Source organism: Gossypium raimondii, chromosome 9, assembly GCF_025698545.1.
Source record: "Gossypium raimondii isolate GPD5lz chromosome 9, ASM2569854v1, whole genome shotgun sequence".
NCBI lineage: Eukaryota > Viridiplantae > Streptophyta > Magnoliopsida > Malvales > Malvaceae > Gossypium > Gossypium raimondii.
Genome location: NC_068573.1, coordinates 29834923 through 29907011, shown reverse-complemented (window position 1 = coordinate 29907011; position 72089 = coordinate 29834923). Strand labels below are relative to the sequence as shown.

Genomic DNA, 72089 nt, shown 5'->3' with positions numbered 1-72089 from the left:
TAGGAATAATAAATAGATTTTTTGTTTTGTTGCACTTTGTTAAATTTTCTATGTAGGAACACAAAACGAAGGGGACACAAACAATTCTAGCTAACACGATCAAAGGAAAAAGTACCCACTATTTGCAATTGGAGTGACCACGACCAATCGGGTAACTCCCTTCCTTATCTATTTATGGGCTACGCATTGAGGACATTGTGTCAACTAAAGTGTGGGGGGTAACATAGAAAATTTGCTTAAACTTCTTGATGAACCACATTACAAGCCCCGAGCTTGAAAACATCAATTTTTATTTGCGCTTGTCCTTTGGTCCTGCACTACAAGATTATAGATGTTTGGCCATACGTATTGAGGGTTTAGTAGATACATCATGGTGGATTTTGTAAAAATAAAGTGAAAAAGGAAATATTAGTGTGATATGGGAATTATAGGTTAGCCTGAAAGCGCAAAACAAGAAGAAAAATAAAACAAAATCCATACGAGTAGAAAAAGTACCTGAAAAGCCAACAAAACATTCATGAGTGAAATGTATTGAAAAATAGAAAATTCACAAAGTCACAAAAGAAAGAAAAACCCGTTCATTAGTGCACAAAAACTCGAAAGCTAGCCGTAGTTATTATGTCATGCTATGATGGAGAGAGAAGGAGAAATAAGGCGATGAGCGGGAAAGGGTCACTAAGGGGGAAGAATAATGATAATATGATGTGCCAAACTATTTACGTGTTTGTAACCCTTTCGATTCTTACTATTTTTGAATTTCATACATGTCCTAAGCTTTAGAATGTTACAAGTCGAAAAGTCCTATGTGACCTAAATATTCTTATACATGAATGGACATCATACTAGACATGTGCATAAACGACTATTTGAATTCTGCTCGGACTTGTATGATTTGTTGATGGATTACAATAGAAGAGACCATTAATACTTGTATATAACATGCTAAACTTAGATGTTTGAATCAAAGGTGGTAAATCAACTATTCATCACGTTGAAGTTGTTAGTAAACATGAAATGCCTAAGTCATATGCTCCGAAGTCAATAATTGTATCATACTTGCTCAAGGTTCATCATGTTTATTTGCCATCTTTGTTTATGTTGCTTGAGGATAAACAATGCAACACCCCTAACCCGTATCGGTCATCGAATTAGGGTTAAGAGGCATTACTAATCAAAATAGAACTTACAACAGACATTCAGTATAGTTCAATAATTTTAACGGTTACATATAAATTGCTAGGTCTAATATTAAACATGTAAAATTTTAAACTTCTCTTTAAAATTACAATCCAGGTTAAAGCATAAGAATATAAGTAATTTTCAGATGACTATTAATTTCATATACAATATATCAAAGTACGACTTTCCAAAACATTTATCTAGCTTTGTACATGCCATAATTAAAATTTAAACAGTTTAATACCAAAACAGAGATAGAGTGATGATCTTGCTGACGATCCCCGAGCTTGAAGCTTGATCTTTAAGTATATAAAAGCAGAAAGACATAAACAAACAAAGTAAGCTTTTATAGCTTAGTAAGTCTATTGCATAATGAAATATATATATATATATTATATAGAAATAATATAACTTTTAATTTAATTTCTTGAGATTGCAATTAACACATATAATTAATATTTATACATTTATCGTACTCGCACCATTTTATTTATAGTCAAATATATGTACCGTCGAAATGCGTTCAATTGAATATATATATTTATACCAAACAACATTACAACCAAATGAATATAACCGAGCATATATGTATGTTATACACATATCATATCCAACTGTATGTATACTCATAATAAACTTATAACCAAATACAAATCTAATACATGTGACCAAATGCATTCATCTTCATCAAATAATTATAAATAGAGGTGTATACATTTCAAATGCATATGTAGATACTTATCAAATACATATACGAATATTTATATGTATACATTTATCATTGCATAAATCGAAAGCATGTATGTATATTTTACAAATGCATAGACCTGAATATGTACATATTCATTAAACACACTTAGTCGAAGGTATATATGCTCATCAATTAAAGATAACCAAAATCATATAACTGTACACTTAATCACATTCTTTAAACAGATTCATCGGCACTTAGCTCGCTAGACTTAAAGCCCGATTCAAGATACACGACACTTAGCACGCTAGACATATAGTCGAAATGTTTCACCAAGCATTAAGCACGCTAGACGTAAAGTCGATATTGTTTCACCAGGCATTAAGCACGCTAGACGTAAAGTCTGAAATTGTTTCACCGGCATTAAGCACGCTAGACGTAAAGTCGAAATTATTTCACCAACATTAAGCCGCTAGACGTGAGTCGATATTGTTTCACCCAGGCATTAAGCACGCTAGACGTAAAGTCTGAAATTGTTTCACCGGCATTAAGCACGCTGACGTAAAGTCGATATTGTTTCACCGGCAATAAACACGATAGGCACCGAGCCTAAAATCTCAATTCACGAAGTTATATCTCATATTTGTATATATTATCCACATAAAATTCAACTCAATAATTTATAAACTATATCTTTAATCCACATAGGTATATAAAGTTCGGACATCAAATTACGCTCAATAACTTAATTATACATCCGAACATATATATATATATATATATATATATATATATATAACTTAACACATTAAAGCCTACTACCTAATATCATGCATTCGAACACCTTATGATATTCCAAACTAATAATTTCATATCTTCAATTCCATTCAAGAATTTTTACATGAATATACATACATAATCGAACCTCCCTTATACATATATAAATTTCATACTTAAACTCATTCTGAAACATATATATATATATATATGCATATTTGCATAATTGAACCTTATATAAACTTGTATAAATGGCATACACAATTCAATAAAAGGACATATACATGTATATTTGCATATTAGAGATCCAATACAAAGTTTTATACCAATATAAACCTATGTTTATTTCCTAATCTTAAGTACACACACACACACACATATATATATATACCTTTTATTAAACCAATACTTTATACTTGTATATACATGTATAAATTGAAACTTGTACATATAAAAATATAAAACTTTTATACTCCAACTAAATTTGATAACATTTATAATTTTATATCCTTATATACCTTCATACTTTAACTAAATTCAAATGACCATATAAGTATATACCTATGATTCAAACATGTAACAATAATGCATATAATTCACTCATACTTTTAGTTTTTCAACCAACATATTTTAAATTATAATTCATCAAAATACATCACATATACATACCTATATACTGATTTTTATGACATTAAATAGCTAATAGACTTACCTCGGACAGTGTAAAATCGAAACCGGACGATTAGTCGACGACTTTAACTTTTCCTCGATCTAACTCTGATTTCTTTGGTTCTTGATCTAAATATATTCAAAATGAGATAAATTAAATATTATTACATTCAATTTAGTCCAAAACACATAAATGGGAAAATTACCATTTTACCCCTAATATTTACATTTTTGCAATTTAGTCCCTATTACATAAAACACAAAATACACAAAATTTGCCCATACTATACAAGGGCGAATGTCCCTAGTGCTCATACAAGTCCACAAATTTCATTTATTTCATATTTTAGTCCTCAAAATTTTAATTTGAATTTAGCCCTAATTACTCAATTTCACCAAAATTCAAAGACAAAACACGTTAATCTTTCACATATCTTTCATATTTCATCATCAACTATCATAAAGCTCAAGCATTCATCAATGGCATATCACAAAATCAACACCAAATTCTAAAATTAAAGCATGGGTCTTGTAGTACACAAAGCAACGATCTCAAAAACGTAAAAATTTTTAAAAACCGAACAAAAACGAACCTTTAATTAAGCAAGGATATGGCCGAACTTTAGAAAGCCATAGTTGAGCTTCTTTTTGCTTAAATTTTGGCTTGGAGAAGATGATAAAATCATCTTTTCTTAAGTTATTTTAACTAATATATATTTTAATTACTTAATGACTACTTTAACCTTTGTTTAATTAATTATAAAACATATAACTTAAGGGTAATTTAGACCATTGCAGCCCACTAACTATTAAATGGCCTAATTTCCATTTATAACCCTTATTTTTAAAAGACAACAACAATTGGGTGCTTTTAAATTTAACCCTTAAATTTTTATTTTTCGCGATTAAGCCCTTTTTATCAAATTGTGCACTCAAACGATCAAATTTTTATACAAAATTTTTACACATAGTAATTCACATACTGCAAATATCAAAAATAATTTTAAATTATTTTTTTGACCTGGATTTGTGGTCCCAAAACCACTTTGTCTGATTAGTGTCAAGATCGGGTTGTTACAAACAATGACTTAAGTGTAGAGGACTTTGATCTTTCAAAATTTGGTGTAATAGATTAAACTAGTTTTCACACTTAAGGAGCCTAGATACAAACATTTTCATGACATTTTAGTTAAGTTTCTTTAGTTTTACTTACATTCAATAATATGTGAAAATTGAGACTTTTATTGACCTTAAGGGCCAAATAGGGCCTAAGGCAGATCTAACGTGCTTTGTAAGTGTGCAGGAGACCGTTAGAAGGCATTTTAGATTGATATTGGATGCAATGTCGCAATATGGGAGGATTGATGTCGCAACATAGGGAACAAAATTAAACACGACATACCTCTGAAGATGGCTACTAATGAGCATAATGGTTGCTATGTCGTGACATAGGTCCTAGTGTGTCGCGACATCGACTCTGAGATGGAAATTAAACATGAACCAGGGGTGTTTTGGCCTGTACAATCAAACTTAAAGCTCGAGAACATTAGTTGACCTAGGGTTAAGGACGAAGGCCACTTAAAGGCTTTAAATAGGCCCATTTGGCAGATGTTAAAGACGCTTTTTCATTAACCTAGTCTCTTTCTTCAAATTTAGTTTCATTTTCTTTCTTAGGTTTCTAGAGTTTATTCATTTTCTTTTAAGAGATTTTGATTGTGGAATCATTCAAATATGTGGATTTACACTTAATATCAATACAATCAGACTCTTTCATTTACTCTATCTTGTTGATTTAATTAGCATACTTTCTTTTTATATCGATTATATATTGTTTATGAAGCCATGAGGAACTAATCCTTCTGTAGGAGATTAACGAGTGGATGTATGATCTGTTAACTATTTTGTAGGTTTACTCAATGAATCAGTTGTTTGGGAAATGGAAAACATGAAACAAACCTTAAGCCTAACAACCCCGGGAAGTCATCCAGGTGGGAATTAACCCAATATTGGTATTGGCCATCCGTGAACACCTTAACCCCAAACTAGTTTGAACTGTGAGGTCAAAAGATAAGTAGTTATTGCTGACTTGTTATGTCAGTGGAAGATCGAAAGATCCTACTAGGGTAGCAACTAGTTGATTGGAGAGGAACCTGAAGCGACAGTTGATGGAGATTACCGAAGCGAGCTAATTACCCATAATCAGATTTGATTTATTCTTCTTTTTTAATCTCTTGAATTTTATTTTTTTATGTTTTTTTTTTATTTTTATCATTATAAAAACCCTAAAAACCCTTTATTTTATATTCTTCGTACTATAATTGAATCTAAAGAATTAATTAGATCTTTCAGTGCTTAGGTTAGAATTGATCTAGCACTCGCCTTTCTTGGGTACAATCCTCGGAGTACTCACCCAATCTATTGTAAAACTATATTACAACTATACCCGTATACTTGCGGATACCGCCTCGTAAGTCTATATTTTATTTTAATATTCACATTATGTACGTTAGTATGTCTAGAGGTGATTATTTACATCTGACGTATACCCTATCATGTTTAGCAACTTTTAAATTGGAGTAAAACTCCAGCACCACAGGTATAACGACAGGTTGCTTGGGAAGCAAGCAAAAGTTATCCCACCGATGAAAACAAACATCGTCCCAAATTTCATCATTAAATGATAAGGCCAAATTGAAACCACGTTTAGGGATGAACGTATGTCCCTGAATGGTTTGATAGAATTCTGTGACCTCATTTTGGGCAAATTTGACGCCACCGAATTCTTACACCGAAACTAAGGAAGTTTGGGAACGAGATTTTTTTTGCGTTCTCAGGGGCATTCTTATAGTTTTCTCAATTAAGAGCAATAAAAATCAATTAATTACCCAATCACTAGAAATCAATCTATAAACTAAAAACTTAAAATGAAATTTAAAAAAAGTAATAATTAGTGAGGGAAAGGAAAACTTAAACTGCCTTGATTGCCATAGTCGAATGGATTGAATCTAGAAGTGACGTGTTCCCAAAGCCAAAACGGCCAAATACTTGCAAAGAAGGAAAACTGACAAAAAGTAAAGCAAAACAAAAGAAATCAAAAACTGAATCGAAAGAGATATGAAAGGAGGGTTGAGAGAAAATAGAGAAGGGAGAGAGTTTTTAGGGATTTAGAATGAATGTTTTGGGGTAAAATGAGGTGAATGGGGTGTCTGGAGGCTTAAAAAGCCTCCAAAACACACGAGTCGCAATATCTGAAATTGGTTATCGCGTGACCTGACTTGGATATCATGATACCCAACTTTGTTTATCACGATATCCCATATTTTTGGGCCCTTCACTTTTGAGTCTGTCCGCGATATCATGATATCGAGGGGTGGGTATCGCGATACCACTATGTAAAACAAAATCTTTTTAATTTGAAATTCTAGGGGTATCTCGATACAAGAGACCCAATATCGCGATACCCAAAAGATTTTCGATCCCTCTTGAAACTATCCTTGAAATCGCAATATCCTTCTTAGGTATCGTGATTTCACTGAACTAATCCCCAAAAACATGACAAAATCATCAATTTTCATCTCAAACCTCAAAAATCTAACCTACCAGGTTTAAAATTAAACTAACAAAATTTAAAATCCTAATCTAAATGTAGAAAATAAATGGATTTCATGCTCAAAACATCTAATTTTTTACAAATTTTTGTTCATTCTCCATAAGCAATGAGTTAAAAATTCAACTTTGAGTAGTCAGTCACACCACTAAAATGGTGTTTCATCGGTGTCCTCGACACTTGAACACGTCTTTTTTTAGCTTGTAACCAGAGCCTGTCAGGAATTGTACTTTTCTTCTTATTCTCATTCATTTTCTGACTCTTTTGTATGACCCGTGAACACTTGAAAAATTAAACCATTCTATGGAAGTTACAAATTTGATAGCATGATAAGTCTTTGTCTCAATTACTTGACATGTATTCTCTTGTGACACTAACATTTCTTTAGACCTAGTCTTGGTCTAGACACATTTGGAAATTTTGATTTCTCCTTCAATGTCCAAAGTAAATTCGCCCCGTCCTACGTCTATGGTGGCCGTAGATATGGCTAATAAAGGTCTCCTTAAAAGTTTAGGAATTTCTAGATCCTCTTCGAAGTCAAGCACGATAAATTCGATAGGAAAAATAAATTGTGTAACCCTTAGTAACACATCTTCAAGAAATCCTTTAGGACGTACTAAGGATCGGTCAACTAATTGTAAAGTGACTTTTGTGTCCTTCCACTCTCCCAAACCTAACCTCCTATACATTGACAATGCCATGAGGTTAATACTGGCTCCAAGGTCACATAGGGCCTTCTTGAAACTCACTCCACCTATCTCAATGGGAATGGTAAAGCTACCGGGATCCTTTAGATTGGGAGGAACTCTTCTAGACACTACCACACTACATTCTTCATTAAGTGGAATTTGCTCTCTTTTCTCTATTTTTCTCCGATGAGACATAACTTCACTAAGGAACTTGGCATATTTAGGCATTTTCTCGAGGAGTTCTAATTAGGGGAGGTTTATATTCAAGGCTTTAAACATCTTGAGAAAGTCTATGAACTCCTCATTATCCCTCTTCTTCTTCTCCTCCACGCTGTTCAAGAGGAGCATAACCAGTTTGCTGCTACAATCATTGCTGAGGGTTTGACTCAAGTTCTTCAAGACTAGTGTATAGAAGGTACTAAATGGACAGTGTCAAAAAAGGACTGTTACACCGTGGAGAGGGCTTCTTTGAAACCCAACTGTAGGGTTTTGTACCACTTCCTTAAGACATGCCTAATTTCTTCAACTCATAACTCCACGATTTATAAGGAGCGATTGTTGCTGCCCTAGTCCATAATAAAAGGAAGGAATATAAATGTGGGACAAATCATATTCAAAGAAGTCCACCGGTATGCCTAGAAGGATGTAGGGAGCCTTAATTTTCCCTTCTCATTATCGCGTTGTGCTAGCCTGTGAATGTCTCTATCCAAGCAAATGAATATGTCACCCCAAATAAAGGGGCCATTATAAAGCAAATTGTAGCGAAGATTTCATGGAAGGATTTGTTGCAGCACCAACCTCCTAGTTCTGCCACTACCTCTTCTACCCCAATTTGTGCCATGGCACCACACTCTACTACTAATAGCATCTTTAAGTAGCAAGTGCTCAGATCCTATGATAAGTTGCACAAGCAGCTCAATCTATTTGAGACTTAGCAACTGAGCATTGCTATAGACTTGGCACGGGCACAAGAACAAATGGCCATATTCTGGTCCTATATGGAAAAGAGAGAAGCTACCATAAAGAGGTCCCTTCAAAAGAACTTCACCAAACCTATTCCCAAGGAACTTTCCCAAGGAACTACATGCAAATGAAGAGGAAGGGGAAGGGGAAGGGGAAGGGGAAGATAAAGTAGATGCCAGTGCGACAAACCCTATCCCCACACACCCTGCTACTGAAAGACAATAAGTAGAGGAACCTGTAGAAGAAGACAAGACTAAATTAGTCAGTATTGAGACTGATAATGAGGAAGGAGTAAAAGCAACTCCAACTCCTGCACCACCAATGGATAGCACTGCTACTATCCCACCTCCATTGACTGAATCTGTGTCTACACAAGATCAGGAGATCAATCAGCTCATTGATGATCTCACCAAATTTGGTTATGAGGAGGAGGAAGTTCCACTGAATGTATTGAAACAAAAGTTGCAGTGCAAGCATGCTGCACGCAAATCCACCCTCACAAATTAAAGTCACAATGTAAACTTAGATCCAACCATTTAGTCAAATTTTTTTACCATTTGTTTGCCTTTTTATTTTATTACATCATGCATTCATAATTTTTGTCATATCATTTTATGTATATATATATATATGTTTTTTCTTTTTTGATTCTTGTCTGTTAATGCATTGAGGACAATGCATCCCTTAGGTTTGGGGGTGTGTTGTGCATGTAGGATGCATTAGATATTTAGTTAAGTATGTCCATTTTAGTTTTTTTTTATTCATTTTTTCATTCATTCTACCATGACATATAAATGCCAAGGACTGTTTAGACTATAATGAGTATATGTTTGTCTGTGATGTTTGATGATGAGATTAATTCTTTAATAAATCTAGAAAATTGTGATAGTGGATTAGGTGATTTTAGCTTAGGATGGTTGCTTGAAAATTGACCTTTAAAAATAGAATACCCTAACTCCTATTGTAATTGGTCTATAGTAAGTTTCTTTTAATAAAATTAAAGATTCTTGAAGCTAAATTCAATAAAATGGCAATACTCAATAACAAATAAAATAGCAAAATTTATGTAAAATTAAGAGAAAAATAAAAGAAATTCCATGAAACACTCCAACACTCCAATGCTTGAAACTGTCGAATAGGTCAGCAACATTTTGTTTGCTCTATTGTGTTGTTGATTAGAAAAGCAGGTTTAAGTAAGAGTGTGTAAAAAATAATAATAATAAATCATTTAGGGGCACTCCACTGTAGTAATAGGCTAAGTAGCTAAGGAGGTAGTTGTTTGCTCCATTCATCTTATAAGTTAAAAGCATTGCCTTCATGAGTAAATCCCATTAAAATCATGACATGATTGAGTAGTCGACAATTTGATGTACGCTCCACTGTGATTGTTGAGTAAAAAAACCATATGATGAGATGAATCCCCTAGTTGAAAATTTTATAATAAATAGATATATACTTATTAAAGTATGCAAGATGCCAAGTTTAAAAAGAAAACTGAATTCGGTTAAAAGATGAACTATGTAATTTAGGAGACACTTCATATAGTCAAAATTGCATAAAGACTTAGAATTTTTATTTTTAGGGTAATATTTTCTACACTGGCTTTGCTAAATAAGCTTACGAAGCTTGAAAAAAATTTTAGATGCAGAAGGTTGCTGAAAACTAAAATACAAAAATATGCTCTATACGGTTTAGCAATACATTTGTAATTATGTTGCTATGGCAATTACTGCATTCATGCACTCTTGCATTTTTTGCTAGAGGGTAAGTAATAATTCAAGTTTGGGGGTGTAATAACTCTTGAAAAGAGTTATATTTCAAGTCTTTAGTTGCATTTTAGGATATTATATTAATATATTTTTAGAACATTACATCATGGAGCTTATACTGAGCTTAAATGTTATTATATGTTACTTTTACTTGTAGGTGGAAAGAATGAGAAAAAGGAAGTAATGAAGTGAAGTTTTGTCGTGGCAAAAGGTTGGTTAGTTTGCCAGCACTAATGCCATGGCAATGCCAGTAAGACGCTGAGTCAACAATCAACGTGTACTAGCTCCAGTTGTATTTTTACCAGAAAATCTACTTGGAAAAAGGGAGTGAAAAAGCATGGATTGAGAAACTTGCCAGAAAAACAAAAATATAAAACGAGAAAAGGGGAGAGGCTTTTGGAGAGTATTTTTTAGGGGAAGGATCTTGAGGAGAAAAAAAAAGGGTAGTAGTAAAGGTTTCGCAGCAAAGCAGAACACGAGGGAGAAGAAGAAGGCACTCAACTTGGTCTTTGCAAGACATTACGCCACCAGAGTTGAGGCTGGATCAGCGAAAGCTTCCTGAAGTTCTTTCTTTACTTTCTTAAATTGCTTCTTTGTGAAATTAATTATTGGAGATGTTAAATGATAGTTTGAATTCTAATTTGTTAACCAACCCATGAGTTAAATCTTATCAAGTTGGGATTACTCAATGATACTTTAATTTTCCATTAATGTTGGAGGTTGGATCTGATCTATTTTACTATTTCATTCAATTTGTTCTTTTGAATTGTATGTATACAGTCTCTAGACATAGATGAATGCATAGTGTGTTTATAAACATAATCTAATTTTGAAAAGGTTAGATTAGTTGGACCACAATTGATTGATATGAGTGGGTGTTTGATAGAACCCCATAGCAATATCTAGACATAGAGCATTGCTCATATAAAGTGAAAAGTAATCAGTACTGGGAATTACATTTTAGGTCTATAGACATATATTTCCTTAGGTGAGGTATCCTTAGGTCTTGCTCTCAAAAGAAGCAGAGCATTTTATATCCATTTTGAGTAGTAAGCAGATTAAGAATTTGTCGAGGCATTAATGGTTTATAAGGGAAGATTCCTAGTAATCCCAATTTTTCCATTCAACAGCATAGACCCTCTCACTTTTGTCCTGGTATCTTTTCCATAGCATATTTTTAAACATTTTTTTGTTTACATATTGCACACATCATCATTACTTTGATTACCATTGCATTTTTGTCATTGTTTTGCCTTAGCGTTATTCACAAACTTCATAACAGCAACTTAACCAAGTTAATCCTATCCAATCCTTGTGGAGATGATCTTACTTATCATTTTATTACTGGATTCAACGTGTATGCTTGCACACTTACACATTATATTTACACACAACAATGTTGGTCCTCTCGTGTTGTGACATAGCGTCCAGTATCGTCCTAAAATGTCTTTTAATGGTCTCCTGTACACTCACAAAGTGCGTTAGCTCTCCCTTAGTCCTCATTCGACCCTTAGAGTCAGTAAAAGACTCAATTTGCACATTTTAGTGAATGAAAGTAAAACTAAAAACCTTAACTAAAATGTAATGAAAATGCTTTTATTCAGGCTCCTTAAGTGTGAAAACTAGTTTAACCTACTACACCAAATTTCGGCAGATCACCTTCCTCTATTATTGTTTCGTTCACCAATTCTGGATATTCTTCTGTCTGCAGAGACGAATGGTTTAGGAGTTCCTTTCCCTTCCGAGTATCTCTGATGCCATTATCTTATTTTCTCAACTCTAGATTCGACGCATCTTGGTGCCTTTTTGATGGCATACCAATGTGGTTTTTATTGTCTTGGGAAAGGACTAAGGTTTCTCCTTAGGGTTGACTGAATTCAAGCATTAATAATCATTGGTTTTCCTGTATCTCCCAATCCTCATAGACTCCTTACTTGTAAATTTCAGCATCGTAATCTCAGTCTTCATCTGAACACATATCATCGAAATAATCCATTCTCCTGTTGACCAATCTCCTTTAGTTATTACAGTTATAATTCTGATTTGGGAGGTGCACAAAGATCATCCTAAGAAAAACAAATGAGTAATAGTAAAGTTAGTTAGTTAGATAAATTAAAGACTTTATCTACAACTTAAAAAATTCCTAATTATTACTTTTGAATGCAAAAATTAAAATCAAACTAGTGACGTTGCCTCCCCAGCAACGACGCTAACAACTTGACCACCTTCGAATGCACTAACGTCCAGAGTGTGAATATTGCAGTAAAAAATATAGATATGAGAGGTGATATCCGCAAGTATACGGGTCTAGTTGTAATATAGTTATACAGAGTAGGTGAGTTCTCCGAGGATTGTACCCAAGGGAGGCGAGTGCTAGATCGATTCTAAACTAAACACAAAAAGATCTAATTAGTACTTTAACTAAGTTATAATACGAAAGTAAAATAAAAGGATTTTTTTAAGGGTATGTCGTGACACCACTAGTCTGTGTTGCGACATCGAAGGAAATCTCGTGAATTCTCTATTCTGCTCCTTATGTTGCGACATTGAGCACTCGTGTTGCAACATAGTGACTAGTATCAGTTTATTATGCCTTCTAATGGTTTCCTGCACACTTATAAAGTTCAACAACTTACCCTTAGGCCTTATTTGACACCTAATGTCAATAAAAGACTCGATTTGAACATTTTATGAACTTAAAAGGAACTTTAGAAAACATAATTAAAACTTATTGAGAATACTTGTTTTCAAAAAGTTCCTTTTAAGTAAAAAAAAACAATGGAAAACTCTTTTTTCAAGGACTAAGCAATCGTCGTAATACACAACTCCTTTTGTAGCTTGGTTACGGAACATGGTACGTACCACTCCAATACCTGACACCATTGTCAAAATTCATTGTACGATTTCTCCCATCCACTATGCTTCTTCTCCAATGCCTTTTTCTTTGCCAACTATGCCTTGTGGTAGGACACAGTGTAATCGAACTCACTATGGATGTGGGCAATAACAGGGACCGAAATCCTAGGTCTTATTTTAACCATGAGTTATATAAAGTTAGATATCATATCCGAATCCAATTTCAGATGATCGTTTGACATGCCTAAGAAATAATAAATTGGGTCACCATACGTAATAGAATGTCAGAAAAAAAAGGTCAAAATTTGATTGATATTGTTAACCATGATACATACCAACTACAACACATGTATGTGGCGCGATACACTCCCTAATCGTCTAGAATGTCGATTTTTTCCTCACAAATGCCATGATTTTCCATGGACATCTTGTTCCATGTGTTGCGTACTTCCTCATATTTCACGGATCAGGAGCATGTAAGGGTGAAGTTGACGCCAAGTTGTATGTGGTACCGCTTGACGACAGCTGCAAAAGAATCTTTAGATTCAAACTTGATCTGTTGTAATTTGGTGTAACATATTAAACTAATTTTTGCACTTTAGGAGCTTGAAAGCACGCATTTCCATTAGGTTTTAGGTATGTTTTCATAAGTTTTCTTTAAGTTAATAAAATGTGAAAATTGAGTCTTTTATTGACCTTAGGGGTCAAATGAGACATAAGGGTGAGCTAATGACCTTTGTAAGTGTGTAGGAGATCATTAGAAGGCGTACTAAATTGATATTGGTCACTATGTCATAACACGGAATGCTCAATATCGTAACATAAGGAGCAAAATGGAGAAATCATGATACTGCTTTCGATGTTGCGACATAGCCTAAGGGTGTCGCGACATACCCCTAAAGATATCCAAAGAGGAGTATGTTGACTCCTATTTCAGACACAGGTCCTGGTGTGTCACGATATCGACTTTGAATGAGAATTAAACACAAGCCAAAGGGCGTTTTGGCCCACACAATCAAACTTAAAGCTCAGAAACGTTAGCTAACCTAGAGTTACGACGACCAACTGAAATCAATAAATAGCTCATTTATCACATGTAAGAAACACCAATTACTTAGCTTAGAATTTTTCTTTTAAATTTAGTTTAGTTGTTCTTTATTCTTAGGTTTTAGGTTTATTTTCCAGTTATTTTGTTTATTTCAGGAGATTTGATTTGTAGGGACAATCAAACTTGTGGATTCACTTCATTCTTAATACAAATCAGGCATTTTCTTAAACTCTACACTTCAATCATTTATCATGTTTTCTCTTTACATCAATTCCATATTATTTATGAAAACCATGAGGAACTAATCCTTCTTTGGGGGATTAGTGAGTGGAGGTATGATTTGTTAACTATTTTATAGGGTTACTCAACGGATCAGCTATTTGGGAATAGAAGAACCTAAACCTTAGGCTTGACAACCCTAGGAAATCATCAAGGTGGGAATTAACCCAAATTTGGTATGGCCTACCCATGAACACCTTCACCCCAAAATGGTGTGGACTTTGAGGTTGGAAGATAAGTAGTCCTTGTTGACTCGTTATTTGAGTGGAAGATCAAAAGATCCTACTGGGTAGTGACTAGTTGATCGACGAGGAACCCAAACTGACAGTTAATAAGGATTGCCAAAGTGAGCTAATCACCTATAATCAAATTTGATTTATTCTATTATTTAATCTCTTAAATCTTATTTCTTTATGTTATTTTATTTTATTACTATAAAAAACCTTAAAAAATCATTCTATTTTACTTCCATACTATAATTAAATTAAGTTACTAATTTGATCTTTCGGTGTCTAGGTTAAAATTGATCTAGCACTTGCCTCCCTTGGGTACAATTCTCAGAGTACTCACCTACTCTGTTGTAACTATATTACAACTAGACCTGCATACCTGCAGATGCTGCCTCATAGATCTATATCTTTTACTGCAATATTCACACTTTGGACATTAGTATGTCCAAAGGTGGTCAAAACTCCATCTCAACCTCTAAATGGTCGAAATTTGTAGATGAAGACACATGCCTTGGTTTCCTATGAGTGAGGTCTGGGTATTCTAAACCCCCTTCAGCAACAAGATCAAGGGTTCGCATGTAGGGTGGCGATTGGTATGCCATGTAACCTGCGTCATCCCATCGAGCAATATCTGCAGCTTTACCGTCAGATCCACTGTCCTCTGGTTCAATAGTAATGGGATCTGATCCTAAAATTATTGTAATTTCTACACCATCGTGCCTCTACTCTGTTATTGGGTCATTATCTATTTCTTCTTCCTCTTCGACCTCTTCGTTCTCTTCTCCCTCTTTGTTATCAACCCCGATTGCAAGTCTAGGTTTGGATGTGCCCTCACCGGTGGAGGTTTTCGAAAGTAGATTATTCATTCTTGTAAATCTGATGTCAACCAAAAAATCACTTTTGTTTGACCCACCCCAGTAACTTGATGGTGTGCTCGTCTAAGTGTTACTAGTGTTGAACATCAGCGTGCCAAAGATAAAATCGAAGGCACTGACAGAATGTCGTGTGGGTGTGTCGTAGGCCCAGTAACCAAATACCCCTGACTATTACCCGCCTATGGATGTACTAACGCCTAGAGTGTAAACACTGCAGTAAAAGATATAGATATGTGAGGCGGTATCCACAAGTATACGAGTCTAGTTGTAATATAGTTACAACAGAGTAGGTGAGTACTCTGAGAATCGTATCAAACGGAGGTGAGTGCTAGATCAAATCTAAACTAAACACAAAAAGAACTAATTATTACTTTAACTAAGTTGTAGTACGAAAGTAAATTAAAGGGAGTTTTTTATGCATTTTATAATAATAAAAGAAAATAACATAAAGAAATAAAATTCAAGAGATCAAAAGATAGAAAAAATTAAATCTGATTATGGGAGATTAGTTTGCTTCGATATTTCCCATCAACTTTCACTTCAGGTTCCTTTTCGATCAACTAGTCACTATCCCAGCAGGATGTTTCGATCTTCCACTCAAATAATGAGTCTACAAGAACTACTTATCTTCCAACTTTACAATCCAGATCAGTTTGGGGTGAAGGTGTTCATAGATAGGTCATACCAATTTTGGGTTAATTCCCACCTTGATGACTTCCTAGGGTTGTTAGGCCTAGGGTTTTAAGTTCTTCCTTTCCCAAACAGCTGATTCGTTTAGTAACCCTACAAAATAGTTAATAGATTATACCTTCACTCACTAATCCCCCATAGAAGGATTATGTAACAACCCGATTTTTGACCCTAATTGGAACAGTGGTTTCGAGACCACAAATTTGAGTCCAAAAAAATAAAATAAAATATATATCTTAATATTATTTTCTGTGTTTATTATGCATGAATTAACATATGTGAAAGTTTCGTGAATTAATTTTATTGTTTGTGTGCTTAATTTGAGAAAATGGCTTAATCGCGTAAAATGTGAAATTGACTACTTAATGTGTAAAGTGCTAACTTGCTAATGTCTTTATAATGTGAAGTCCTTAATAGGAAATTAGGCCATTAATTAAGATAGTGGATGGCATTATGTTTATAATATATAGTTTTTATATTATTTATAAAGGTTATAATAATATATTATATTATAAAGTTATTATTATAAAAGACAAACAAATTTAAAAGCCATATCCTCATCTTATTTTGACCGAAACTAAAGAAAAAAAAGAAGAAACCTAAGCTAGGTTCGGCCATTTTTGAAGCTTGATTCAAGGTTAGTTTTTATTCGATTTTTGATAATTTTTACGTTTTTGAGATCATTGCTTTGTGTTCTTTAAAGCCCATGCTTCAATTTTGTGAATTGGTGATGATTTTGAAATTTGCCATTGATGTTAGCTTGATTTTTTTGTGGTTTGATGATGAAATATAAACTTTTGTTGATAGATTATTATGTTTAATTAAGTGATTTTTGATAAAAATGTGTATTAAGGATTAAATTGAGAAAGGTGTAAAATTCAAGGTTAAATGTGTGAATAAACTAAAAATATGGGCTGCTAGTAGTATGGGTAGAATTCGGCCTAACAAGGATTTAGTGAAATTTTGTGTATTTTATGTTATTTTGAAATAAGGACTAAATTGAAAAAATGCAAAATGTTAGGGGCTAAAATGCAAATTTCCATTTATATGTTCTTGAATGAAAATTTAATGAAATGTTGAATAATTAAGTTAATTTTGATATTAATTAGATTGGAAAAAAAATGGAAATCGGATTTGGATCGGGAAAAATCGGAAGTTATCGATTAGTCGTTCCGGTTCGTTCACGTCCATACGAGGTAAGTTCATAAGTAAATAAATGCTGTTAAATTTGAATGTATATATGTTATATGTGCTGAATTGATCTTTAATAAATATATGTGTATATGCCGAATTGAATTTAGAGTTGGAGAACTAGTTACGAGCTTGAATCGATAGAATTAGGACGTCCAAAAAGCCCCGTACGAACCATATGAATAGTTAGGATACATATGTCATGACATAGGATTCCGATATGTGTTATCGTGTAAGACCACGTCTGGGACGTTGGCATCGATTTGAGATTTATGTATAAGACCATGTCTGGGACATCGACATTATATTTGATTTCGTGTAAGACCTTGTCTGGGACAGTGGCATCGATATTGATTACATGTAAGACCACGTCTGGGACGTTGGCATTGTACGAGTTTTTTTTAGCTATCCAAGTATCCTATTTGATTTTGAACGGTTCAACAGGCATTCCGAGAAGTAAATGAGTATATGAATGTGCATCCGAATCAGGTATGTTTGTGATGAATATGAATTTAAGCAATGAAAGTGAGTATGATTATGATTATTCGTTATATAATTTATGTTAAAATGAGATGTGAATATTAGCAAGTGAACTATGAAAAATTAATCATATAAGAAATGTAGAATTGTAATTGTGTTTTTCCATATATGATTTAGGTAAAAATGATTTGTATATGAAATTTTGATATGAAATGTGAGTATGATTAAAATGATGATATATATGAAATATATGATAATGAATGATGTGTTATATATGCTTGTTATATGAAATAATGGTTCTATGTTTCGGACATGAGAATTATGAAACATGGAACATGGTTTTGATGTGTGAATTGTTATGGTTATTCGGGCTTGGAAGTGTATAAAAAGAAATTGATATATTTTTACAAATAAACTGTAATAAATGACCATGATTCGGTTGGTATGTAATGTAATTGTGGAAGCTTAATCCTACGAATGAGCTAATGGTAGATATATAAATTTGAAAACACGGTTTATATGTCCATCCATAATTAAGTCTAGTGAAGTTACCTAATGTGGTTTAAAATTACGATTATGATGAATGTATATGTGGTTGAGATTTGTTAAATTTAGCTTAGTTAAATTGAATTATAAACATTATTGGAATGATTTATTTGCTTATGGCTTACTAAGCTTTCAAAGCTTACTCTGTGTGTTTTTCCTATGTTATAGAATTTCGGAGACTTGCTCGGGTTGGAAGTCTTGGGAGATCTCACCACACTATCCAGTATTCATTTCGGTAAATAAACGCTTTGAGATTTGGTTATGTGGCATGTATAGGCTAGTTTTGATATATTTGATTTTTGAAATTTGTATATGTATATAGCCACTTAAAATGGCTTGTTCATGATGCAAATGTTGGTAATTATATTTGGTCATGTTATAAGCTTAATTGAGAGGTATGATTTATGGTAAATATGTTGTGATGTTGGTTATATGATTTGGCAATGAGAAGTGGTAAGTAGGGTATATATTCGCTTATTAATTAACTCACTTTGGTAGCATGAAAAGTGGTATAATATGGTTTGGTAAAAGGGTCATTTGAATATCTATAAATGAAATATTGTTTTGATGTTAAGATATGAGATAATATGTTTATCTTATAGACTGGGTGATGGAGATGTTATGATTTATTGAGTTAAATTTGATAACCGAAAGGTTGTTTTTTCAAATTGTTGGACATTTGAGATATGAATATATATGCCTATTTAATGTTTGCTTGTAGTTCGTTTTAAAAGGTCAAATCGTTGATTTAATGATGGTTATAAAATGTGTTATATATATAGGTAGTTATATGTTCGGCTATGGTATTTGACTATTTAGGCTCGATTTTTGAATGACAAAGAATGTATATGATCTAATTGATATGGAGGTTAATTGAATGATTGATTATTGAAAATATTAATTGGTTGTGTATATGAATTATAGGCATGATATTTCGCATGCGAATTAGGTATGAGGTTCATGTGTGTGGTTGAATATAACATGTTAGATATGTTATTTAGCTTGCAAATTAGATATTTTATGACTTGGCATTTGTATTCGAAAATGGTTAAATTTGATTTAGTAAAATGTACATAGGTTATAATGTTTAAAATGCTATGATTTGGTAATTGAATTTAGAAATGACTTTTGGTTTTAGGGTGTTATGCACATGGTTCGATGATGTTAAAAAAAAATTAGTTGGTCATGTATAAAGTTACCTAACGTTTTATGTGCAAATGATTATTAAACTGCGAGATATGGCTAAATTAGTTTAACAGGTGTCTGTATAATGTTTATTAAATATTACGTTTGTTATTTAGTTAATGATATGGCTTGGATTTTTGTAATTTTGAAACATGTACAAATTGGTTTTGATATTTGATGGCTTGGCTTGAAAGTTTTGAATTAGCAAACGTAATTGAAATGGTTAGATATTGAAATATAGTTCGTATAAGAGAATGTTCGATAAAGCATGATCTGTGTGGTTAGATATGTGATTCGAATAAATGATTTTGACTTGTATGAATAAAAGGTTGGTTTATTAATTTATTTCGAAAAATTTTATAAGGGAGAATACATTACTGGGCCTATGAATTGTAAAGAATGTCTGTTCTGAACTGTGTTTTGTTTTGTAATACCTTGTAACTCTAGTTCGGCGACGAATACGGGTTAAGGGGTGTTACAGATTAGTTCCTCATGAATTTCATAAACAATATGGAATTGATGTAAAGAGAGAACATGATGAATGAATTTGAATGTAGAATTTAAGAAAACGCCTTATTTGTATTAAAGATGAAATTGAATCCACAGGGTTTGACGGCCTCCATAAATCAAATCTCTAGAGATCAAGAAAAAACAAACTCAAAAAATTAAACCTAAAACCTAAGAAGAAGAAAAACTAAACTGAAATTAAGAGTGAAATTTTATGCTGAGTAATTGGTGTCTTTTAGATGTGACAAATGAGCCTATTTAAAGATTTCACGCGGTCGTCGTCGTTAAACCTAGTTTAGTTGACATTCCCAAACTTTAAGTTTGATTGTGTGGACCAAAATTCCCTTTGGCTCGTGTTTACTTCTGTCCAGAGTTGATTTCAATACACACCAGGAACTGTGTCACGACATAGCAGTCAGTGCACTCCTGGCATCTTCAGGGGTATGTCGCGACACCACTAGTCTGTGTCGCGACATCGAAGGCAGTCTCATTAATTCTCCATTCGCTCCCTTTGTTACGACATTGAGCACTCTGTGTTACGACATAACAGCCAGTATCAGTTTATTACACCTTCTAATTATCTCCTACAGACTTATAAAGTTTATCAGCTCACCCTTAGGTCTCATTTGGCCCCTAAGGTCAATAAAAGACTCAATTTTCACATTTTATTAAATTAAAAAAAACTTAAGAAAAAATTATTAAATCTTAATGAAAATACTTGTTTTCAAGCTCCTAAAGTGCGGAAATTAGTTTTATTTGGTACATCGAATTACGGTAGATCAAAGTCCCCCACACTTAAGTCATGTTTATCCTCAAGCAACATGAACAAAAACAAGAAATAAAAATGATGACCCTTGAGCAAATATAATACAAGTAATGATTTCGGAGCATATGACTTAGGCATTTCACATTCACTAACAACTTTAACATTATGCATAATTGATTTACCACTTCTGACCACAAACACCTAAGTTCAGTATGTTACAAAATATACAAGTATTAAGGGTCTCACCTATACGGAATAAAAAAAGCATACAAGTAATTTGATTATCCGGGCAAAACAAAAATAGTCATTTATGCTATTGTTTAATATAATTTCCATTCATGCACAAGGATATTTAGGTCACATAGGACTTTTTGACTTTTAACGTTCTAAGGCTTAGGATAGGTATGGAATTCAAAGACAATAAGCATCAAAAGGGGTTACAAACACGAAAATAGTTTGGTACATCGTATTGATCCCTATTCTTCCCTTTTAGTGACCCTTACCCGTTCACCACCTTATTTCTCCTTCTCTCACCTTCCTTGTTTCTCCACATAGGAAATCATAGAATGACATAGTAACTACAACTAGCCTACGAGTTTCTGTGCACTAATGAATGAGTTTTTCTTATTCTTGTGACTTTTTTACTTTTCTTTTTCAGTTCATCTCACTCACGAATGTTTTTTTTTTTAAGAACTTTTTCTACTCGTATTTCTTTTTGAAATTTTCTTTTGTTTTACACTTTCAGGCTAACCTATAGTTCTCATATCACACCAATCTTTCCTATTCACTCTGCTTTTACAAACTCTATCTTTACAAACTCTGTCTTGATGTATCTACTTAACCATCCATACGTATAACCAGACGTCTATAGTCGTGCAATGCATGACCAAAGAAAAAAGGCAAATACAAATTAATGTTTCATGCTCGGGGTTTGTAATGAGGTTCATTAAGAAGTGCCAATAGACTCAAAAATTAATACTAAAGGTGAAATACAAATAGGTCAGCTTTTTGGCTTTGGATGTGTTCCAAAAAATGCCTTAGGTCATCCCTTAATATCTCAATATGCACAAATTCAAACAACAAAACATTTCAATCCATTTATCATTCATACTAGCATGCTCGTTTCATTATATTTCTATATCATTTGGTACAATTGATTGCTTAATGCCTATTTACAGTGTAACATATAGAACTTAACATTATAATAATAAAAATTTTAAAATAACCTACCATCATGCCAAATTTATTTGTAAACACAAGCAACCTATGTACATGCTCCTAACCAATCACTTGTATTTCTACAAGCTCAAGCACACAAAAGAAAAGAAAAATTAAAGAAAACATAAAAATTTAAAAAATATTTTCTATGTTACCCCCATACTTTAGTTAACACATTATCCTCAATCTATAACCCATAAAAGATAAAGAAAGAAGTTACTCGATTGATCATGCTCGTTACAACTGTTAATGGTGGGTGATTCCTCCTTTGTTCGTATACGCTGAAATTGTTTGTCTTCTTCGTATTGGGTTCCTACATAGAAAACTTAAACAACATGCAATATAACTAAAAAAAACTACTATTAATCCTACTCCTACAAAGTTCAAATTAAAATCATCCAAAAATTGATATAAGTCTTTTAAAAAAATAGAATTATAAAAATTTTCAACCTTCCTCCTCAAAATCAATCCCTCCATTCCGTCTTCTTCCTCATCTTCTCCTTCCTTTTCACTTTTATGCACTTCTTCATCCTGCTCCAGATGTGTTTGACCAAATATGTAAAGTGTATAATTCGGGACCCAACTGTTGTTTTGCCTAGCAAATTCTTGAAATATTAATCCCAACTCTTGCATCCACTGTATCATCCAATCTAGCTTTGAATGACTACTCTCACCAACTTCTTGTTGAGCTTGTGTCATCCTCTATGATAAATTTGGCGTAGTCATCGCTTCTTCTTGTCGTTTGTTCTATTCTTTTATTTGATTCGCTTACAACTCTATGTATTATTAGAACAATGTGTCTCTAATAATACTTCTATAAGGTTTCATTGAATGCTCAATGGATATCATCGATACACCTATCTTTTTTCATAAAGTCATCACTAAGTGGGGAAAGAAAACTCCCACCTTTTGGCCACTAATGCATCTATTCATGTTTTGGTGGATCCATTTTTCGATACACACCTTCATTTTTTGCAAAATTGCATATAGTAAAATTGCTTGAAAGGTATTAACATTATAAACATTTAAAATAGAGGCTATTTGCGTGCACACCAACTGAATCCACATCTTAGCCTTTGGAAGCATAATAGCTTGATGAAAGGATGTGGGAACATTAGTACCTGGGTGATAATTCTATTAGCCACTTTCTTCAGTTAAAAAGTTTATAATGTTATTAATATTAATGTCCTGAAAATACTCTAGAATAGTTTCACCGATAAAATCTTTTTCATAGTATGGAGCATTATAAAAGTCGCAAATAATTCGAAGGGTTACTCACACTTCTTTTCCTCGCACAAGTACTATGTCCCACATATGACCTTCAGTGTTTCTAGGCTCTTGGTCCCTTAGGGATGCATAAAAATTTTGAACAAAAGGGACCACAACATTATCTTTTGGGTTTGTCCAAAAACGCTCCCACCTATGATAACCAAAGGGCATAAATCCTTACAAAGAATCATAAATAGATCAAATCCCCTCTCTTGAATGAATGTTTTTCCTTAAAGTTCATTAAAATATTTTTCAACATTTGTATTTAAGAAACTAGAGGGATTTTGTTCCATTGGTGGCTTCGTTTCCATAGTTCTTCTAAATTTTCTAGGGGCATTATTACCAGTTTATGAATGAGAGCAAAATATTGAGAATTTAATGGAACATGTAACGCCCCAAAATTTGGGCCTAGAAGTATTGGGCCTTGAGCAAGGGAACGATTAGGAAACTTTGCATAAATGAATGTCTACTTCAGTGGTTAAGTGATTTAGGAGTGTTTGGAAGTGTCTGAGAAGTCCTGGGTTCAAACCTGGGCCTTAGCAAAAATTTTAGTTTTAAGTGTATAAAACCCTAGATGCTTGGATGTAGGCCTTTTAAATTATTGTGTTAAAATAATGTCATAAGGAAGCATGTGGTCTAGTGGTTGTGGCGTCATTAAGGTTGGAAGGGAGCCTGGGTTTAAGTCTTGGCTCTTGTAATTTATTTTGGTTTTTCTTTTAAAGGAACTTGGACTTTGGTATTTAGACCTTTTAGTTAATTGAAGACAAAATGTGGCACAAAAGAGCTTGTGGTCTATTGGCAAGGTGGCGTGTTGTGTAACTGTGAGGTTTGAGGTTTAAGTCCTAGGTTGCTCAATGGGGTATTTATTTTGTTGCTTGAGCCGTGTAAGTGGCAGAGTTTGAGTGAAATTCGTCGCTTTCTCCAACCTGCATTGCTTCCATTCCTTACTGGTGGTGGTCGAGGTTGATTGGCAAATTTCCTGGGAACCAAGGGTGCGATGATCATTGATTTGCGGAATAAGAGTGTTCAGATCGAATGGATTCTGCAAATCGCACCAGGTGTGTAAACTCCCCACTGTAACTATAGAACGACAAAAGCTGAAATACGACGTTTGGGACCACACGAGTGTGCGATCGATCATGTGGAAAGCCGAACCTGTGAATCATGGGCAATATACTGTAGAGTCCTCCATGAGCATTTCCATAGGCTTGGGCCCATTTGCACCGTTATGACCATTTAGGTCATCTGTGTTGCTCGAAGTGACTATAGGCCTTCAAAAAGGTTGTAAAATTATCGAAATACCCTCGAAGGGTAAAATTACTGAAATACCACCGAATGATAAAATGACCAAAATACCCCTGAAGGGTAAAATTATCGAAATACCCCTAAAGGGTAAAATGACCGAAATACCCTCGATGGGTAAAATGACCGTAATTTCCCTATAGGGTAAAATGACCGTAATGCCCCTATAAGGTAAAATGACCGTAATGCCTCTGTAGGGTAAAATGACCGTAATGCCCCTGTAGGGTAAAATGACCGTAATGCCCTTGTAGGGTAAAATGATCGTAATACCCCTGTAGGGTAAAAAGATCGTAATGCCCCTATAGGGTAAAATGATCGTAATGTCCTTGTAGGGTAAAATGACTATTTTACCCCTCGGGGTTAAATGATTGATTTTCCTGTGATGTAAATGAATGATTTGTCCGAGATGTAAATGACTGATTTGTTTGTGATTTGTATGACTGATTCCGTGCATGGTATTCTGCATACACGACATACTGCATGGGGTGGGGATTCTGTTATGGAGGAAGTCTTGATCTTGGTGGCTCGCCTCAATCATCATTATCGATGGCTTGGCTACATTTATTTATTATTGGCGACTTTCTTTGCAATCTCGTTGTTGGTAGCTTTACAGCGATACTATTGATGGCTGTGTCCGAATCATATTACCATTACTGATGGCTTTGTGTTGATCATACTACTATTACTGATGGTTATGTGTCGATCATATTACTACTACTGATGGCTTTGTGCCAATCATATTATTGTACTTATGGCTTGTAGCCATTCTATTTATAGCTTATAGCTATCCTATTTACGGCTCTTAGCCATTTTGGTTACTGGCAGCTTTGCTGCGATACTGGTTAGTGCTACAACCGGTGCTACATACTGAGTGTAGGGATGGGTGGGTTGATTTAATCCCTATAGGAGTGTAGGGTTGGACAGGAGACGGAGTGCAGGGTTGGTATGGGTATTTATGCATTGCATATACTGATTCTGATATTGAGATGGGCTTAGGCCCAGATATATGTGATATGTGCCATTTGATATGGGCTCAGGCCCAACCGAGGCTGATGGGGGCTAAGGCCCAATCGTCACCGTTATTATATTGGGCTAAGACCCACACTGTCTTATTCTCATTAAAGGGCTCGGCCTAGACGTGTTGTTTCATTTCTTGTTGTTTCTTTAATAAGGGGATTACACACTGAGTTTTCGTAAACTCACCCCGTTTTTAACCGTTCAGGTAATCCTCAACGTTAGACGGTTCAGAGCTGTGAGGGACCCGGAGGTGGCCACACAACCGTATCAGCTTTCGTTTTTAGGTTTTGATTTATAAGTAACTGAATTTGGGTATTTTTATGTAAAAGGCATTTTAAAGTTATAAACTTTAAATTAGGGTTTTTATTTATTTAGTTTGATATAAACTGATAGTTGTAGAATAAGATGGGCTTTCAAAAGGTAACCATTTTCAAGACACTACGTTTTCGCAATAAATGAGATTTTGGAAAATTTATATTGTTTTAAAAGTGATTAGTTTTTAATGAAGCACGCTTGGAAATGAACAACCCGTTTTGGAATCACCGTTTAATAACAAATGATTAATTGATTTTAAACATTTCAACAATAACAAGTTTTAGGCTAAACACCTAAATGTGACACCGCCAGATTAGGCCATAACTCTTAGGCCGGGTTTGGGGTGTTACAGAACAACAAAAAGTATTAAATTAGGAACCCTTAACCTCGTAGAAATCATTTGAATTCCTCATTTTGTGCATCATCTATTGTTCTATGAGTGTTCTCGTTCTTTGTGGTACCAAGTATGGTTAAGGTATGGAAATTTTAAAGTGAGGAGATTGGGGGTTTAGGGTTTAAGATGTTAAAAGAGATTTTGAGAGGGTTGAGAGGATAAAGGGTTAAAATGTGTTTAAGAAGGGAGTTAATAGGTTTTTAGATTAAAAATTAAGAGTTTAGTTGTTAAAAAGTTAGCTGAAATGGATTTCAAAGCCGTCAGGTTGTGCCGTCGAATCGGGTCACTTGGGAAAACTTACAGCGATGTCGCGACACAGGGTTCCATGTCGCGACATCCCTGGAAGTTTACCATTGTAGCGACATCGGGGTTCAATGTTACGAAACACTTAAGATTTTTGGTTTTCTGGGTATCCTAATTTTGGTGTCGCGACACTGAAAGTCCATGTCACGACATCAAAAGAATTTTCTAAGTTTTGCTAAAACTATCGTTAGTGTTATGACACAAGGGTCTTGTACTACAACACTGGCTCTATTTTCACCCAAAATTCCATTTTCTAGAGTGTTAAGGTTTCTGTAGAATGCAAAATTAGGGAAAATTGAAATCTATACTAAACAATTAGCTAAATATACAATATTTTACAAAAAGTTTAGCATTAATTCAGATAATTTTAAGTTTTACTATCGAATTCATCTGAAAGTATCATCAATTCATAGATAGATGATTCTTATGTTCTATCAGTATTATTCCATTTTCCATCGTGTCATTCTACCTTTGCCCTCTTTTCTTTTTCCTTGAACATGTTTATTAATTCTGCATGCATAAAAGGAAGTATATCCCTTGACTTGGGAGTACTAGAAACAAATAATTCTTTGCAGTGTTCCCCTAACTTCCTTCTACTTTCCTCACTTAGTTGATGATCACATTTAAAGATTTCAGTCTCACCATTGATTTTCATGGTTAGTTCATTTTTTTCTAAATCAATGGAGGACCTAGAAGTGGCTAGAATATGTCTACCTAGTAAGATCGGGATAATGAAGATTTGTTGGGATAATGAATCTGTGCACTTTGACCAACACATCTTCCAATACCCCTTTCGGATGTACTGAAGGTTTGTCAGCCAACTGTAATGTTATCTAAAAGTTTTGATATCCCCCAACCCGAGTTTTTCAAAAATGGATTGAGGCATTAAATTAATACTAGCTCTTAATTCACATAGAGCTTTATTAAAATGAATGGTCCTTATCTCTATAGAAATAGAAAAACTTCCTGAGTCTTTCAATTTTTGGGGAACATGTCTTGAAATAATAACACTACAAGAGGCACTTAAGTTAACTTGTTCTCCTACCTTAATTTTTTTACGCCTAGACATAATTTCCTTTAAAAACTTGGCGCATTTAGGAATTTTTTCAATTAACTCGAGTAAAGGAAGGTTTACATTTAATGTTTTGAACAAGTTTAGGAAACTTACAAACTCATCTTCATCCCGCTTTTGTTTTTCTTCTAGTCTTAAAGGGAATGAGATCTTTGTAATGACAGCATCTTTAGTTATTTATTTTTCTGGCTCTACTGCCAGTGCAATTACCTCATTTAATAGCTTGATTCGAACTATTACTTCTTCAATGGTTTCCTTCCCATCTCAGATTCAGATGATCTCTCCGACCAAGATTGTAGGTATTCAAATAAGAATTTCTACCCTTATTTTCAAATTATTTGATCTACCGTAATTTGGTGTAGCAGATTAAACTAGTTTTTACATTTAAGGAGCTTGAATACAAGCATTTTTGTTATGTTTTAATCAAGTTTCTTTACTTTTCCTTACATTCAATAAAATGTGCAACTCACGTATTTTATTAGCCTTAAGGGCCAATGAGGCCTAAGAGAGAGTTAATGGACTTCGTGAGTATGTAGGAGACCATTAGAAAGCATTTTGGGCCAATCTTGAAAGTTATGTCACAACATAGAGAGCAGAATAAAGAAAGTAAGAAATTGCCTTCAATGTCACGACACAGGCTGAGGGTGTCGCAACGTACCCCTAAAGGCAGTTGTAGAGGAGTAGACTAGTTGCTATGTTACAACACAGGTCCTCGTGTGTCGTGACATTGACTCTATGATGAGAATAAAACACGTAGCAGGGGTGTTTTGGTCTACACAATCAAACTTAAAGCTTGGGAACGTCAGCTAACCTAAGGTTAAGGACGATGGCTACTTAAAGGCTATAAAGAGGCCCCTTTGACACACATTATAGGTACCCATTCAATTAGCTAAGATTCTCTCTTTAGATTTAATTTTGTTTTCTTAGGTTTTTAGAGTTTCATTTATTTTGTTCTTTATTTTCTTTCAAGAAATCTGAGTTGTAAAGGAGATAAACTCTTATGGATTTGCATTCATTATCAATATCGATCAAGATTTTCTTAAACTCTCTACTATTCATTCATTATGATTAATTGTTCCATCTACTCCATGTTATTTATGAAAGCCATGAGGAACTAATCCTTCTATGGGGAGTTAGCAAATGGAAGCATGATCTTTTAACTGTTGTGTAGGGTTATTCAATAGATCAATTATTTGAGAAAGTAAGAACATGAAACAAACCCTAGGCCTGACAACCCTAGGAACTCATCAAGGTGGGAATTAACCCAAAATTGGTATTGCCCATTCGTGAACACCTTGACCCCAAACCAATATGAACTATGAGGTCGGAAGATAAGTAGTTCTTGTAGACTTGTTATGTTAGTGGAAGATCGGAAGATCCTTCTAGGGTAGCAACTAGTTGATTGATGAAGAACCTAAGACAAAAGTTGATTGAGATTGCTGAAGTGAGCTAATCACTCATCTCCAGATTTAATTCACTTTATTCCTCTCTATCTCTTGTAATTTTAGTTCTTTTATGTTATTTTATCTTATTAATTTAAAAACCCTAAAAAATATATCTTATTTTACTATTGTACTATAGCTAATCTAAAAGTATTAATTAGATCTTTAAGTTTTTAGGTTAATATTGATTTAGTACTTGCCTTCCTTGGGTACCATCCTCGGAGTACTCACCCACTCCGTTGTAAAACCATATTACAACTAAACCCGTATACTTGCATATATCGCCTCATAATTCTATATTTTATTGTAGTATTTACACTCTGGACATTAGTACGTCCGGAGGGAGTCAGTAGTTCACGTTCTCAATAGGATTATTGATGTAGTGGAAAAGTGGTTTGTATTCTCCACACATATACGGTTTATTAGTTGATTCGATACGGTCTATCCACTAACTGTTGATACCTATAATCTTCTAAGATCACTTTTACTGTAACGGATTTCTGACCATACGTAAATCATTCAATAGGCCACTGATAGGATTTTAATACCATATTTTCAATTATTTCGTATGCATCCTCGTACGTCCTATTCATAAGTGCTCCTCTTGCTGCTCCGTCTAGTCCTGATCTTGCATTCGTATCCAACCCAATGTAAAATACATGCAACCACATCCACTCAAAGAATTCATGGTGTGACCATTTCTGAATCAGCGTTTTGAAACGTTCCCACGCCTTATGAAAACTTTCTCCTTCCATCTATCTAAAGACAACAATCTCTCTTCTTAGTTGAATCGCTATACTAATAGGGAAAAACTTTTGTAAGAACTTTCAATCAAGTTCATCCCATGTCGTGATAGACCCTGGTGCTTGCGAGTCTAACCAAGAAGGTGTTATCAATTAAAGAAAAGGGAAACAACCGAAGATGGATAGCGTCATTAGTGGCTCTGTTGTACTTAAAAGTATCACAAAGTTAGAGAAACTATTTTAAGTGTTGATTTGGATCATCTGTCATTGTGCCCCTCAATTGCAGATTATTTTGGATCATCTAAATCATATTCGGCTTGATGTAACAACATGAAATCAAGGGTGTTGGGAAACGTACTTCCAGGACCCCGTTTCGGTGAATCGGGTTTATAAATATTTTCATCAAATATTTTTAAAGTTGCCTAAGGAGGGAATTGAATAATAGTTAGATAATTTTAAGTATTAAGTGTTTAATTTAAGTACAAGGACAAAATCAAGTAAATGATAAAAGTAGGAATTAATATCAAATTATAAGGTGGAACTAGATTAAAGGACTTATTAAATAAATAAGCCATTATATATATGTTTTGTTGGTGGATAGTTATGGTTAGTATTATACGTACTATAGTTAACAAATTATGTTATAATAATATATAGTAAAATACAAATTACTATGGAATTATAATATAGGAATTGTTTTAGGGACTTGTATAATAAATAGACCTATATATATAAGTGGGTAGTAAGTGACCGGTCATGATTTACGTTTAAGTTTAATATATATTAAAAAATTTAAGTTAATAGATTTTGTTAAATTAAAAATATGAATGAAATAAAAATAAATAAATAAAAGTAGTATAGTGGAGAGAAACAGTAAGGAGATCATTCTTTCTTTTCCTTTAACCCTTGCATGCTAAATTTGAGAAAGAAATGGGAGGAGCATTCGGCCATTTAGTTCCATGCTTTGAAGCTAATTTTGGTTAGTAGTTTTTGGTCCTCTTTACATTTAATTTTGTGTTTTTGGAACCCCAAGATCATGAGTTAAATTACTCATGTTGAAAATTTTAGAACTTTTATATTAATAGAAGTTAGTATGGTAAAAAAATCTAAGTTCTTGATATTATTTTGGTAGATTTTAAAGTTGGAAGTGAAGTGAGATTATTTGTAAAGTCAATTCATGAAATTGTACATTGAGGATTATTATGGAAAATTTTGGAAATATGGGGTTAAATTGTTTATTTATGTGAAATTATTAAAGTATAAAAATAAACATGTCATTGAGATATTTTGAAGTCTTTTATTTGAAAGAGTTTTGTTTGGGTGCTTCATGTTGAATTTGTGTTATTTTATAGAGTCAATTTTAATACATTTAAAAGTTAGCGATTTAATTGAGTAACTTGTAAATGAGAAGGATTTTATTATAACTTAAAGATATATATAGGCTGTATATTATGGGTTAAGTATTCAGAAATATTGGGTTATGTGTTGATTGTAGAATTAACTTGTTTGATATGATGGATTAAATTGTATAGGATGTAAATGTTTTGTGGCAAATGTGTAAAAGTGTAAATAAGTAGCTAAATGTATTGCATTGAATGGTATATGAAATTGAGATTAATAATTGAAATAAATTATATTATAGATCAAGAACAAACTAGTAATCAAGGAAGAAGGAAGGTAGCGAATAGTCCCTAAACTTTTCTATTTCTACAATTTAGTCAATGAAGTTCGTAGTCTTTGAACTCGAACTCTATTTATTTAATTTAAATACTTAATTATTACTTTGATATCTTAATTATATTTATATATATGCAAATGATTAAATTATGAAATGAGAAATTGTGAATTATATACATGAAATGTGACATTATGAAATGAAACAATAAATGATTAGAATTTAAATTGATAGTATGGAAATGTTATATATGAAGATGTATTGCGAATGATGAGATTGAAGTTGAATAATGTTGATTAATGTATGGAGTTAAATAAAATCTCGTGCTTACATGCTAGGTAAGTTCGTAGTCTTGAAACTCGAACGTTATTTACTTAATTTAATTAGTTAATTGTTAATTATTATTTAACTATGTTTTTATTTGTGTTTGGTTAAGCTCCATTGAATGGATATTGAAAAAATCATAAATAGATAAAATGTGGTATTATGGAATAAATTAATGAATGATTAATAGATAATTGAAGTGAATGTGATATTGAGTTATGAAATGTGATATTGAGGTTATGAAATGTGATTTTATGGACTTGCGAATGAGTAATTGATATTGTCGATTCATCTGACTAGCACTGGGCGCAATTTCTGTCAATTTATCTGATTAGTACTGGGCACAACTATCGTCAGTTATCCGACTAGCGCTGGGCGCAACTTCTGTCAGTTTATCTGACTAGTGCTGGGCACACTCTTTATACCTGTCAATTTATCCAACTAGCGCTAGGTGCAAAGTTAGATATGGTTTAACTGTTAAGGTACAGGGTGCCATTCATTGTACAACTTAAACCGACAAGGTAAAAGTAATTCACCATAAAAGGTTGGTGTATGAAAGCTATTATGGAAGATGTATGAAATACCTAAATGAATTGAGTGGTAAATTTTATAAATATAACTAAATATGCTATGGATTATGAAAATATGGATCATCAAATTTATTTGAGGCTCTTATAATGATGAGATTACTTAATATAAGATTGTTTCCTTATATGCAGGTTAGGTACTATTTTTGTGATTGATGACTCAGCATCCAACGATCAAATCTCGAACTCAATCTCGGTGATGCTCTCTTTATAATTTGGCATGTACCTAGGATGATATTTTGGGGTCTTAGACTTTTTTTGTATAGTTATGAATGGGTGTAATATGTCCTAGAAGTTGAGTCTTTTAAACATGTGATTATAGGTAAGTATACGTATATAGATATGGTGGATATGTGTTTGGAACATGTTTTGTAAAGGCTGAAATTGCTGGCGTATATGTTGAATGCTATAAGTTTTAATGAAATTGGCTTTTGAAAAATGTATGGCATAACTTATTGAGTTGAGTTTTGGTTCATGAATTGTATGGATTAGATGAACAAAAGAGTAAGATTTGTACTAATTGAATGATTATTGAATTGTGGTGACAATGAGGGCACATTGGTTAGACACTTAAATTGTAGGTATTTGGTATGTTTGGACTTGTGTGAAAGTATTTTTGGTCATGAATTTGGTATGGTTTTAGACATGGTTTGGTTAACAAGTTAGGAGAAAAATTTACCTTGTTTTTGAAGAAATTTGTGACTCACACGATCTATCCATACGAACGTGTGTCTTATTGTCTTTAGGTGCAGGTTTTACACGGTCTGACACACAATCTGCGACACGGCCGTGTGACCCAACATCAATTCTCACACGGGCGGACACACAGGCTGGGACATGGCTATGTGTCTGGACTTCAAATGTCCACACAGCCTGGGTTGTGATACACAGCCTGGCCACACGACCGTGTGTCCCCTATTTCTAAAACTTTTAGAGTTTTCCCAACTTTTCCATTTTATTGTGATTTGACCCCGAAATGTTTCCAATCTATTCTTAGGGACTCAGAGACTCGTTTTAAGGTCTATATATGTATATTAGCTTATGAATGAAATGTGATTGATTAATTGTAATCATGATTGAATAATTATGGTATGAACTTTTAAATGTTTGGAATGTTATCGTAATACTCCGTGACCCCAATTCGACAACGAAAATGGGTTAAGGGTGTTACACTTGATCTCAAAATTATTAGCTGTGATAACCGGCCTTGTTATGCTCTCCTGAACCATGTCCAAACTTGGAAATGCGTAGTCTCTTAAGGTTCTCTCATTACAAGCCATGTGTTCGTGCGCAGGTAGTTGTGGTGCTGGTATATCTCCAAAAATGTTATCATTAGTGTCGCCAAATAGCATATTCTCACGTGGTACGTTACCTGCAACATGTGGTGGTGGATCTTGCATCTGTTGTTGTTGCTGTTGTTGTCGGCGATTTCTCCGAATTATTCTTTTTGGGTCTATGACTGCTACTATGGGTGTTCCCCTACTACGAGTAATGCACTAAACTCAAAAACAAAAATGTAATAATAAACAAAATAAAATCTTATTTATCACCTAAAGATTTCCTAATTATTCTTTTTAGAGTGCAAAAGTTAAAATCAAACTAATGACGTTTCCTCCCCGACAACGGCACCAACAACTTGACCACCTCCAGACATACTAACGTCCAGAGTGTGAATACTACAGTAAAAGATATAGATATGTGAGGCGGCTTCCGCAAGTATACAAGTCTGGTTGTAATATAGTTACAACGGAGTAGGTGAGTACTCCAAGGATCGTACCCAAGGGAGGCGAGTGCTAGATCAATTCTAACCTAAACACAAAAAGATCTAATTAGTACTTTAACTAAGTTATAGTACAAAAGTAAAATAAAAGGAGTTTTTAGGGGTTTATAATAATAAAAGAAAATAACATAAAGAAATAAAATTCACGAGATCAAAAGATAGAACAAATCAAATCTGATTATAGGTGATTAGCTTACTTCGGTTATTCCCATTAACTCTTGCTTTGGGTTCCTCGTCAATCAACTAGCCAATGAATACATTGTTATTGATGAAGATTCTTGCAGGTCTTGGTATGAGCTTTGCAGCAATGATGTGAATCGACCTCACAACCTTGTGGTGGGACTTTCAGCTTCTTGATCGGACGTAAGATTTGGTGGATATGATGTAACCAAGCTCGGGCCACCTTCGTCCTCCTCGATGAAGTCGGCATAGAACTCTAGTATAGCATTCCCACTAAAGTAATGAGATTCGATCACTTGCTCCAGATCGTTATTCTTATTGATCTAAAAAATGACATATCTAGTAGGTTCCAATGACGAAAGCTATCTACATTTCAGGCTCAAAATTCTTCTCCAAATCCCCACTTTGAGCCTAATCCTTGTCCGAAGCTCTTTTAACATTAAGGTTTGGTTGAATGTCAGATCTTTAGAATGTGTTGATACAAAACAAGGCCAATTTTGGTCTCACAAATTTGACTGTTGTAATGGATAAGATCTCTGACTTGTTTTCTTATATCCAACTAAATAGCCTATTCAACATGTTTAAAACTTAGAAAATGGTAAAAATATAATAATCATCACCCAAAACCCTAAACCTAAACGTAAATTAATGAATTACCTTTGCTTCAAGAATAATGTAAGAACGAAATTCAAGTTTTCATGACAATGCCGATTACTCCTAGTACCAAATATCATTCAGATCAACAATCTAGCTTGAAGGTCAATATGCAAAATCAAAGGCTTGTATTAAGTTATTTCTATAGAGCTCTTTTGTGGTCGGGGGTAGAAAACGCTCCCCTGCATAGGCATGGAGCGGGAAAAGGGAATTTTTTTATCTTGGGAATCCCGAGTTGCAAGGGCTCAAAGGTATAAGCAACCGAGTTGGCAGGAGGTTGAAATTGCTAGAAAGAAAACACTTCCTGCAAGAGGCATTTTCATTTGACATAGAAGTAAACGCTTCCTACAGAACGTGTTTCCCATTGATATTTGGTAGGAAAACGCATCTTGCAAGAATCATTTTCATTTGACATGTCAAATGGAAACACCTCCTACAATGAGTGTTTTCTCTCTGGACATTTCAACCTCCCAACCAACTCGATTACTTCTTCCTCTAAGCCCCAAAAACTCTGGATTCTCGAGATAAAAAATTCCTTTTTACCCCACCCCATGATCCCTTATATAAATGCATATTCCCATCCCCCTAATTCAGTATCATAAATTGGTTTTTCTTTTTTCTTGCATGTTGAATTTTTTAGGTTTAAAGATTTATTTCTCTCTCACTTTGAGGGAGACATAGTCATAGTTTTAAGTTGTGTTTGGGTTCACGGTGATGTGATGGAGCTCGATAACCTACAAATTTCATTTGTCGTGTAAGTATGACGCCATCACGTGAGAAACTGGTATCACTTTGCAACTCCAGGTCCAAGTTGGCAGTGTTTATACTATTTCAAGTTGAAGTGTAGTTGGGGCATCGAGGTTACAAAGGTTATGCTATCAAAGGATGGAGCATAACTAGAGCCCTAGTTAACGGTGGTTATGCGGGCACAACAACCAATTTCTCCTCATCAAGGGAACATGCTTTATAAAAGCCACATGGAAACGCAAAGAAGAAAAACAGAGAGGCCTTCCAGTATAATCAAGTAATTTGTATTGTCCATGTCCACCAAAGGCAGTAACCCTGCTAGTAAAACATGTTACACCCCAATTATGTCACTGATTATAATAAAGGGGTCACCGCCTTCGGTGGTGATGGATAAGACACATTACTTGGTTATACTGTAATGCCATTGCATTTTTCTTCCTCTTAATTCTGTTTGGGTTTTATAAAGCATCCTTTTCTGATGAGGAAAAACTGATTGTTGTGCTCGCATAACCACTTCCAATTAGGGCCCCATTTATGCTCCATCCTTTGACAACATAACATTTGTAAGCTTGAAGCCCTAGTTATAGTTCAACCCTAGACTGTATAATCACTGTCAATCGGTACCTTAAGTTGCAATGCATTTCAACTTCCTGATTGGTGGCTCCATACTTACATGGTAGATGAAATTTGTAGGTCACTTAGCTCCATGGCACCACCGTAAATTCAAACATTTCTTAAATCAATAACCATGTCAATCTCAAACACAGATGAAATTAAATCTACAAACTTCTAATTTCCAACTGTAAGAAAGAAAACAATTTTTAGCTAAGTGAAAACTCATCCTACATGGCACGTTTTCACTGTCATATTAGTGAAAATGCACCCTGTAAGACGCATTTTCAGGAGAGAATAAAAATGTGTCGTACACAGCGCGTTTTCCTTTCTCTTTCCAAAAACAACATAGATTAGTAATTTTCTAGAAATTCATCCTAGTTTCTCAAATGATTTTTTTCAGCATATTTATACAAATTAACCTTTGTTCTATGATATTTTAAAAAAAAATTAACGTTGTTTGAAAATTACGTAAAATTTTTGATTCATTCAAGTATCAAAATCATTAATAAAAAATAATAAAATTACAAATTAAATACAAAATTATAACACTACCGAAAACCCTTCCCTAGTTTTTAAACTAAAAGTGAGCATTCAACCGAATCGAGTGAAAAAATTTTGAGTTAATAGAGTTGATGAGTCCTATTTTATCATCTTAACTCGATTTGAATTTTTTTTTTGAATTGAGTTGAGTGAAATGAAATTCGAGTCAAGTTGAATTAAGTGAAATTGTTCAAGTTAAATTAAAAACAACAAAAATAAACATGTCAAACTAAAATATTGTTACGATATAGCTATTTCCATATTAGAGCACATAAATTTGAAATCATATATATTTGAAATTTTTTAAAGCAAAAAAAAAGAAGATACTTTACTATGATAAACTTGAATAATTTATTTATTTAGATCCCCAAATTATTATTTCGAAAAATTTTTAAAATTTTAACTTTCTTTATGTATTCTTTAGAATTGTTTGAAAAATTTTATAATTTTTAAAAATATAAAATTTTGATTTTATAAATATTTTAAATTTTAAAAATTATTTTGAATTTTTAAAATTATTTTTTTGTAATTTTGTTAACAGATAAACCAATTTGCTCATTTTCAAAATTGACAAAATTAAAAATTATATACACCAACTTGTTATTCAATTATTCTAGTTATTCAAATTATAAAGTTCAACTCGACTAAAACTCAAATTATTTTTTTGAGGTGACTCAAATAATTCAAGTCGATTAACTTGAAATTCGAATTATTTTTCAATTTTTTATAATCAAATCGAATTTTACTCACATTTATTTCAAACTTGGACTATTTTACCAAACTAACCCAAAATAATTAAATAATTACAAGAATGACCTAAATTTAAAAACATTTATCAGAATGACCTGAAAGGAACAGTGCCAAGGCTTATGGCCACTCCATGATCAGCACCCATTTCCTCAATCTCCAAAAAATCACTTGATGATTGGAGCTGTGATTAAAAAAATATTTTTTTTCGGAACCAACAATGTAATGGTAGATATCAATGTGTATTTTTTTTCTCATCCATATTTTTTAAAATACATGTTATATTAGTATAAAATATATATATATTTAGATGTTGTGTACCAAGTGACCGACATTGATTTTCAAAATTTTTAAATTTTTTTAAGGTACTGTGACTCCATGGCGGGCACCCTAACACCTTAAACAGCTTACCAAAATCTTCGAAGAATTAAGGTTTTTAGCCAAGAAACAAAAGAATATAATGGGTATTATTCTTTCTTCATGAAGACCCCATCATGCAGACCTTGCTATGCAGAAACTTGAAAGAAACCTCATAATATCATCATCACAGTGCGTTATTACTTCATGCATCTCTCGAGTTCACGTATTTGTTTACTCACAATCTCCTGCTCCATTAAATTCAAGTCCAGCTGATACCCAACCCGGTAGGAACCCGCAAGTGTACTAAGCAAAGCCAAAAATACATTAAAGACGATGACATGGAAAAAGCAAAAGGCAGCCACAAGTTATGGCAATGACCAGATGAAGAATAATAGGCTTGTTTGGTAATAAAGATGAAAGTTAGCGTTGATTGCAGTGCTTTCTTCTGATAGACCAGCATTTTCCTCTTGTTTCTCGGCTAAAAGGCTTAATTTTTTTCAAGATTTTGACAAACTGTTCAAGGTGTTCATTCATAGTGAATAAAGGGGTGCTGGCCATGGGAGTACTGACACCCCCAAAAAATAGTTCTTTTACTAAAAAGTGGTGCCAGCCATAGGAGTCAGGGCACTGTAAAAAAAAAAATTAAAATGGGTGGCGGCCACCTGGTACACAGCATCCTAAAACAAATTATTTTTTATACCAATATAACATGTAATTTAGAAAATATGGACAAAATATATATATATATGTATTAGTCATTGCACTTGAGCACAAAAATATATTTTTTAATCACAATTCTAATCATCATATGATTTTTTAGGGATTGGAGATATGAGTACCGATCACGAGATAGTCATAACCTTTAGACATTGTTCCTTTCAAGTTATTTCGGAAATTATTATTAAATTTAAATATTCTTGTAATTATTTAATTGTTTTAGACAAATTTGGTAAAATAACCTCAAACTTGTCTACTTAAACAGTGTTGACCATTAATCGGGACGCGATTCGGAGCAAAAGATAGAAACATTTAAGTTATTTATTTACTTGTATAAAAAAATAGTTATATATTTACAATACAAGAGTGTAGTCAAACTTGGAGAACTACAGTGTTATCCCGCTATCTTTGGCATTTTATTATAAATACATACGATTTTCATTTATTAGTTTTACTCGTTTTAGTTATACGAAATATTTAGTCAACCTTCCAAAATGGAAATTTGGGCTTCCTTTCATCAGCACTTGGCCTTTAGTGACTAAATTTAAGAGTTTTTATTTTAAAATTTTAATATAATTAGGAATATAATCGAGGATATTATTGCTATCCGACGGTTTAGAAAAACAGCTGTTAAGCAAGATGCTTCCTTCTCTTTATCTTTTTGCAGGTTCTTCCACGGGGTCTTTCAGTACTTGCTTAAGCTATTTGCCAAAAAAAAATTTAATGTATATTTATTAAAAAGTTATAATAATTGAAAATATTGTTTCATTAATTAAAAAAATCCTTTTAAAAATATTACTTTTTTAGTAAATTAAATGAAAAATGTTCTCATTAGATATAAAATATTTTAAATCATTTTATAGTTATGATCATTTTATTATGTTTAAATATATGATTTATTTTACAAGTGAGAATATGTGAATGAAAAAAAAGAGTACAAATGTTTTTATTACTCATAAATAGCATCCTTATTAAAAAATCAAGAATAAATGAAGGATAATCAAAATCAAAATAAATCATATCATCGAAATTATCCGCTCATTTGGCTAAATGATGCGTAACAAGATTAGTAGTTCTATTAATAAAAGAAAATGAAATCGAAGAAAAGGCTCTAGTGATGTCCCAAGCTTTTAGAAGGTGATCACACGAACAAAGCCTATTAACCTTCGCAATTTAATATGATTTGATTCTTCTATTTTCGTAATATTATTAACCTTCGCAATTTAATATGATTTGATTCTTCTATTTTCGTAATATTATTAATTAATTCAAGTGATTATTTAATTTATTATTTCAATTTAAATATTAATGTTAATTTATTTTCTTAAAATAGTCATTTCAACTTATTATGATAGTTTTTGCGTGTAAAAATAATTATGTCAACATTTTAATAGAAATAATTTTGATAATTAATTATTTAGACTAAACTAATTTCATTGTAAAAGTAGAATACCAAATTAAATGAAATTAAAATGTAAAAATTAAATTACATATGTAAGTATAGTAGAGAGATCAAAATTGAAATTTAACCATTTTCTTATAATAATTATAAATGAATAAAAGAACTTGACACATGTCTTGACATTAGACCCTTATGGTCTTTCTTTTATATATAGTTTATAGTTGCAGTCAGAATTGAGTTGGATTTATTCAATATTCAATCTTTCATTAATCAATATATTGATTTTTTTTAAAAAACTTTACAAGTATAGTGCTATTAATATACAATTGTAATTACATATTTGAGTAACACAAAATAGAATCAAACATTGTGGCACATGCAGACTAAGAATTAGAATAATCTAGAATAAAATTAACTAATAAGAAGAAATACACACATGGCAATAACAAAATGTGAGACTAGTTGATCCACATATATAATTACGTATGGTGAGTCTTGAACTAGAGTATTCAAAATCCATGACCTTTGCCTTTGCCAATTGTTCCAAGTGGTTATTCAGAAAGCCACAGATATAAAAATCAAGATGTTGAATGAAATGATTCCAACTGGTTCAATCAGCCACACATATAATCCATTCTAAGTGGATTCTCAAAAACTATAATTTTCCATTTTAACTAGTTGTTTTGTTTCTCAATTTTCTTTTTATTTTTTATTAGATTGTAATAATTTAAAATATTATTAGTTCTGGATGTGAAAGATCTTCATACCCCTTTAGTTGTGCAACATATACCTTTTCCTTCAAGAAATCATTCAAGAAATCTCTCTTAACATCCATTTGAAATAGTTCGATGTTAAAATGTGCAACCACTGCAAGTAACAATAGAATTGCCTAAGCCTTGTGTCGAAACCATTTTTTTTAAATTGAAAAATGGGGATCGATTTTGAAAATGGAAACGGGAATCGCCACCGATCTTTTATTATGGTATGATCGGATCACCTCGAAAATAACTTTAGGTCTGCGAATTTTGAGAAAATAGGTTCGGAAGTCGGTTACGTACGAGGAAGGGTTGGCACCCTCGTAACGCCCAAAATTGGTACCGAATTTATTGTTTATCGTCTTAATGTCGAAATCTTAAAAAGATTTTTAAATACGATCCCTTTATCTTATTAAAAATACTTGGATAAATCGATGCAGATTCCAAAGGCCTCATTATCCTAGAGTAATAAAATGACACACCCAATACATTAGGGCACGACATTTTTAGTGCTCGAGAATAAGTTTGTCTTTTGATTTTCGAAACTTGTGTGGTGAAATTCAAAAAGGATATTCAATTGCTTTAAGTCCGATGAAAAATTGAAACCCAATACGTTAGGGCACGATTTCTCAGAGCTCCGAGCATTGAATATTGACCTTATTATTTTATAAATCCTTATTTCGAGAAAACAATGTATCACATCCAATACATTAGGACACGACTTATCGAATTCCCGAGAGTGGGTTTTACATATTTTGGTTAAAGAAAACTTTTGATCATTTAGACTCAACGAGAAGAATTGGAACCCAATACATTAGGGCTCAATTTTCTCGAAGATCATACATAGTAGGCTTTTTTTTATATGAAATAGCATGATAAAGGTGCAAAGTTTGATAACATAATGTAAAACGATGAATGATAATTCAAACATAAACTAAGATGTAGTCAAATGAGCAACAAATAAATACAAATACAATGGCAACAACAATTTACTCACATTATACAATATCTAAATATATAATTATGTCTAATCTACCACAATGCGTATTAACAAATGATAAAATTTACAACAATATGTCATATTAAAAAGGGTATATATATATGTAAAAAAAATGGAATAATATTTAATGAGTTTAGGATGTATTTAAATATAATAATTTGAAGGATTTAGGTATCATTTTTAAAATATATATGCATTAAAAGCAAATTTGAAAGTAGTATTAAGCTAAAATTTAAAATAATACTAGAAATAATGAATATAAAGTTGATTCATAAAAACTTTTGAAATCGAATTTTATTAGGTAAAGACCTCCTTTTTATAATTGAAAACAATAATTAATGGATTTTAAATCGAAATTTAAGTAAAATATTAAAAAATAAAAAAATAAATGAAAACAATAAACCCCAAATATTAGTGCAAAAGCAATTTAAACATAAAATACAAGTTAAAATAATGATTTATTATATTTTAAACTATAATAAAATTAAACACTATTAAAATTAAAATAGTTATACCAAAATGAAATCATTTTCAATCTCAAGGGACTCAATCAGCAATTTCGCGCAAACAATAGTATAATAGCAATCAGGTGTAAAACGGTGTCGCTTTACTTTGGATTAACATGCAAACAAAATTAAATACGCAGTATAAATTAAATGAACTAAAGTAACCGAATTAAGACTAATTCAAACTAAGAGGGGCTCGGAGCATAAATAGGCCAAACGATTCCATGAAATGCGGATCCTTCCTGCATCGGTCACCACTTGGATCGGGTCTATGAAGCGGTGCCGTTTGATTGCCATTGTATTGGCTCGAGCGACGCGTTTTGAAATCGAATACTTAAAATCTAAAACCTAAAACCTATCATTTAAAATAAGAAAACCTAAACCAAAGAAGGGTTCTGCCGCGCCAAATCAACATTTCATCCGTTTGCACCGTTCTGCGTACCAGGGGGCCTGCGGAGAATCTCCGATTCCAATCTACTCTCCAATGACGACGGAGGAGGTCGAAATCCCTCTGCCAGGTACTCTTTCCTCCTCTCTTTATCGTTTTCTCGCTTTAAAAAAAAACTAAAGATTGAACGCAGAAGAGAAAAGAAAAAAAAGAAACCGAAATCGTAACAAGAAAAAAAACTGGAAAATCACCTTTTGAAACTTTTTGATTTTTGTATATCAAAAAAATCTGTGTATTGAATGCGTAACCCCTTTTACAGTGTCCGAATAGCCTTCTTATACCCGATTTACAGAAAATGGAGAAAAAATAGTGGAAAAAAATATCAATCCCCCTAATTTTCCAATCTGTTATTTTCCTACTTGCTATTGTTTTCATCTTCTTTGCAGGCACAAAGGCCAGCTGGTGTACGGAGGTGGCCGTACGGAGGCATGAGTGGCGGGCGAAGGTATCACGCGCGTGAGGAGTGGCTCGAAAGGGAGCCCGTGCGTGGCAACGGCAGCTGAAGGGTTCCAGAAACCCTAGTGATTTCTGGAATACTCTTTCCAGATGGGCTAATTGGGCTGAATCGGGTTTCAGGTTAGGGTAGCAGATTTGGGATTGAATTTTGGGTTTAATGATCTGGGTTTAAATTTCTCTAAATGGACATTTTGGGATATTTAATTATTTTTTAATTGGGCCGCATGGACTGTTTGTTTGGACATTTAATTTTGTTTTTATAATTAGTTTAGGGGCTGGGCAAAAATGGGTATTACAGTTGCCCCTCTTTGCTCATTGTCGTGTAACGACAATAGAGCAAAGACTAAAGAAGACCAAATTTACCCGGTCGTGCTTGGACCTTGATGCTCTTCTTCTTCAAGTGGCTCCATTCCATCCTACTGCATCTTCAGAGGTATAGGAATTAGTGCTTCGATCCACTCCACTGTACATCAGGGAGATATGATTCGTAGCTTGTAACTTAAATTTGTTTAACCGTGATGTTGAGGAAGCAAGATTCGCTGTCGTAGCTTCAATCTGTTCCACTACATCGCCTGGGAAATAAGATCTGTAATTCTTCGGTCTATTCCACTGTAATCTCAGGGAGATAAGACCTAATGCGATCTACTCTGCTATAAGTTCAGAGAGATAAGATCTTTTATTTTAACCCGCTCCACTGTAATCTCAGGGAGATAGGATTACTAGCTTCAATCTGCTCCGCTGTAATCTCAGGGAGATAAGATTTTTGGCTTCAATCTGACGTGATCTACTCTACTGTAACTTCAGAGAGATAAGATCCTCTATTTTAATCCACTCCACTGTAATCTCAGGGAGATAGGATTACTAGCTTCAATCTGCTCCGCTGTAATCTCAGGGAGATAAGATTTCTGGCTTCCATCTGATGCGATCTACTCTATTGTAACTTCAGAGAGATAAATCCTTCATTTTAATCCGCTCCACTGTAATCTCAGGGAGATAGGATTACTAGCTTCAATCTGCTCCGCTGTAATCTCAGGGAGATAAGACCTGTGGCTTAAATCTGCTTCCTTACACTTGAAGATAAGATTTTCCGTCTTTGATCTGCTCCGCTATTGCTTAGGGAGATACGATCTGTAATTTCCCAGATCTATTCTCTGGGGAACATGACCTGTATAATGAACCTAATTATGCCTAATGATTAGGATGTCATGATCAAAATGAATCAAATGCTCCTAATTAGACATGTGAATAATGTTTGCATGAATGCAGAGTTTTATTTTGTTCGAAAATGATCCCACTTAGGTTGTCATTACTCGAAATTTATTAAGGCTTTAACACTGACGTGCTACAACGCCTTCTCGCTTGACCGGCTTTTTTGAAAAACATTTAGCCAGGTTGTCCCCCATTGTAAACCTTAAAGTTTAATCCATTAGGGCACACAATTTGTGCCATCATTCTCCCACTGCAATCCAAGGGTAAAAATAGGTGGCTTTTCCTCAAACCTCTCTTATCACAATTCAAGGATATAGGATTTGAATCATTTTGGTTTCTTACACCATTTTCAAGGTGTCATACTAGGGACTTATGCGTAGATGAAGGCTCTTTCGAAGTAACCTCTTCCTCTTGCATGGTGATCATTGCTTGCTTGTTTACTTAAGCTTCGTCATCAACATGGCATCTTGCCAATCAATGCATTTGATGACAAAATCCAAAGAGAAAGTCCAAATTTAGACTCCTCTTTCTCAAATTTCCAATCTTTAAATTTGGGTGTGTTCTAAACAATAGTCCTATCTCAGGCTCCTATATTATTTAGAAACTTTTCAGAGTAATATGAAAAACTTCTTTTGTGAAAGTTTTAGTAGTCCATTAATCATTATTTTAATGCAACATGCTTGCAGAAAAGGTCATAGCAATAGATAAGAATAAATTTGGTACTGAACATAGTTAAAATGAATAAGTTATCACAAATAGTAAATGAATTGATTGGGAATGTATATCTTGGAAAAGAGGAAAAAGTATTCCAAGAATCAACAAATTCAATAATAGGAGAATTAAGTTCCTCAAATATCGCAGCTTGAACTTCTCTGTACAAACTTTCTAAAGGCCATTCTGAGTTTGACATGTGTTTAGGAGATCTTCAGTGCTTTGTCGATGCCGTAAGACGTCGCCTATCCCTTCCTGTTGATTCAGGCATAGCAAGATTGCCACACGCCCCAATCTGGTCAAGATACAAGCTGCTCTTAAACACTTCATGCCCCATTCTGACCAAACATTTGAGCCGCCCTTTTTGGGTTTTCAACTCAAATCTCCTTTGGCCTAAGGTGCCCTTTGCGGGTTTTCCCCTTAGCCTCTCCATTTTTATCATCATTTTTTTTTGGGATCAAAGCACCCTTTGCGGGTTTTCACTTTGGTTCTTTTTCTTCAAGTGAAGTATTTCTTGACTGAGTTTGAATTTACGGGATTGGGCAAGTCTTTTCCATCTATCTCACTTAGAATCAAAGCTCCACAAGCGAAGGCCTTCTTTACAACATAAGGACCCTCCCAATTTGGCATCCATTTTTCTCTAAAGTCCTTTTGCATAGGAAGAATCTTTTTTAGCACCAAGTCTCATTCGCTAAATTTTCTGGGGCGAACCTTTTTATTATTGGCTCGCATCATTCGTTTCTGGTACATTTGCCCATGATGAATAGCTTTTAACCTTTTCTCCTCTATTAGGTTCAGCTGATCATAACGAGATTGGACCCATTTAGCCTCGTCCAACTAGAGTTCGGATAGTACCCGTAGAGAGGGGATTTCAACTTTGATGCGTAATACTGCCTCTATGCTGTAAACTAGAGAAAAAGGTGTTGCCACAGTAGAAGTTCTAACAGATGTTCGATAGGCTAGGAGAGCAAATGATAACTTCTCATGCCAATCTTTGTAAGTCTCAGTCATTTTCCCCACAATTCTTTTAATATTCTTATTGGCCGCCTCCACTACGCCATTCATTTTTGGACGATACGGCGATGAGTTATGATGCTTGATCTTAAATTGGCTGCAAACCTCAGCTATTGTGTTATTGTTCAAATTCAACGCATTGTCGGATATGATTCTCTCAGGCATTCCATATCAACAAATAATCTTCTTTTTCAAGAATTTACTAACTGTTGACTTCGTGACATTTGCGTAAGAAGCAGCTTCTACCCACTTGGTAAAGTAATCAATGACTACGAAGATGAAACGATGCCCATTAGAAGCCTTCGGCGATATCGGCCCAATGACATCCACACCCCATATGGAAAATGACCATGGTGAGGTCATAACATGAAGTGGTAAAGGGGGCGTATATATCTTGTCTCCATAAATCTGACATTTATGACATTTCTTGGCGTAATTAATGCAATTCCCTTCCATAGTGGACCAATAATACCCAAATCTCATGATCTGTCTGGCCATGGTGAAACCATTGGCATGTGTCCCACAGAGACCCTCATGGACTTCCTCTAGAATTTTCTTAGCTTCCACGGCATCCACACATCTTAATAGTACCTGATCTTTTCTTTTCTTTTTTTGTATAGCACTTCCCCATCTAAGACATATTCGATGGCTATTCTTCTCAGAGTTCTCTTGTCGTTCTCTGTTGCCTGGCTATGGTACTCCTGATTCTTTACATACTGTAGGATACTCCGATACCAAGGGTGATTGTCTTTTCCCTCCCCCTCAATATTGTAGCAATGAGCTGGGGTTTCATAGATATTCATCTGAATAGGCTTCATTATTTCAAGCCTGTTCACCTGAATCATCGAAACTAGAGTAGCCAATGCATCAGCCATTTGGTTTTCCTCTCGTGGGAGATAACTTAAGGTGATGTCATCAAACTCGTCAATCAATTCAAGAACCAGTTCTTTATAATTGATCAATTTAGGGTCTCTGGTTTCCCACTCTCCTTTGAGTTGTTATATCACCAACGCGAAATCTCCATACACTTTAAGCACTTTGATTTTACGTTCAATGGCCGCACGAATACCCATAATACATGCTTCATATTCTGCCATGTTATTTGTACAATCGAAGTCCAACTTGCTAGCGACAGGATAGTGATCTCCATTTGGGGATACCAAGACTGCCCCAATTCTGTTACCTGTAGCATTTGAAGCTTCATCAAAATTTAACTTCCAAATGTGGTCTATTCGAGGGTTTTCTTCAGTGTTTTCCACGTACAATAAGTCCTCATTTGGAAAATCAAAGTTCAAAGGCTCATAGTCTTCTAGGGCTCTGCTGGCTAGAAAATCAGCTATTACACTTCCTTTTATAGCCTTCTGACTTACATATACTATGTCAAATTCAGATAGCAGAATTTGCCATCTAGCCATTCTCCCATTTAAAGCAGTTGATTCCATCATTTACTTTAAAGGATCTAACTTTGAAATCAGCTAAGTCGTATGATACAACATGTATTGTCTTAATCTTCGAGTTGTCCAAATTAAAGCACAACACAACTTTTCAATGGACGAGTACTTCATTTCACAATCAGTGAATTTCTTGCTGAGATAGTATATTGCTCTCTCTTTCTTCCCTGTTTCGTTATGTTGGCCCAAGATGCATCTCATGGAATTGTTAAACACCGTTAGATATAATATCAATGGCCTATCTGGACTAGGCGGTGATAGTATTGGAGCATTAGCCAAGTATTGTTTTATTTTGTCAAAAAGCTTTCTGACATTCCTCATCCCATTCTCCAGGATTATGTTTATTCAGAAGGCGAAACACTGGATCGTATTTCTCAGTCAATTGCGAAATAAACCGGGCAATGTAGTTCAACCTCCCTAGGAAACCTCAGACCTCCATCTGAGTACCTGGAGGAGGCAAATCTCGTATTGCTTTGACTTTCTCTGGGTCAATCTCAATCCCCTTCTTACTGACTATGAAGCCCAACAACTTTCCTGATCTGGCTCCAAATATGCATTTTGCTGGGTTGAGTTTGAGCTGGAATTTTCTCAATCTCAAGAACAACTTCCTCAAGACTCAGAGATGATCCTCTTCAGTTCTAGATTTTGCAATCATATCATCAACATAAATCTCAATTTCTTTTTGCATCATGTCATGAAACAGGGTGACCATTGCCCTTTGATACGTTATTCCTGCATTATTCAATCCAAAGAGCATTACTTTGTAACAAAATGTTCCCTATAGGGTAATGAAAGTGGTTTTCCTCATGTCCTCCGGGTGCATCTTTATTTGATTGTATCCAGAAAAGCCGTCCATGAAAGAAAATAATGAGTAGCCAGCCGTGTTATCTACCAAAGTGTCAATGTGCGGCAGCGGAAAATTGTCTTTTGGACTCGCCTTATTCAGGTCCCTGTAATCCACGCACATCCGTACCTTTCCATTCTTTTTAGGAACAGGGACGATGTTTGCTACCCATTCTGAGTACTTAACCTCCTGTAAGAACCCAGCACCGAACTATTTTTTGACTTCCTCTTTTATTTTCAGCACAACATCAGGTCTCATTTTTCTGAGCTTCTGCTGAACTGGTTTGCAATCCTCTTTTATAGGTAAATGATGTACCACAATACTAGTATTTAGCCCCGGCATATCCTGGTAGGACCATGCGAAAACATCTTTGAACTCTCGGAGTAACTCAACGAGGTCATATTTCGTCTTCGCGGTGATATCAGTTCCGATTTTCACCTCTTTCCCTTCCTCCAGGCTCACAATTTCTAATGATTCCTTATGAGGTAGTATCTGCTTATCCTCTTGCTCCATCATTCTCAACAAGTCTGGAGATACACCACAATCTTCATCATTTTTAAAGTCATGAGATCCTTCCAAACACATGTCTTGCTCAAAAAGAGACTCCGTGTTTGAAACAAAATCACTCATGTCATTGATATCTGAGAACCTATGGGGATACACCAAAGAATACGCAAACTATAAATTTATGAATAATTATTTGTATGATTAGGTTATAAATAAAAAAATATTTGGAACACAATTAATCAAATGGAAGATATTTACTTGCTTGGAAAGAATAAAAGAATAATTGCTCGAAATGAATGCAAAAATGTATTTTATTAGGATAAAGATATTCAGACTTAAGCCTACTTCACAAAGGATTTCTTGTCATTCTTAGGCTAAAACCAACAATAATGTTTTGGACATTACTCTGCATATACTCCAAAGACTACAGGTATTTCTTCCACAGTCCAATTGTTTAGCTCACTCCCAGGTTTGTATGGGCTGATCTCCAGCAAGGACCTTCTTTCAGCTGTCTCTATAGCATTGATATGAACTTTCTCCAACATTCCTTCAATGCCTTCACTTCTGGACACCCCTCGCTCAGGATAAATAAATCCCCTTGACACAAAGGATTCAGATATGTGAGGGAAGGTCAAAGGCTCCCACTTGACTTCCTCTCCACTTAGTCGTGCCCTTATTCTCTCTTGCCTTTTCTCTACTTCTTTTCTCCTTTGTTTCAAATCTAGCTTGTAACCTAAGCCAAAATGATCGAACTTCCCTTTCAGCATGGGTGCTTCAACCCTTCCTTGCAAGTACTTTCCCAACCCTTTTCCTGGCAAAGCTCCTCTTCCTACCAACAACTGCAGACACATTTCAGTAGTCTTGGATATCTTTGGTACCGGGATCCTGTTTCCTTCAGCGGTAAACATTGTGTTCACAAATTCTAAGGATCGGAAAGAACATTCCACTGCCTCATCATTGGTCTCTACATAAGGCGCATCACCCGTTACCATTGCGATAATATCCTCCTCCGCATTTATTGTCACCAATCGACCCTCTAATATTAGCTTCACCTTCTGATGTAACGATGAAGGCACTGCCCTAGCAGAGTGTATCCACGGTCTCCCCAATAAACAATTGTAGGAAGGCTTAATATCCATTACTAAAAAGTCCACCCCATAAGTAATTGGGCCAATTCTTAACGGTATTTCAATTCTTCCTACAACTCTTCTTTCTGTTCCATCAAATGCCCTTACTATATTCTGGCAGGGTTTCATATGTGAACTATCCATAGGTAATCGATTAAGAGTGGACAAAGGCAATACGTTCAATGCGGATCCATTATCAATCAAAACCCCCGGTATTGTGTCCCCCTGACATCGGGCAGTGATGTGTAGAGCCTTAGTAGAACCCCTACCTCCAGACGGTATTTCGTCATCATTGAAGAATATGAAATTGTCAGCACTTATATTATTGATCAAACGATCCAATTTATTGACTGAGATGTCCTCGGCCACGTATGTTTCGTTTAGTACTTTCATTAGTGCATTTCGATGTACTTCTGAACTTAGGAGCAAAACTAATAAAGAAATACGGGCTGGTTGTTTGTGCAGTTGCTCCACAACACTGTATTCACTGTGTTTCAAAAACTTCAAAAACTCTTTTGCTTCCTCATCTTTTATTGGTTTATTTACCAATGGTTTAGATTCCACCGCCTTCCCTTTCCTCTGCTCCACCGTTGGAGTCCCTTCTCTTGGAAATTCTGCTCGAGTGTCATAACATTTTCCATTATGTGTATAGGAACCCCTTTCCTGGTATTCTTTTACCATATTGCCCTCAACTTCCTTTCCTGAGATTGTCACATTGCATCTGTAATTCTATGGGACCATTTTGTCATCCTTGTATGTGAAACTTGATGGTTTCGTGATTACAATTTTCAGTGTTACCTGAGCCCTATCCTCATTACTCTTAGGGCGTGAGATAATAACTACAGGATGATTTATTTTCGGGGTCCCTGTTCCCAACTCTATCGCGCATATGCTCTCCCTTTCTTCCGCATCCTCATAGACCTCATCTCCCGGTTATCCATTATGCTTTGAACCAAAGCTCTGAATCATTCACATTCTTGAATTTCATGTCGTGTTTTACGGTGGAATTCATAATAATTTCTCATCTCATACCCTTCCTCCAAATCTGAAATAACTAACCCTCTTTTTGCCATCTCTTTCCATACCCGTTTCAATGGTGTTCTTACTTCAGTGACGTCAGTCTTAACTCCTTCCCCCATACTCTCGCTCAACATATTCACTCCCTTATCATCATGATTGGGCAATGGGCCCTCGGTGTTGGGTGAATCATCAAATTTAACAACGCCCAATTTTATAAGTCCTTCTACAACCTTCTTGAATGCAGTACAATTTTCTATTGAGTGTCCTGAAATCCCTGCATGGTAGTCACACTTAGCGTTCGTGTCATACCATTTTGGATACGAGGGTTGTAAAGGACTCAGGTAACGAGGGGCAACAACATGTGCATTAAATAACTTCTGATATAGCTCTTTATATGTCATTGGAATGAGAGTGAACTGAGGCTTCTCAGTATTTTGCCTCGTTCCCGATTCTGGTTTCGATGAGCCTTGCTGATCAGCAACCATCTTCCCTGGTTGATTCACTGTAATTGATTTACTATATGCGTTCACATTGTTTACTTCACCTTCTCTTTTCTTTGAAGTTGACCTTCGACTATTCTCCCCACCATCTATTTTTCCACTTTTAATGGCGTGTTCAATCATTTCGCCATTCATGATTATATCCCCGAAACTCTTCGAGGCACTTCCTAGCATGTGCGTGATAAACGGCGTCTTCAATGTGTTGATGAAAAGCATCGTCATTTCTTTTTCCAAAAGTGGTGGCTGAACTTGAACTACAATCTCTCTCCACCTCTGTACATACTATCTAAAACTGTCGTTTGATTTCTTTTCCAAGTTCTGCAAAGTAATTCTGTCAGGTATTATTTCAGATACATGACTGTATTGTCTCATAAAAGCCTGTGCCAAATCTCTCCAAGTGTTGATTTTGGCCCAGCTCAACTGATTATACCATTTAGACGCCGCCCCAATGAGGCTATCCTGAAAACAATGTATTAACAGTTGATCATTGTTAATGTACCCGGTCATTCTCATACAGAACATGGTAATATGGGCCTCCGGGCAACTGGTCCCACTATACTTCTCGAATTTCGGCATCTTAAATTTGTAAGGAAGCACCAAGTCTGGGACCAGACTCAGATCTTTTACATCTATTCCATGATAGCTTTCTGTGTTTTCTATCACCTTGAACTTCTCTTCAATCCACTTCCATTTCTCCTCAAACTGTTTTGGTAATTCTTCTTTTTCCTTATCCTTCTCGGCTACTTCATCGAAGTCCGGGACAGCGAGATTAACTGGGTTTTCACCAGGGTTGGAACCTGACCCAACTTGGGAGTTCATCGGTATTGGAATATCGGCTTGAAAATGCTGAGGTCTTATTGAAACAGAGGATCTACGCTGCGGCACCTTAGTTTGAACCTGCGCATGCGGGGGCGTAAAGCCTAGAGGATAGGTGGGTCCAGTCTTGTGTTCTTCTTCATCATTGATCATAGGGCCTTTCCCCTTATTTAATCCTTTTAATAATTGCGTCAGCTCAGTCATCATATCTTTTTGAGTCTCCAGCATCTTTTCTGTCATGTCATGTTGAATTTTTTTCCAATTGTTCAATCATTTGTATCTGTAACTGATCTTGCATTTCCTTTTGAAGTCGCTCCAACTTTTCCAATCGTTGATCCATAATTTTTGATTTTGCACGGGTACCGTAGCGGTGTTTGGTTGACGAGTTTTTGTTGGTTTCTAGATTAACTGTAATGATTAATCAATTAGGTTATTTCAATAGACCTTAATGCATATGATGCAATGTAATGCGATGCATGAATGCAAAGAGGCGTCGATTCTGATTCAATTTCATTTAGAAAACTTTCACTAGAAAACAAAATTCTTTACATAAAACATGTTACATATATGCTCTTGCCCTAATGCTCATAGCTTTAATTTTCCTAAGTAATGAAGCTAATTCCTGTCCTCGAGTTGATTCCAGCTCATACTTGACGCTCAGTGCATCGACCTGTACCGCCAAAGTCTGCAAGTGATCAGCTACCTCCCGGATCTGAACCACGGCTTCACCCATGATATGATCTCTATTTTCAACCTGATTCTGAAGATGGTAAAGTTGCTCATTCTGACGACTTTCATTGTTTTCCAAGTACTCAGTCTGGATCTTACAACTTCGCAATGCCGATTCCAATTCTCCTATTCTTCCTTTCATTTCTTCGATTTTTCCCAAGCTCGCCCTTAATTGCATCACGGAATTTCGACTTCGATATTGATGGAGAGATCTTTCCAACTCAACCACTCTATCCTTTAATTCACATTTTTCCTTTTGGCTCTCTGACAAACTCCTTTCTAGAGCTTCATTTCGCGTCTGAACCTCTCGGAATTTCTTTTCCCATCCATCAGCCTTGATCTTTTCTTCCCGAATCTCTTGGCGCCATTGCTCTGGAGTTTTTCCTAGCCCAACGGTTCTCATTGATAGCCTCAACTTCTTGTAGTCTGTCTTCAAACTATCCAAGTCTTCCTCAGCCTTATTCTTTCCCTTTCTTAACTTCTCAGTCTCTAACTTTTGAACATCCACGTCTAATCCTAAGTGCATATTTTCTTCTTCCAACTGCTCGATCCTTTTTTCAAGCTCTGCATTCCTCTTCTCAAAATCGTGTTTCATAATTTCTAGCTCAGAGGGAACAACCCGCAAATGTTCTTCTATTGACTAACTATCTCCCTGACTTGGCCTTGGGATGTTATCATTGATTCTTCTGACCCACCAATCATTATATTCAGGAGTCGTCATCGGGCCTATGGCTAATCTCTTCATCCGTCGAGTCTGGTCCCATGCATTGGTTATCTCTCGAATCTTCTTTTTATATCCATTGTCTCTATATGAGAATTCGAACTCAGCTACGCCTTAGGTTGCAGGTATAAACTGCCTTGACCTTTACTGTCTTAGCACCAACAATGGAGCATAACCAACCGCTCCCCAAATTCCAAGTAACGGGACCCAATCAAAGTTACCACATCGGTACAAGATTTCATCCGGAAGCAACCGTGGGGCTCTCCACTCGACGTCTTCCTCACGGCGAATAATTTTAAGAAAAAAGCGATACGAAACCTTATCAATTTTCCAAAAATGACTGTGGAACCATGCCAGTAGAAGTTGCACACACCCAATGAATCTGCCTTCCCCTGTCCTTCGACACGCATTTAATGACCTGAAAGTTTCTGCCAAAATTGCCGGAATAGGTGTAACTCTCTTATCAAGTCGGTCAAAGATATCGGAGGTTGCCTCATCTACGTGCCCTAGTACCTTAGGGAAAATTACTAGCCCATAAATGCTCAGAGCAAAGGTATCAACCCTTTTCCTCGTATCAGGGTGCCCCAAAATCAACTCCTGCAGCCTTTTCCAAGGGATACATTTGCTTTCCCCCTTCTGCTTGATCCGTGCCGTGACCCATTGCTCACTCATTCCAGTGATGTTCATCAACTTCTTTATGAAGGTTGGAACATTAACGGCTTTAGAGTAGATTTTATCAACTTGGATCTTAGCACAACGTAGCAAAGCTGTATATTCTTCTATAGTGGGCACCAAATCAGCCTCTCCAAAAGTAAAGCAATCATACGCGGGGTTCCAAAACTGAGCGATGGCCCGAAACAAATGTATGCCTACCTTAATGTCGAGTAGATACGACAAATCTCCATAACTTGAGTTAAACAATTGCTTAGTTTCGTCATTCCAATGGTCCCATATTACCTTTAATTCCTGAAGGCTATTTTGTGTCACACTGATACGGGTGTAGTCCCATAACTCCGACTGTACCCCTTGGCTAGACTATCTCCTTTCTCTAATTGTGTTTTCTTTGACCATACACGGACAGCAGCATTGTCCTCTACTTTATCAAGAAATCCATTCTCCATGCCAAGCTTTCTAACTTAGTAATCGAACCTGAATCGACACTCCTTTGTATATGAAATGTCATGCAAACATAAAAAAAACACAAGTTAGTGCAACAAAATAGAAAACGCAATTTTAAGTAAATAAGTAAAAAAAATCAACACCTATCAGGGCAATCGCTAGGGTTTCCGCAGTATGATCAAGGATGGGCTCCTAGGTTTTCTACATGTAGCTTGGTTCTAAAGTCGAGGTACCCAAACCAGTAGATTCCTCGATCCTCACCCATTATAGGCTCATACGGACCGAGTTCGGTTCAGGGGAATACATTTCCCTATGACTGCACGGAGATGAAAATCTCACGAAGACATAGGTACGGATGTATCCCGGAAGCGATCCACTATCCTGCACGGAGGTGAAAACCTTACGAAGGAATAGCTTCTCACTCCCACTTAAAGGGGTAAGACCAGAATAGCCTTATGCAATATGATGCCAAGGTATAAAACAGTAATTATAAAAGCAAATGCAAAGAAAATATCATGATTTTTCAAATCAAATTTTCAATTTTCGACAATAAGACAGAAAACAATCAATTTTACGGCTTGACTCTCTTAGTGTCCCCAGCGAAGTTGCCAAGCTGTCGAAACCATTTTTTATACTGAAAAATGGGGATCGATTTTGAAAACGGAAACGGGAGTCACCATCGATATTTTATTATGGTGTGATCGGATCACCTCGAAAATAACTTTAGGTCTGCGAATTTTGAGAAACCAGGTTCGGAAGTCAGTTACGTACGAGGAAGGGTTGGCACCCTCGTAACGCCCAAAATTAGTACCAAATTTATTGTTTATCGTCTTAATGTCGAAATCTTAAAAAGATTTTTAAATACGATCCCTTTATCTTATTAAAAATACTTGGATAAATCGATGCAGATTCCAAAGGCCTCATTATCCTAGAGTAATAAAATGACACACCCAATACATTAGGGCAGGACATTTTTAGTGCTCGAGAATAAGTTTGTCTTTTGATTTTCGAAACTTGTGTGGTGAAATTCAAAAAGGATATTCAATTGCTTTAAGTCCGATGAAAAATTGAAACCCAATACGTTAGGGCACGATTTCTCAGAGCTTCAAGCATTGAATATTGACCTCATTATTTTATAAATCCTCATTTCGAGAAAACGACGTATCACATCCAATACATTAGGACACGACTTATTGAATTCCCGAGAGTGGGTTTTACGTATTTTGGTTAAAGAAAACTTTTGATCATTTAGACTCAACGAGAAGAATTGGAACCCAATACATTAGGGCCCAATTTTCTCGAAGATCATAAATACTAGGCTTTTTTTTATATGAAATAGCATGATAAAGGTGCAAAGTTTGATAACGTAATGTAAAACGATGAATGATAATTCAAACATAAACTAAGATGCAGTCAAATGAGCAACAAATAAATACAAATACAATGGCAACAACAATTTACTCACATTATACAATATCTAAATATATAATTATGTCTAATCTACCACAATGCATATTAACAAATGATAAAATTTACAACAATATGTCAAATTAAAAAGGGTATATATATATATGTAAAAAAATGGAATAATATTTAATGAGTTTAGGATGTATTTAAATATAATAATTTGAAGGATTTAGGTATCATTTTTAAATATATATGCATTAAAAGCAAATTTGAAAGTAGTATTAAGCTAAAAATTTAAAATAATACTAGAAATAATGAATATAAAGTTGATTCATAAAAACTTTTGAAATCGAATTTTATTAGGTAAAGACCTCCTTTTCATAATTGAAAACAATAATTAATGGATTTTAAATCGAAATTTAAGGAAAATATTAAAAAATAAAAAATAAATGAAAACAATAAACCCCCAAATATTAGTGCAAAAACGAATTTAAACATAAAACACAAGTTAAAATAACGATTAATTATATTTTAAACTATAATAAAATTAAACACTATTAAAATTAAAACAGTTATACCAAAATGAAATCATTTTCAATCTCAAGGGACTCAATCAGCAATTTCGCGCAAACAATACTATATTAGCAATCAGGCGTAAAACGGTGTTGCTTGACTTTGGATCAACATGCAAACAAAATTGAATACGCAGTATAAATTAAAAGAACTAAAGTAACCGAATTAAGACTAATTCAAACTAAAAGGTGCTCGGGGCATAAATAGGCCAAAGGATTCCATGAAACGCGGATCCTTCTCGGACCGGGTCACCACTTGGATCGGGTCTATGAAACAGTGTCGTTTCAGTGCCATTGTATTGGCTCTGAACGGCATCGTTTTGAAATCAGATACTTAAAATCTAAAAACCTAAAACCTATCATTTAAAATAAGAAAAACCTAAACTAAAGAAAGGTTCTGCGCCGCATCAAAATCAATAGCCCCCCCATCCGTTTGTGCCGTTCTGCGTACCAGGGGGCCTGCGGAGAATCTCTGATTCTGACCTACTCTCCGATGACAACGGAGGAGGCCGAAATCCCTCTGCCAGGTACGCTTTCCTCCTCTCTTTATCGTTTTCTTGCTTAAAAAAAAACTAAAGATTGAACGCAGAAGAGAAAAGAAAAGAAAAGAAAAGAAACCGAAATCGTAACAAGAAAAAAAACTGGGAAATCACCTTTTGGAACTTTTTGATTTCTATATATCGAAAAAATTTGTGTATTGAATGCATAACCCCTTTTACAGTGTCCTAATAGCCTTCTTATACCCGATTACAGAAAATGGAGAAAAAATAGCAAAAAAATTTTCAATCCCCCCAATTTTCCTATCTGTTATTTTCCTACTTGCTGTTGTTTTCATCTTTTTTGCAGGTACAAAGGCCAGCTGGTGTACAGAGGTGGCTGTACGGAGGCATGCGTGGCGGGCGAAGGCATCACGCGCGTGAGGAGTGGCTCGAAAGGGAGCCCGTGCGTGGCAACGGCGGCTGAAGGGTTCCAGGAACCCTAGTGATTTCTGGAATACTCTTTCCAGATGGGCTAATTGGGCAGAATTGGGTTTCGGGTTAGGGTAGCGGACTTGGGCTTGAATTTTGAGTTTAATGATCTGGGTTTAAATTTCTGTAAATGGACATTTTGGGATATTTAATTATTTCGTAATTGGGCCGTATAGACTATTTGTTTAGACATTTAATTTTGCTTTTATAATTAATTTAGGGGTTGGGCAAAAATGGGTATTACACCTTGCTACTGGGGTAAATTCTTCTTCAAAACCAATGCCCTCTACTTGAGTGTATCCCTAAGAAACAAATTTGGATTTATTCATTGTGATGTTTCCCTAATCATTTGTCTTATATTTGAAAATCCATTTGGTGTTAATAATGTTGCAACCAGATGGTCAAGGAACCAATTCCCATACTTCATTTCTTTCTTACTGATGCAACACTTCTTGCATGACCTGAATAATTTTAATAAATATATACATGGGTCATTGATTATGGGTCATATAAAGAGATTCTACTTTTGGGGGTTTTCTATTATCTTTATTAGAACTTTTTTCAATTTCTTTACCAATATCGCCTAAAACATTGATATGTTAGAAAACCATTGGGTGTGTTGAGAGGAAAGTATAACCAAAAAATAAATACTCTAAATTATTTTATTTGGTTAGGGGTATGCCTTAAGCAGGGCAAAGGAAGAAATTTTTTAGGGGCGGAATTAAATTGTATTATTTTATAATAGAAAAATGAAATTTTATCATTTTAATAATGTATAACTTTATAATTTTAAAAGATTAAATTAATTTTTTATCGCAAAGTGTAATTTTACTACTACTAATTTAAAATTTTATAAATTATAAATGGGCTCAAATATGATAAAAAATCAAATATGGTGGCGAGAGAGTTGTGTCCTTCTATATCCATTTATATTAAAACATATAAAAAAGAATAAAATAATTTCTTATAGTTGATGGGGGTGTTTGGTAAACAGAGTTTTAAATTTTTTTTAGCTAATTTGGGCACAAATAGAGGATTTGGTAGTCAAACTCTCTAATTTGTAATATTTAGTGAATGAAGGTTTGCAAGAGCTTGTTGAATTAAAACCTTCAAAATAAAAAACATAGGGATGGGTAGCTTTTTTCACAGCTGTTTGGGAATGAGATATGTGGAATGACATATTTGATCATGTTTATTAACAAATTACTCCCTTTGCCACATGCTCTTAATTTATTTTCAACTTACTTAAATAATTTCTTATACAATTTTATATTACTTGAAATATGCTACTTGACAAATTTATTTAGAGTGTGACATAATTATCACTAATTTACGGACTAAGAACATGACATAATTATCACTAAAATGTAATTTACAATTATATTGATACACTATTAAGATTTATCAATTTCCACATGGTTAATATTTGCAAATAAGGAACTTAAGAAATTTGCTTATTTAATTTTTCAAAATATTCACTAATTAACTTTCATAATAGATGTTTTAATTCATTGGTAATAGTGTTTTATTTCAATAATTTTACCCAATAAAGACTTAACAATAAAATGTGTCATGTCCTTATTTGTCATTTTACACATATCAACTTTCAGCTATCAACTAAGTTTTACCAAACACTTTTAAATAAACAATTAATAGAATCAGTTGGTCAAATTAGTTAATAGAACTAGTTGATCAACCCGACCACTGCAATCAACAATCAACTATCAACTATCAACTATCAACTATCAACCAATTACCAAATAGAGCTAGTATATAAATTTATAAATAGAAAGGGGGATATACTGGAGAGACATATCCATTAGGTTAATTGATTACCAAGAATGGATCCTTTAGCGGAAAATTTTCTTACAATCCTTGCAATTTTTTGCTTATTTTACATTCTATTTTACATCTCGAAACATGGAAAAGGAAAAGGGAAAGCCCTTCTTGGTCCTCGACCCTTGCCAATCATTGGGAACCTCCACATGTTAAGCATGCTTCCACACGAATCCCTTTATCACTTGGCCAAAAAACATGGTGCTATAATGTCTATAAGGCTAGGCTCTGTGCCAGCTGTTGTTGTTTCATCCCCTGAAGTAGCCGAGATATTTCTTAAGACACATGACGTTGTTTTCGCAAGCAGGCCAAAATTTCAAGTGCTACAATCAATTTACAATGGCAAAATGGGCATAGCATTCACAGAATATGGACCATATTGGCGCAGTCTGACGAAGTTTTGTAATCAACAACTTTTTACTGCATCGAAAATTGAATCATTTGCACCATCGAGGAAGGAGGTGCTAACACATTTCATTGAATCTTTGAAGGAAGCAGCAGCAGCAAAGGAAGTGGTTAACATTAGTAAGAAGGTGGGGAATCTTAATGCAAAAATGATTCTGAATATGATTTTAGGGCCTGTGAAGAAGTATGAGGAATTTAACCTCAAAGAGATTATTGAAGAGCTTCTTTACATGGTAGGAGTTTTCAATCTTGCAGATTTTGTGCCTTTTTTGGGTGCTTTTGACCTACAGGTATTGTGTTTGTGATTATTTTAATATACTATATCAAAACAAATTAACCATACACATTATGAACAACTACTGAGTGAATGATGTTAATTATTGTCAACCATGTAGGGACTCAAAGCCCGTACAAGGATTCTTGGTGAAAAACTTGACAAAGCCCTCGAAACGATCATTAATGACCATCAACAACAAAAATAGGATGATTTCATCAGTACGATGCTTACAGAGTTAAATAAGCAAATAAATCCTAATGGTGATATAATGGACCGAAATTGCATCAAAGCCATAACAATAGATATGATTGTCGCTTCCTTGGACACCTCAACTGCTCCATTGGAATGGGCTTTATTAGAGCTCATTAAGCATCCGAGGGTAATGTTAAAACTCCAAAAAGTGTTAGAAAGAATTATCAAGAAGAGAATGGTGGAGGAAAATGATTTACCAAAATTTGAGTAGCTAGACATGGTTTTGAAAGAAACTTTAAGGCTTTATCTTGTTACACCTATGCTACTTCCTCGCGAGTCAAGGATCATTGTGAACGTTTGGGCAATTGGGAGAGATCCTAATGTCTGGTCTAATAATGTTGAAGAGTTCTTTCCAGAAAGGTTCGTTAATAGAAATATAGAACTTCATGGACATGATTTTAAACTTATCCCATTTGGTTCAGGTTGTAGAGTATGCCCGGGGAGGAAATTAGCATTAATCACAGTTAAACTTATTTTAGCTCAATTGGTGCATTGTTTTGATTGGGAGCTGCCTGGTGGAATGTCGCCAAATGAATTGGACATGACTGAAAAATTTAGTTCCACGTTGCCAAGGAAGAATAATCTCTGTGCCAAGCCTATTTATTGCATGTAGAAATGCAAATTTCAAGATAATATTTGTATTGTGATATAACAAGATGTATCCGTGTAATAAAGTTGGGGCATTTTGAAAATGGTATGTATTTTATTCATTGTCGCAATATATGTATTGACAACACATCACACCTAATAAAATCTCTCAAATTCAAATAAATATAATCAAACTTTTGTGGTAATATAAATAATTTTTATTAGATAATTGAATTTTGTAACACATTGCATTGCTTAAGTTATTGTCTGCATATAAATTTATACACCAAGAGTAGATATGAATTTGTTTGAAAATGCAATAAATCATTCATGCGTTTCTAGCAATTTAACTTCTTCTCTTGGCTTGTTTTATTATTCTTGAAACTTATCACAACTTGTTTTCGCACTAGAAGATAGGCAAGAAAAATATTAGAGTACATAAGAATAGAAAATAACTATGAGTCTATAACACTAAGAATTAACGAGAGGGAAAGTGAAGTATAAGGATCAATGATGGTAGGAAAGAAAAAAAGTAAGAAGATCCAATGGAACTAAAAATAAGAAGAAAGAGACAAAAGAAGAATAAAAAAACACGATAAAAATAATTTTGTAGTAATCAAAGACTTTGCTCTGTTTATTTATTTGTTTATATTTATTTAGTTAAAATATGTGATAAGTTTTTATATTCTTTATAAATTTAAAATTTAATTTTTATACTTTTATTTTTAAAAATTTAAACCTTATACTTTTCAAATTTACGAAGAATATCGAGACTTGTGTGTACAGGCCCATTTTGACCCAACAACCCAACAACCCACCTAAACAGAAACCCAAACACAAATAGCCCAATAGCAGACCCAAAAATAAACCCAACAGCCTAACCCAAATACCAACCAAGCCCAAATACCCAACAAGCCCAAAAATAATTTGTCAAACTAGGGTTTCAGCTTTTCTGAAACCCTAGTACTGCCACCGACCCTAGCCTAGCACCGCAGCCACCAACATCATTACCTGCCCCGTGCTACCGCCGCAACCACCACCACCAACTCCTCTGGCACCTGCAAAGGAGAGCACGCGCAACAACAAGTACAATAACAGTAGGAAAAAAAATGGATGTAATCGGCTATAAAGGCCGAAACTATCAACTTTGTAAAAGGGGGGAGGCTTCATCACTGTAATCGGGTCTTTTCCTTTTCTTTTATAACATTTTCACAACACAATAGTTAATGAAAAAAGGCAGAGAAAACATTTAAAGGTTGATTCAGACTTTTTATTCTTTTTTTCTGTTCGTTTTTATATTTTTTTTTATATACGAATTTATCTCAACAAAAACGAAATAAAAAAAAGGAGAAAGAACCTTACCTGAATCGTCTCGCAAGCGTCGTCGCCGGAGTCCTACTTCGGGTCACCGAAATTGGGCGGGGAAGGCGGCGATTTGATTTTTCTCTCGCGACCCCGAGGCCATGAAGACTTGGTCTTCAGTTGGTCCTTGAAGCAAGGTTTAAAAACCTGACGTTTGGGCTTCTGACCACCGCTCACGGCGGGGTCGACGGTGGCCCATTTGGCCGGCGACGGGGGGGAGTTGAGAGAAGAATGGTTTCTTTCTTTCTTTCTTCTGCAGTTTTTTTTAAAGAAACCCTAGAAATGATTTTTTTAAAAGAAAATTGGGTTTAAATACCCTGAAGAAAACGACGCCGTTTTGCCCTTAGGGGTCAGGTGCCAAAACGACGCCGTTTTGGCCCTGACCCGTGCGTGACCCGACCCATTACCAGGAGGATCCGCGTGTTTTGTGACTAGGGTATAATTACTACCCTAGTCCTTCCGCTTTGTTAATATTTTTTAATCAAGTTTTACATTTTTAAATTTTACCCCATAATTTTCTGAGATTTTCGTTCAGTCCCTATTCGAACGACGTCGTTTTGGAGGAGAAGGGAAAATTTCCCTTTCGGTCCCTCCATGTTATTCGCGCGTTCAGGGTAGTCCTTCCTTTTGTTTTTTATTATTAATTCGCCCCGAAACTTCACCTTAGGTTCAGTTTAATCCTTTTTCTATTTTTTATTTCGAATTTGCCCTTTATTTTCGTTTTTATTTCGATTTAGTCCATGTTTTAGTAATTTTATTATTATTATTATTATTATTATTATTATTATTATTATTAATAGTAGTTTCATTTTCCTTTTATTTATTCGTTACTATTGTGTTAATATATATATTAATTAGTTTTATATTATTTTAGCTTTATTTTTATTCCATATACATATATGCATATGCACGCACATTTTTTAGCTTATTTTTATATACATACAAACGCATTCTTTTATATTTTATAATTTATATATTTATGTCTATATACATCTATATGCCTTTTATTATTTTCTTATATCATATACGTACATACATGTATCTTTTATATTTATAATTTCCAAAATATGTATATATACACATATTTTTAAAATGCATACTTGCTCGTACATACAAACTTTTATAATGTACATACTTATATTCTATATATATTTTTGTATTTTATAACCTATATATATATATATATGTATGTATAAATACTTATATTTTATATTTTATAATTCATATGTGTATATCTTTTATTTATTTTCTTCATTTATTTATTTATTTACATGTCCGTTATTATTATTTATTATGCTTTAGAATTTTTATTTGTTTATTGCTCGTTATTGTACATATGTGATTGATTTTATTTATATACATGTGACTTCTTATTTATTTATCTTTTGTTTTTGCTTGTATTATTTTTACTTACATCATTATCATTGTTATTCCATTACACCCATTTTTATTTAGATTTTAAGAAAGAAATTTTAAAAATATAAGTAATATTCGGTATTTTGGATCTTCGAGAAAATCGAGCCCTAACGTATTGGGTTCCGACTTTCTTCGTTGAACTTAAATAATCGAGATTACTCTTTTAAAAATTATAAAAAGCTTGTTATCGAGAATTCAATACGTTGTGTTCTAACGCATTGGATGTGACGCGTTGTTTTCTCGAAACGAGGATTTTTCGAAATAAATGTAATATTCAATGTTTAATATTTTGATAAATTGTGCCCTAACGTATTGGGTTGCGATTTCTTCATTTGATTTGAACAATTGAATATTCTTTTAAACTTTATTACACGAATCTTATCAAACTCAAGTTTTAAGCGATATCGGGAATTAAAAAAGGATCGTGTCCTAACTTACTGGTCGTGATCCCTTTTTTAATCCAAGATAGTTAAATATCTTTTAAATAAGCATTTTTCATTCGCGTATCGGGAATTCGAGACATTGTGTCCTAACTTACTGGACATGATTCTTTTTCTCGAATAACGTGAAATATGCCCCCTTTCCCTGAAAATTTTCAACGTTTTAATACAAGGATCGTATTTTTTAAATCTCTTTAAAGTTTTCAATTTTCGACATTAATACATTAAGTAATCAACTAGGTACCAATTTTGGGCGTATCGAGGGTGCTAATCCTTCCTCGTGCGTAACCGACTCCCGAACCCGTTTTTTCTGAATTTCGTGGACCAAACTTGTTGTTTTAATAAAATCAAACCGATTATTAAAAACAACCACTTTTCGAGGTGATCCAATCACACCTCATTAAAAAAGGATTGGTGGCGACTCCCGTTTCATTTTTCAAAACCCAAGTCGACCCCGTTTTTTCATCCAAAAAATGGTGTCAACATTGTGTCATACTTTTAACCTAATTGTTTGTTGCTTTCACTTTGACCAAATCCGTTTGATCCTTTTTGGCTTGCATTGGTAAAACACAAAGTAGAAAAATGCCTAATTAATTTTTTTTATTTTAATTTTCTTAATCTAAATTGTAGCTATCAAGGTTTGTTAAGTATTGTGTTCCAAAACCACGTCTCAAGTCAAATCATTTTTTTAATTTGTCCTTAATTTATAATAATATGTAAATATAATTTATATTCAAATTAAATTTTACAAAAATACTAATAAGAGGTTGGGTGTAATAGTAAGGCATATTGCATTCCTAAAGGGCTAATGTAGGTTCAAACCTTAAAAATAATATTATTAAGTGGGGTAGTTATGAATATCAAAATGAACCGTAAAACAAACATATATAATATAAAAAATTAAAAAATTTATATTAATTACATAAAAGTATTTAAAATTTATATTTTGTATATCATAATATTAATGATGATTTATTATAATATTTTTTATATATTTTCAAGATAATCTTATTTGAATATCTGTTAAAACCAAAATAATTCAAACATGACAACACGTCATTATGGTAATAATAATTGTAAAACACGAGGAAAGAAAGGTATTTTACATTTGAATAAATTATCTTGTAACACCCAAACCCGATCCGATGAACTAGATTTGAACCTTGGGTGTTACCACTCTAATATAGATGTAACTTAACTCTACTTAGACAAATTACAATTGAATTGAACTATTTAATTACAAGACTTCATAGTCTAATACGTAAGTATAAACATTGAAGAATTTCAGTTATAATATATAGGGAATTTGATTACAAGTATTACTAAAACGATGTCCTGGTCTAACATAGTTGTCCTGATTCAAGGGTTTTTATGTGCCAAATTGACTCGATCATGCCATCAAAGCTTGCTCTATATGTATAATAATTCGATACATCGCTCCTTGGGCGTAGTCTTGACATCGTTTCCCCTAGGCACAACATCACATTCAACCTGAGTTCATGAGAACTTAGTGAAAAATAATCATTTATACCTTAGTCGTTGATTCCTATAACGGGTGGATAGTCCATCACCATCAGCTCATTTTCTTAAAATATTTAGTTATTTGTCACCAGGAACAATTTACCATTAACGAAATATAATCATTCCTTTTGTCTGCTATACCATGGTCAATTTTTCTTAACATTGTTTCATCAGTGGCTTCATCCTTTCAGAACTTCTTCCTTTCATACTTATCTTAATCATGATTCTCTTCGTAAAACCAAGTTTGAATTCACTTTCTTTACCTTATCTTTCTCCGACTGCCCTTTCTTCTTACTGTTCACTGATAGATGCCCTTCATCAAACGATCAGATGTAACCTTTACTCAGGTTTGTTCTTTAATTTTACTTAACCCATACTTGGAACTCACCACATGTTCCAGCGCATTCCATTTTCTCTGTTCTTTTCTTAAGAACATGCAGGATACGCCACAACATTTTATACGAAGCTCACCATAAAGGAAGCTCATTAGAATATCTCATCGAAGGTGTAACATGATATGCCATACTGGCTTTTCCTTCTAAGTTCATTACAACTATCGTTCCTTTAGAGTTCTCAATGGATACCATTTCCTTCCATCAGCATCCGCCATAGAGGCGTTTCCTTCAAATGGTTGCCATAAAGGTCATTCTTTAAAGTGTGTCACAAAGGCTCCTTTTTTCATTGATCGCCACAAAGGCTTTCCATGCAGAATATGCCACAAAGACAGTCCTTACGGATTTTTTAATAAAGGAATTCTTTTCATATTTCACCATGAAGGCTACTTTTTTGCATAACGTGTTTTACTATATGGGTTTGTGTAACAGCCCATTTTTAGGGTTAATCAGAACAGTAGTTTTGAGACCACAAATTCAAAGTAAAAATATTTATTTTATCATTTTATTATGGTTTACAGCATGATAGAATTATTGTGTGAAATTTTCGTACAGAAATTTTACCGTTTAAAGGCTTAATTCGGTAAAAAGGACTAAATCGCGTAAGGCGTAAAAGTTGAACTCTATAAGCTAAAAGCATTAGATAGTTATGAAATTTCAAAGTTGAGGGTTTTATGTGGTAATTAACCCATTGGAATTATGAATGGATGAATATGTGCTTTATTAATGAAAATTTCAAGGTTAATTAATAAGGTTATAATGGTAATTATGAAATAAATTAAGTTAAATAATAAAACATGGTGCCATATTCACCATTTAATTTCCACCACCGAAAATACATGAAGAAAAATAGCCATGGATGAAGCTATATTCGGCCTAGCTTGTGAGCTAAATTGTAAGTTTGTTTTTGTTCCTATTTTAATGATTTTTACGTTTTTGAGATCGTTGCTTCGTAATCTAGCTAGCTCGTGCCTCTGAATTCGAAACTGTTAAAGATTTAACATGTTGCCATTGTTGAATGCTTGATTAAATTGATGATTTATGATAGATTATGAATATCTGATGTTAGATTTTCATATTTTATAAAGTGATTTTTGAGAAAAATGTCAATTTTGGACTAAATTGTGAAATGTGGAAATTTAGTGGTTAAAATGTGAAATAAATTGAAGTTATGGTCTGATAGTAATATATGGAAAATTCGGCTAGTTTGGGTTTGTGTTTAATTTCATGAAATTGTGATTTTATGTGATAAGGTCTAAATTGCAAAAATGTGAAATTATAGGGGAAAAAGTGTAAATTACTTTAAAGTAAATTTTGGATTAAATTGAATAGAAGATAATTAAAGAATTTAATTTTGATATTATCTAGATTGAGAAAAATGAAATTGGGATCTAGATCGAGGGAAATCAAAGTATCGGATTAGTCGACCTAATTCGTCGTTTCAACGAATAAGGTAAGTTTGTATGTTTAATAAGCATTAAATTGTACATGTTTAAATTCTTAATTGAGATAACTGTGGTGAATACTTAAATATTGAATTTAATTGTGATTACAATGCTTTGGAAATGTTTGACGGAGATTCGACAAAGTAAAAGTCCCGGTTGAACCTTAGGAATAGATAGGATACAAATGTCATGACATTAGGTTTACCGAGATTACGTGTAAGACCATATCTGGGATATGACATCGATATGAAACTTCGTGTAAGACCATGTTTGGGACATCGGCATCGATATGTGATTTCGTGTAAGACCATGGCTGGGCTATTGGCATCGATATGAGATTACATGTAGACCATATTTGGGATATGACATTGTTACGGTACTATGTGTACGAGATCCCCGAGTATCCTTTAGTATTCCAAATGGTTCAACGGGAAAAGTGTATGAAACATGGTTATAAGTGATGGTACAACGAAAGTAAAGTATTCGTGACAGAAATCAACAAGTAAGTGAAAGTTGAGAATGAAAGTACGATCGAGTTAAGCAAGACAGGTACGTATAGGACCTATGTGAGAATCGAATGAAAGTGAATTGGTGAGTTCATACCATATCATGTATGTGAAATGAGAAAGATATGTGTTTAAATATGTTGTATACCAAAATGTGCTCATTTGGCTATATGGAAGTATGAATTGAATGTTATATGAGAATTAAATTGATTAAACTTGTGAATGTTAAGGTTAGCAATGTAAGTGATTATGTGATTGAATTGTGAGATCATATGAATTGTGTTATACTTTATGTAAGTACGTAAATGTGTTTAATTGCTAATATGAGTTTATTAGTCGTACGAACTTACTAAGATTTATAGCTTACTTTGTGTTATTTTTCTATGTTTGTAGTGTTTCGAAGGCTCGCTCGGGTTGAAAGTCGTCGAAGATCCCATCACACTATCCAGCTATGATTTCGGTACTTAAAAGATTTGTAATTTTGGTTATGTGGCATGTATAGGCTAGTTGGTTTGTTAAATGTATAAGTGATTTTGGCTATTGGTGCCTATATGTTTGAAATGTATTGAGCCATGAGATTTGCCTTGTTTATAATGTGAGGTTTGATATGTAGATGACCTTATAATTGGTATGTGATTGTGGTTATGTGGTAAGCTTTAGTCAAGTTATTGATGCATTAGTGGAAGTGTCCAAATTGATATTCACAATTGATGAATAATGGTATTTATGTGTTTGTTTATATTTGTATTGAGAGGTTAGGTTGTAATTGAGATGATGAAAAAGGAATGGAGTATTTTAGGTCTAAAATACATTGATTTACATGCCTTGTAACACCCCAAACCCGACCTAGACGTTATGGTCGAATCTGGCATGTCACATTGAAGTGCCTTTCGAAAATTGAACTTATTGGAAGAACATTCGTTTCTAAGTTTTAAAAACCTCTTAGTTATTATTTACAATCATCTAGCTAAAATGTTTGCCTTGTTGTCTGCTTTTGTCATATTAAGTTGATCTAAAATTGCGGAAGCTTTTAAAAATCCTTTTGTTTAAAACTCGTGTCTTTGAAAACATTAATTATTTTAAAAATTCATCTTCTCCTAAACTAGCAGTTTAAAGTAAGTAAGCAAAAGCCCAATTAAAAAAATTAAACAAACTTAAAGGCCTTATTACATAAACAAAACCCAACATATAAAATAAATTTAAATAAAAGCAAGTGTAGTACAGTTGCAGTTGTGTGGCCACCTCCGAGTCCCTCACAGCACCAAACTGCTTAAGGCTGAGGATTACCTGTACAGTTGAAAGGAAAAAGTGAGTTTACGAAAACTTAGTGTGTAATGCTCTATCAATCAAACAGTATACAACATGCAGTATCAGTACAGTGTGGGCCTTAGCCTGATACAGTAACAGTATGAGCCTTAGCCCAATACAATATCAGTACAGTGCAATAATACAACCCATCCCAATCTAGTCAACACACCTCTCTGTACCACCAACACACCATATGGGGATAAAATCGACCCACCCAGCCAACACACCAATATCGCAGCAAAGCTACCAGTAATAGTATCGCAGTAAGGTTTCCAGTAAAAATATCGCAGCAAAGCTGCCAATAACAGTATACTTCCTCCACAACAATATCCTAACCCCATGCAGTATGTCATGTCATAAATCATACGTGTATGCAGAATGTCATACTCAAATCATAGTCATACATATCATAGAGCAAATCAGATATACATAACATAAGGCCATATCAGTCATTTCATCTCCTAAGGGTATAACAGTCATTTTACCCTATGGGGTATTTCGGTCATTTTACCCTATAGGGGTATTTCGGTCATTTTACCCATTGGGGGTAATACGGTCATTTTACCTTATGGGAGTAATATGATCATTTTACCTTGTGGGGGTATTTCAGTTATTTTACCCTATGGCGGTATTTCGGTCATTTTACCCTATGGCGGTATTCCAGTCATTTTACCCTACAAGGGTATTTCGATCATTTTACCCTATGGGCGTATTTCGGTCATTTTACCCTATGGGGGTATTTCAGTCATTTATTGACCTCTCGAAAGGTCCGCAGTCGCCTCGAGCGACTTAGGTAACCTAAATGGTCAAAATAATGTAAATAGGCTCAAGGCCCATTACTCGGCCCAAGTGGGCCCACACGTTCGTGCGACCCGTTCAGCCCAAAATTTGCCACGACAATGGGATCTATATCACCTAGTCCAGTATTTGTCACCATTCGTGGATTTCATCCGTGTGGGGCCCACGAGCCCATTTTGGCCCAACGTGGCCCATTATTGCCTAAGCCCATGAAAATGCTCGTGGAGGCCTCTACAGTCCAACGCCATGTTTTGTGGGCTTGGCTTACCACACGAGCGTTCGTACGCTCATATGACCTCAAACGTCGTCATTTCCGACTTTTCGGCTTTTGCCGATTTGCAGTTAAGAGGTGTGAATACACACCTAGATTCTATTTGCTGAGAAAACCTCCCATGCTATTGAAACCTACACTTAACCAGCAATCTCCAATTACTCACTTACGCAGTTAAACAATCGAATAAAAACAAGTTATCACATTCGTTACTTACCACAACTTTTGATCGAGCAAAGAGGGAAGTTTGCCTATCCAAATGTAATCACAACCCTTCAACCCTTTGAAAAGTTCCCAGGCACCAATCAAAACTAGGTAAGCACTTAATCAACAGGTAATAAAGTAACACTATACTATTACCCTTACCAATAACGCGAGAAAGGAAATCAAACTACGAAATGCGAGACACACGATCGGCCCCCAAAAGAAAGGAAAGATTCGGCAACTAGAAAACAAAAAGGAAAGATGAAAGAAAGGGAAAGCCAGAGGAGCAAATCGGCAGCAGTGAAGCTGGACAAGGAACGGTAGAGAAGATAGATTCAAAAAGGACAGAAGGGGAAGAAAGGTGTATTCGGCAATCAAAGAGGAGAGGGGAAAAAGAAAGTGTATTCGGCCAATGGTAGAATTAGTTGAGAAAAGAAACGAGAAGAGGCAATTTGCAGGAGGCAGAGTTCGGCTAAAGAATGGTTATCGAAAAGAAAACAAACGAGGTAAAACAGAACCCTTACCACTTTTGGCCTTCAAGCAATAGAGGGAAGAGCAAATTCGAAGCAAAATCGAAAATGTACAGTGTACCAAAAAAATGAGCAAAAATCCCCTCTGATCGAATTTTCCTGGGTACAAAGTTCCAAATTCGGCACAACATTCCCTCTCAACATCTCATTGATTTTCTCCTCGTATCTCTCCCCTTATCCCTCCTTGAATCACTCCATCTAACAACCCATTCAAAATTCATTCAAACTCCCTTAGCTGTGTTTTAGTCCAACTCCTCT

General features: G+C 34.4%; 3 protein-coding genes and 1 non-coding gene across 4 annotated transcripts; 3 read left to right on the top strand and 1 right to left on the bottom strand.

Moving 5' to 3' along the window:
• Positions 1-30010: 30010 nt before the first annotated feature.
• LOC128032978 (small nucleolar RNA R71) lies at positions 30011-30116 on the top strand. The gene has a single exon (XR_008189315.1). It is a non-coding gene; the product is annotated as a small nucleolar RNA R71 (small nucleolar RNA).
• A 19586-nt stretch (positions 30117-49702) lies between these two features.
• Positions 49703-51109, bottom strand: LOC105797623 (uncharacterized). The gene has a single exon (XM_012627569.1). It carries the CDS (start codon positions 51107-51109, stop codon positions 49703-49705), a length of 1407 nt encoding a protein of 468 aa, XP_012483023.1.
• A 9020-nt stretch (positions 51110-60129) lies between these two features.
• LOC105797622 (cytochrome P450 CYP736A12) lies at positions 60130-61778 on the top strand. The gene is made up of 2 exons (XM_012627568.2): positions 60130-60811; positions 60917-61778. Exons 1-2 carry the CDS (start codon positions 60266-60268, stop codon positions 61001-61003), a joined length of 633 nt encoding a protein of 210 aa, XP_012483022.2. The 5' UTR covers positions 60130-60265; the 3' UTR covers positions 61004-61778.
• Positions 61268-61663, top strand: LOC128032583 (cytochrome P450 CYP736A12-like). Its single transcript, XM_052621214.1, has one exon. The coding sequence runs from the start codon at positions 61268-61270 to the stop codon at positions 61661-61663; it is 396 nt and encodes a 131-aa protein (XP_052477174.1).
• Positions 61779-72089: the final 10311 nt, after the last annotated feature.

Coding starts and splice junctions, on each gene's coding strand:
- LOC105797622 (XM_012627568.2), top strand. CDS start 60,266: ATGTTAAGCATGCTTCCACACGAATCCCTTTATCACTTGGCCAAAAAA. Junction 60,812..60,916: donor TGGGTGCTTTTGACCTACAG/GTATTGTGTTTG, acceptor TCAACCATGTAG/GGACTCAAAGCCCGTACAAG.
- LOC128032583 (XM_052621214.1), top strand. CDS start 61,268: ATGGTTTTGAAAGAAACTTTAAGGCTTTATCTTGTTACACCTATGCTA.
- LOC105797623 (XM_012627569.1), bottom strand. CDS start 51,109: ATGGTAAAAGAATACCAGGAAAGGGGTTCCTATACACATAATGGAAAA.